The sequence below is a fragment of the Schistocerca nitens genome, chromosome 4 (assembly GCF_023898315.1).
Source record: "Schistocerca nitens isolate TAMUIC-IGC-003100 chromosome 4, iqSchNite1.1, whole genome shotgun sequence".
Classification (NCBI taxonomy): domain Eukaryota; kingdom Metazoa; phylum Arthropoda; class Insecta; order Orthoptera; family Acrididae; genus Schistocerca; species Schistocerca nitens.
The window spans coordinates 265,624,942-265,697,030 of record NC_064617.1 but is presented as its reverse complement, the minus strand read 5'-3'; the positions used below and the strand labels follow the sequence as shown (position 1 = coordinate 265,697,030).

Sequence of the window (72,089 nt, the reverse complement as noted above, 5' to 3'; positions counted from 1 at the left end):
CTGTAGCAAGGTTATGAAACAAGTAGAGTATATGTGATCACATTCATAAATGACATAGATTTAATGAACAACTGCCTATAGCATATTAATTTCATGAATAATTTCTCCTGCAAAATATACAAAATGGATTATTAAACTGGAAGAAGAAACGCATATTATGCTGAAAAGTAGTGAACTTCGAATTAACAGGTAGTGAAATGTGTATAAAAAATATATATGTTCTCTAGCTGTCCTTTCCAAAACCTTCAGTCATCATACCATGCGATATAAGACATACTGTCAAAACGAACTGCAACAAATACTTAAATAACTACATAGCATCTCTTAACTAACAGCAAATATATAAACTTCATCATTATTTTCATCTGCAAAGAAAAAACTTCATTATCCATATTATCATAACTCCATTATTATCATCACCTGTAAAGAAAAACTTCATTATCCATAGTAGCATATTCTTCATCATTATTCATCACCATTCATTATCATCTGCAAAAAAGTCACTTCATTATTCATTATACAATTATTCCTTATTTCTATCATATATCATCACTAAAACTAAGATGTGTAGTTCTGTCTGACAGCCTGCATCAATCGCCTCGTATTCTGAAAGGAAAAATTAGTTAAGACTGCTATTCTACGATGTGTATAGTATATTCTTGTTAATGCTTGTTACTTCTGATCCATTTACTCTTCGTCACGAGGTATTGCATCTTCTTTCGTTCATTCCGAAAGTGAAATTCCCATTTCTGTTTAATTTATTTCGTTTACACGTTATTTCTTTCTGAAAATGATGAACAAAGATTAATGTCTTGCATTTCATTCGTATACCCATTAGATAAAAACTGGTTTATAGTAACATAATTGAGCATACAGCATAGCATGACGGAAAACGTAATATGTCAAAAACATCGACAGTGTTCAGAAGCAAAAATGTACACAGTGTATCACAATGTAGCAGAAAAAAAAAAAGTAAAGTAGTCACGATGTTGAGATATCATATGGCAAAAATGTTAAAGTCAACTGGTGTTTGTTATATCTTAAATATTTCATAGTGCATACAAACTAAATAGGAAAACAATCATACATATATAAAAAATGGAAAATATGCACGGTCTGATGTGTAACGACAAGAAAAGCGACCTGCTAACCTTACCTTGCCGGGCACTTGCCAAGAAAAAATACGATAATCATGTGGATATAATTGCATAAGTGGTCATAAAAAATTAGGAAATGGCATTACAGTGTGATAAATCATAAAGTATGTTCATTCAATAAAAGGTTTGATGTTCGATATGTGGTGGTTCCCTCTGGTTTTTCTGGTTCTCAAAGTTTCGACGTGTACTACATTGGGGTGAGGAACGCTGCGAATCCGATATGGACCTGCGTATAGAAGCTCAAATTTACTGCACCTACCTTTTCCACTATTGGATAAATAGTGTGTACGTACTAATATCTTCTGTCCAATGTGAAAGTCACGGCGTGTAAAAACCTGTTTTTGCTGTCTTCTCCGGCGCTCTGCGGCACGTTTGATGTTGTTCAGCGAAATGTCAATTATTTCATGTTGTCGTAGTCGACGAGATGTAGGAAAGGTTACTAGTTCTTTAATTTTGTTAGGTGGTTCTACATTTTTCAGTATAACAGACGGAGATAGCATAGTAGATTCATTTGGTATGGAATTAATTACATTTTGGAATGAGAGTATGTGTGTGTCCCAATCAATATGTTTTTTATGGCAGTATATTCTACACAGTTTACCAATTTCTTTCATTAATCGTTCACAAGGGTTCGAAGAAGCATGGTACCTGGATATATATATCGGAGAAATGTTTCTAGCTCGTAACATACGTGTCCATATAGCAGATCGAAACTGTGATCCATTGTCGGAAATTACTTTCAACACATGCCCTACATGAAATAAAAAATGTTTTACAAATGCTTTCGAAACAGTTTTAGCAGTAGCTTTGCGTAACGGAGTGAAGGTAACAAATTTTGAAGTGAGTTCAACAGCGACAAAGATGTAGCAAAAACCTCTATTAGTTCTGGGAATCGGACCAAAAATGTCTACAGCGGCCATATGTCTCAATTTAACAGGTACAATGGGATGTAATGGAGGAATATGTGAAGTCGTGTCTGATTTAGCTTTCTGGCAGATTTTACATAACGCTAAAACTCGTCGTATACGTTTCTCCATGTTGGTAAAATAACAGTTCTGTCTCAGTAAAAGAAAACATTTTTTTGCTCCGTAATGTGCGTAACTTAAATGAGTATACCAAATTAATTTGTTAACAAGTTCGTCAGGAATGCATAATAACCAACTGTTGCTGTCAGGATGAGAGCGACGAAACAGAATGTCATTGCGTACAGTGTAATGGTTTCTAATGGTAACATTATTCCTATCTTGCCAAAGGTGTTTAATTTCTTTCCACTCGTTATCTTTACTCTGCTCTTGTACTATGTCTTGTAATGACGACGAAATGAAATTTTCAAATGCTACTTGTTGAATGTACATGACGCTGAAATTTGCTTTGCAGAAGTTGGTTGTGATGTCTTGCTGATTGTTGCTGAGAGAACGGGATAGTGCATCTGCTACAATATTTTGTGTACCAGGAATGTGAACAAGTGTAAAATTAAATTCCTGCAAATAAAGTTTCCTTCTACTTAATCTGTCGTGTGTAAATTTAGCCGAAAGTAAAAATTGTATCGCTCTATGATCTGTGTAAACGGTGGTGTGTCTTCCATAAAGAAAAAGCCTGAATCTGGTAAAAGCCCATACAACACATAATATTTCAAGTTCTGTAACAGAATAATTTCGTTCGGCAGGTGACAGAATCCGACTTGGAAAAGTTATGTTTTTAGTTACTGCACAACCATCTTCTTCCATTTCCTAAAAAATATGTACGCCTTAAGCGGTGTTAGAACTGTCGGTGGCAATGGAAAAACTTCTGGTAAGATCTGGGTGCGATAAAAGTGGTGCATTCAACAAAGCATGTTTCAAATAACATTCTCGTGAACAAGATTTTGCGTGTCAAAAGTATTGCTTGCGTTACTGGAATATGCAACCTGTACTGTATCTAGTCAAATTCTATCTGACGTGTTATTATTTTCGAGAGGATGCTGTGGCATTTCCACTATTTGTACTGTCCTGTTATTTCTTCTGACGTATTACGTTCGGGATGATATCTACTGTCTGCTTCATTCATGATAGTCTGTCGTTGTTGATGATTCTGCTGCTGATAAGACCTACTGTTATTAAATGTACGCTGAAAATTGTGCTCATTATTTTTACGTCTGTCATGTTAGTCCTTTCTATACGGTGCATTGCGATAGGAATTGAAATGGTCTGTTTTCTGTACGTACTGATTCCCTTGTTGCTGTGCGTTACTATTTGTTGAGGCCGACGCTATACGCGTACGCGGCGAAACATTAAAGCTTGGTTGACCTTGTGCATTACATTGTTGGTTAGGTATGCTAACCGGCTGACTTTGATGCTGTTGCGGTGAAAAACGTCTATTGTTACCAAAATGTGGTTCCTATTGCTGATAATTTTGACGATTGCTGAAAATGCTGTACATACTGATGATTACAATTTTATCTATTATTAAAATTATCGTGGTTATCATTTCTGGATTGTCTAATGAAAAAATTGTCACTTTCGGTAAATACTTGTCTTACCGGGTTTTCTTTACACGTTTCTTAATCCTAGGTAGAGCAATAGTTGAAGAGCTGTTTTAATAGATATAAAGAATAGTAGAAGAGAAGGCAGCAGTGCAGAAAACTAAAGATGAAACAGCACTACTACGGCTCGGGGCTCTGTGCACGCTACGGTACATATTCATTAAAGCGTAATGAATCCGCTGAGGTCAATTACGCGCTGCAGATAAATTTCAGCTTTTGCGTTACAGCCAATGGCGGTAAAAATTCAGAAGCAAATTGCTGTATCCTTGCTAATTCTAATTTCTGCATTACAGGAAATGCCAGTAAAAATTCAAGAGCAAATTGCCGTATCCAGTCCAAAGCGTGTACCTGTGCTCTGTCGTTTTCAAATACCTTAGATTTTATTACAGATACAAATTGCTTATAATCAACGTTCTCGTCATTGAATGTTTGAACAGTTTCACGATTACATAAGAATCTGTTTGTCTGTATCTTTTCGGATTTTAGCTCCTGTAGTCTCTGTAAATTACCTAAGTTACACTGGCTGTGTGAGTGTGACAAATGATCGGAATGTGCCGTATGCTGTGACGTGTTACTGACTGAAACATTTTTCATTTCTGTCACTTTAAAACATTCGTCAATTTGGCCGATATGTTGTTCAAATTTCTTATCGACTTCCGTATCCAGAGCGCATGAAAGTTCTGGTGACTTTAAATGAAACTCGTCGCGTATCTGTGTTGCGTTTTCTGAACATTGTTCAATGACTGCATTAATTTCATCTCTAAATGATTCTGTTGTGCCTGCATGTCTATTACCTAATTCTTGTGCAACAGATCTAGTTTCTTCACTATTGTTCGTAGCACAAGTCTTAATTTCGTCACGTAATTGTTCTTTAGTATCACATCGTTGCACGGTAACGGCTGTAATCTGTTCACTAAGTTGTTTGTTCTGTTCGTTAAGGTTGTCGTGTTTTTCATTTGACTGTTTGAAACCTTCATTAATTAGTTTGATCGACCTGTCATATTTTTCATTACGTTGTTTGCACGATTCATTAAGTTTGTCGTAACTTTCATTAAGTTGTTTGAAATGGTTTTTCTGTTTTTCATTCCACTGTTTGACATCTTCATTCATTTGTAGCAATAATGCCACAACTTGATCCCAGCCAAAATTAGCGGCTCTATTTTCTATGCTGTGTGCTTGTGTATCTGCTTTTGTCGCATTTTGTGTAACCATTTGGTGATTCTGTAATTCACCAAAAGGTTTGCCTATCGGATGTACACTGTTGGTCACTAAATCGGAATTAAACAAATCTGTCGTATTTTGAGTATACTGTTCATTTTCGTTAGAAAAATTTGTCTGTTCGTTACGTACATTTTGCAAACCGGATGTGTCAAGCTGGGCAGCGTTCATTGTAACAGAACGTCCCCCGTCATCAATTGTCGTTAAATTAACAGAGGACACAATTGAATTCGTTTGTTCATCATTAGGATAAAAATCATTATTAGTGGTCGGTACGCACTGATTGTCTGTAAATGGAGGATTGTCATCATTACACTGCGTGTCGCAAGTACTATCGGTCAAATTATTCGAGTCGGCTGTTTCACTCATTGCACATCGCGATGTACTGTTAACAGTTTTTCGCGGCATTTTTCACAAAACAAAATTAAGCACAAATAAAACAAGGACAATGCAAAATGCAACAAACACAAATACAACAAAGAGCAACAAATTGCAGATGATCTGTGAAAGAAAGAGTGACAAATTAGTAAATACGTTGCGCCAGATGCAAACTACATTTAAGTAAATAAGAGCAGATATATAACTACCTCTCAGAAGATTCACAAAGAAGTACGATCCTGGAAGGGTCGCCAAGTGTAACCTCCCCATAGAAAATGTTAAATGGAAATGTAAATAAATTCCTAAACACCAAAATAATAAAAAGTTTAGTAACCTGATAAATTTTATGAGGACAGCAGCGCTGACGTTCGGCCCTGTATTCTGAATAAAAAAAGCAAAAATTCTTACCTCAATAAAACTGCAGTTATATCTGCTCTTAATTAGTATTTTTCGACACAGCTTCGTGCAATGCTGGCGTATATTTTTTTGATTCTTGGAAGCAATGATAATGCATTGGAAATTTTTTAAATTGAAATGAATGCTTTTCTTTAAAAGAGTTGCTTTATATTATAAAAATTATTATTGGGGCATTTTTTGAACAAATTAAATTACAATTAACATTCATTATTAAATATGCGCAAGGCTGCTTCTTTACCTGCTACAACAATACTCATCCTCCAGAGTCCTGACCAGAGTCGCGAGCAGAGCACACAGCCGACGCATGCCGACTCCCGCAGACTACTGCCGACTCGCTACTGTCCACTCGCTACTAAAGCCGACCGACTACTGTCGACTCGCGCAGACAAGCGCAGACTAGCGACAGGCAACAACTAACGATAAACTACTCTCTGCTCAGAGATTCTGTCATGCCTCGCCCATCGCCGGCAAAGCATACGTCTTACATTGTTCCTCCAGCCACCGAACTTCACTAATTCCCACTATATCTAGCCTTAACGTATGCATTTCCCTTTTAAATTTTCTAACGGACGAACCCGATTAAAGTATCTGACATTCCACTCACCAATCCATAGAACGCCAGTTTTCTTTCTCCTGATAACGACGTCCTCCTGAGTAGTCCCCGCCTGGAGATCCGAATGGGGGATTATTTTACCTCCGGAATATTTTACACAAGAGGATGCCATGATCATTTAACCATACAGTTGAACTGCATGCCCTCGGGAAGAATTACAGCTGTAGTTTCCCCTTTCTTTGAGCCGTTCGCAGTACCAGCACAGCATGGCCGTTTTGGTTGTGTTACAAGGCCACACCAGTCAATTATCCAGACTGTTGCCTCTGCAACTACTCTTCAGGAACCACACGTTTGTCTGGCCTCTCAGCAGAAACCCCTCCGTTGTGGTTGCACCTACGGTACGGCTATCTGTATCGCTGAGGCACGCAAGCCTCCCGATCAACGGCAAGGCCCATGGTTGATGTGTGTGTGTGTGTGTGGGGGGGGGGGGGGGGGGGGGAGACGAGGTTGCCTATCAGCTGCGTAATAGATACCGTACATTAGTAGCTATGTAAGGAGCATTGAGCACAAAAAGTGACACCGATAACGTCGTCGATGAATCATTGGTTTACCGCACCCCACCCCTACCCCCACCTCCACAATCAGCTCCACCATCACCAATATTACTCCCACCTTCAAGACCACCATCGCCTGACAGAAGCCAGTTGTCCTATGTATAAAATTGTGGGATTTCACACTTTCGGTGACAAATTCAAAAAATAGTCTAACTGCGCTAGTGTGTTCCCAATGGAAGGAGGATAATTATACTATTAATTGGTGGAAAAATCAAAATGGACCATTGTCATGCTAGCTGAGTTGTAATACTGGCCCTGGCTCTATGACGTCACAATGTTAGACACCTGGAATACAAGCACCAGCCTTAGTATGACATCAGAATCCAAGATGGGTGACCGGTGCATACTCACACAGAGCCCAGGTACTAAGACGTCACACTCCTGACCTATTTTACTGTTTATAAGAATGTGACATTCCAGCATACCGGCCCAGCCTCGAGATACCAGCATAGGTTCTATGCCGTTAGAATCAAAGTCCGGAATACTGGCACTACAGTGTCTGTGACAAAGGATGTATGTGCGGGTCCAGACTTGTGACACGTGAGCCTCACCTACTATTCACTTCTCCTAAGTTCGAGCCTCTCCCTAAGCGTCTTTATTTAAACAAGAAACGGGAGTGCTGGGCCTTTCGGAACTAAACAAATGACTTACCAAGGAGAGCTCCCTATTTCGCGATCGCAAAGTTATTGATCGCCAGGTGGGTGGAAAAGTGTGCCACAGTGCACCACTGCCGCCGAGGTCGGCGTCTCGCGTTAAGGCATACATCTCGACACGCCCTAGAGTCGTGTTACCCTCCGTTGGTGACAGCTCTGGGCGGGGCAGAGAGGTATACCAGACGCTTACTACTGATTCGATAACCCAACGCGACTGACGTGAAATGGAGCATAGAAGCCCCTATTCCCAACGCTACGTTAGACACTTGTGCGGTAGCTCTGAAGCGCAGACAAACGTGTTAAGATGTTATGCTTGTAAGATTCTCCACAAAAATACATTGTGGAATGGACGTTGGCTGTTTCCGTCGCTAATACAGTCGCCTGGTGGCTTCTATCTCGGGTGTGTCGGCCGACGTTTGTTTGATGATTTTTCTGACGTTTCGCCTGATTTTGTGACGGGCATTGCCAAAGCTTCACCTTCCGTTACTAGTGGAGGACCACCACTAGCAGTGGATAGTGAAGCTTTTATAGCGCCAGCCACTCGTCCTGGCGAAACGTCAGCAAAATAATCAAACAAACGTCGGCCGAAGAACCCCAGAGACCAACAGGCAGTTTGTCAACAAGTGGCCACGAAAGCTTTAATAATTTTGTAGTAACATAACCAACATCATAGATGCGACAAACATGCGGACTACCATGTACCAGGAATGTCGAAACGGCGTTTGAGAATGAAACACACATATACGTATTTACAAGTTGCAGCCATAAAAAAGGCAGCGAATACATATGACGCGCAAATGTAATACTTTCTTTGTACTTGTAAACGACATTTCGAGACGAAAAACTGAACTCTCATCGCTATCAAAGTTCTGCCCCATCTGGTGGGTGTACTACGCGGTCAACAGCTTCAGTACACTCTCTCAGTACGAGGGGAAAGTTTTGCGCTCCCATAATTAAGGTACAGTTGTGTGAATCACTCACAGTTCGGCGAGCAGGCGGGCTACGGCAGGTGTTCAGAGGCCGCCATCACTCCTGGACTCAGGTCCATCACATACCGGTAGCCTCCCACAGCCGATAGAATTTTGCAAGTCGTTATACGCAACAGCGTCGATTCTGTGCTACTCTAGGAGATTGTTCCTGAGGATAAAGATACAGGTCGAATTTGTCACACAAAATGTAGAAGAATCTATCCTTTAACGCCGATGGGGACTTTGCTAAAGTACCGTACCTCGATCTAAATGAGTGTAAACTTCACTCTTCAGATGTGATCTTATGCTTGCTACAACGAATATTGTACCGACCTCACTACGTCCGTTGGGAAGACATTTCGTGAAAAAATAAAGATTTGCACTTTGCACCTATGAAGTGTGGACTTCCCCTCTCCAGATGCTCTGGCGGGGATGACGAAGTGATTACACAGCTCCGAACACAGTGCTCGCCAACTTTAAGGGGATGAAACTAGTACTTTGTACATCAAATACAACATCGATTCAGTCTGACACAAACCATTTTCTAGACTTCCAGATGAGTACATCATTCCTGTTGTGTTGGCAGAAGAGCCAATACCCTGTTACGAGAGGAGGCCGAAATACACGCGTTTTAGCTCACGCAGGCTGGCGTGAGGAGGGGAGGACTATACTGACGTGAGGTCTGGAACATGACAAGGAATTAGAATTCAGAAAGCGGACGTAATTAGTTTGATACTTAACTTTAATCCATTAATGATGAACGTCGCTCTTGACTATACATGATTCACAATATTATCTGTTCAGAATACATTCGTAGTAACTGAATATGGCGCCTTGCTAGGTCGTAGCAAATGACGTAGCTGAAGGCTATGCTAAACTGTCGTCTCTGCAAATGAGAGCGTGTGTAGGCAGTGAACCATCCCTAGCAAAGTCGGCTGTACAACTGGGGCGAGTGCTAGGGAGTCTCTCTAGACTAGACCTGCCGTGTGGCGGCGCTCGGTCTGCAATCACTGATAGTGGCGACACGCGGGTCCGACGTATATTAACGGACCGCGGCCGATTTAAAGGCTACCACCTAGCAAGTGTGGTGTCTGGCGGTAGCACCACAATTCCTGTATCGCATGTATAACGTTTGTGATGTCGTTACACCCACAGGCCAATGTGATCTAAGTTAAAATGACGGAAAACGTGAAACCTATAATCCATACTTATGTTCTGCTTGGAAACTCAAAAATCAAGAGCTGCACATTCGTCCTCCTGTGCGGTGGTGGATAATTGTGGAATGGCTTAAAGACCAAAAAATAGACTGATGTACTATGCTTGTAAAATTCACCCCAAATTGATGTGGAATGGATGCTTGGCTATTTCATCAGCTATTATGAAATTCTGCTCGTAAGCAACTGATATATAATGGTAATAATATTAGCAATGTGGTATATAAACGCAATTGTGTCATATCGACACCTTCTATGCCATTCACTTTACAGTACAGTAAAACGTTGCGATTCAGTGTTACATGGATTGGACAAGCTTTTGACAGATTGAATGGTATGGAATACATGTTGTTGTTCTGTTTCAAGAAGAGTGTACATTGAACATTTTCCAAAACTGAGCTGCCGACTAGCGACAGAGACCTTTGGTTGTGTTCATCAGCTCGATGATACTTCGCTCAGTGCGCTTTAATTTCTACTATTGCTTCGAACTCGCAGAAAAAATGTAGTTGTGGCGTATAGTAGTATTATCCATTGAATTATCACGTAAGGTATTTGTATTTCCACCACAGACCTGAAACTACTACAACTCAGTAGATGAACGTTCCAGACACATAATGAGAAGCCGACCAATTTTTGAACCACTAGACCATTCTTTAGTAATTCTTGAGAATCAAACATATATTCACAAGGCGGGAGTGCAGAACGCACAAAATGCGAACATGCTAATGGTGATTTAACACTGTCCAACATTCGTTAAACATATATCCAGATAGCAAGTTCCACACACTATGGTCACAAACTTTTAGAGGGTGAAATTACTACCTTCGACGCCAAATAAAACATTGATTCTGTCTGACAGAAACCAATTGTAAGTTACCGAACGTTTATAACAGTAACTGCTCAAGAAATTAATATGCGATTACAGTTCTGAAATTGTGGTATGTTCACATCATCCCTTATAAAATGATCGTCAGCGTTGGTCCACGTTGTGACGAAACAACATCGCCTTATGAGAGTAATAGCCTGTTTCCCTTCTTATCCTTGACATGAGACCACAGTGCACCCTGTTTTTAATACTGACCAGAAGTCAGGAACTTGATTTTCCAGTACATACCTGACAACATAATTGAAAAGAAGTCAGTTAAGTCCCGTAAGATTTCACACACACATTTTTTTGAAGAGAAGTTAACGTGTTTCCACCATAGACTAAGTCTCTCTCCCTAGTAGTCTATATTGCAGGGACGCATATTCGTTTTCCCATAGCTCCATAGGCAGGTGGGATAGCAAAAGAGATCAACTAGTAGAGGCATCAGACACCGTCCAGAATGTGTTGTATGCAGCCTTGCAGAGTATGCATAGGTTTATTTCTAAGGTTGAAGGTTTAGCAGAAGTGACATTAAAGTGTGTAACACTTCACACGACACACACATCTCATTTCTCGTAAGTTGTAAGGGTGTTTGTACAGAAAACTATGCTATGATAGTTCGTATAGACGTGTGGGTCGCTTTGGCTGAGTTGGTATAGTAGTATCATGCTAGCAGATTCAATAGATTCAAACAGCAGGCCCCATGTTGAATGCAGATTGCAATAGATTCCCAGCTAACTGTAGGATTCTCAACCAACTGTACCCCAAGTGGCTCACGTACTCTTTTCATGGCATACCTTTTTAACTAACACCGATTTTCGCTGTAGACACATCTTTGCGATATGGAAATTTGATATCGATGTGGACAAAAAGTTAAACTACATCATGCATACAAGAGCTCTCTGATAGATCCCAACAAACTGGAATGAAAATCAAGCATACCTGAGCAGTAGCAAAAGCAGAAATGAAGTCAGCACGCAGACAAGCTCCATGATGTGATCTCAGCATGCTGGAGTGAAAATCTAATAAGCATGGAGACCTGTTTCCAGACTTTGAGTTTTCACCATATCCATCGCTGGCACCACTAACTCAGCCTATTTTATGGTAAAGCTTCTCACTGTTTCTTCGAGCATATGACCATTACCAAGTATCTTCGTATCACATTCCTACAGCAGTGAAATCTTTCAAAAAAAAAAAATGTTTTGATGTCTTCCTAACGAACCGAGCGAGGTGGCGCAGTGGTTAGCACTCTGGTCTTACATTCGGGAGGACGACGGTTCAAACCCGTCTCCGGCCATCCCGATTTAGGTTTTCCGTGACTTCCCTAAATCGTTTCAGGCAAATGCCGGGATGGTTCCTTTGAAAGGGCACGATCGATTTCCTTTCCCATCCTTCCCTAATCCGAGCTTGTGCTCCGTCTCTAATGACCTCGTTGTAGACGGGACGTTAATCACTAATCTCCTGCTCCACCTCTTCCTAACGGGTTTAGTGAGATGAGGCCTGTCAGTACAGTATTCGTTGTAGCAGGCATAAGACCACATCTGAAGAGTGAATTTACACTTATTTAGATCGAGTAACGATACTTTAGCGAGGTCCCCACACGCGTTACGGGATAGATTCTGCATTTGGTGTGGCAGATTCGAAATGTGTCTGGGCCATCAGGAACACTCTCTTTTTGTGTAACACAGAATCGACGCTGTTATGTATAGCGATTTGCAAAATTCGATCGGCTGTGGGCGACTACCGGTATGTGATGGACTTGAGTCCAGAGGAGACGGCGCCCTGTGACCGCCAGCGGCCGGCCGCCAAGCCGTGAGTCATTCATAGAACTGCACCTTAGTTATGGAAGCGCAAAGTTCTCCCCTCGAACTGGAGGAGTGTGCTGGAGGCTGTTGACTGCACAGTACATCCACTAGATGGCGCAGGACTCTGATGGTGATGGCAGTTCAGTGTTCGTGTTGAAATGTCGTCTGCAAGTACAGTATTTTCTTGTAGAAAATATTATATTTTCCTATCACATTTATTTGTCGCCTTTTTTAAGGCTGTGATTCGACTTGTTAATACATATAAATGAGTTTCGTTCTCAAATCTCTTTTCTACAAGACTGGTACATGTTAGTTCGAGTGTTTGGCGGCACTGTGATGTATGTTATGTTCCACCAACAATTTATTTTTGCGAAGAATTTTACATGCATCGAGTCTTAACACATTTTTGTTTGTTTAAATAAAGACGGTTGTAGAGAGACTCGAACTTGAGAGTTAGGAGAAGCAGTGACCGTACACAAGTATGGACCTGTGCAAACATTCTTTGTCGTAGACAGTAGTACCTGTATTCAGGAACTTGCATTCTAATATCATAGAACCTACCCCAGTATCTCGAGTCTGGGCCAGTATGCTGGAATGCCACACTATCGTAAGTAGCATAACAGGTCTGATCAGGATTGTGATGTCACAGAACCAGGACCAGTATTCATGCTCTGTGCCAGTATACCCGGGCTGCCATTTTTTGTGCCAGGTCAGCCATCTTGGATTCTGATGTCATACTATGGCTGGTGCTTGCATTCCACATTTCGTATTGTGGCATCACAGAGTCAGGGCCAGAATTTCAAGTATGTGATAATGCACCATTTTGAAATTCCCACCGGTTTATTTTAAGGACAATCATCCTCCATCTATAGGAAACACACTAGCACATTTAGGCTACTTTACAATTTCCCATTGAAATTCTGTATAATTTGAAAGCCCACCATTTTATACTTATGCAATTGCCCTTTGTTTGTCGGGGGCGTTGAAAACCCCTGACTCGTCGATGACGTCGCCAGAGACGCACTGTGCTCCAGTTTGGGCAACCTGTGCGCATTCGCACAGACGAAGGTCAATGGCTGGGTAGCCTTTTAACCATACATACGAAGAAAGTAAGGCTACCCAGCCATTGACCTTCGTCTGTGCGAATGCGCACTGGTTGCCCAACTGTTACGGGTATCGCCAAAGCGTGCGCGAGTAATGAGTTGGTGGGCAAATGTCTATAAGGTACAATACATATGTAGAATTGTGGACAGTTGGGAATGTCTCACGGGAAGCGTGCAAGGGATAAGTCCCTGCAGTCGCGCTATTCACCTGTGTCCTCGGGGGCTCAGATGGATAGAGCGTCTGCCATGTAAGCAGGGGATCCCGGGTTCGAGTCCCGGTCGGGGCACACATTTTCAGCTGTCCACATCGAGGTATAACAACAACACCTGTCGGCAGCTGAAGTTGTCAGTTAGTCATCATTTATTTACAATTTGTACAGAAACCAGATGGCAGATATAAGAGTCGAGGGACATGAAATGGAAGCAGTGGTTGGGAAGGGAGTGAGACAGGGTTGTAGCCTATCCCCGATGTTATTCAATCTGTATATTGAGCAAGCATTGAAGGAAACAATAGAAAAATTCGGAATAGGTGTTAAAATCCATGGAGAAGAAATAAAAACTTTGACGTTCGCAGATGACACTGTAATTCTGTCAGAGACAGCAAAGGACTTGGAAGAGCAGTTGAACGGAATGGACAGTGTCTTGAAAGGAGGACATAAGATGAATTATCAACAAAAGCAAAACGAGGATAATGGAATGTAGCCGAATTAAATCGGGCGATACTGAGGGTATTAGATTAGGAAATGAGACACTTAATGTAGTAAAGGAGTTTTGCTATTGGGGGAGAAAAATAACTGATGATGGTCGAAGTAGAGAGGATATAAAATGTAGACTGGCAATGGCATGGGAAGCGTTTCTGAAGAAGAGAAATTTGTTAACATCGGGTATAGATTTAAGTGTCAGGAAGTCGTTTCTGAAAGTATTTGTATGGAGTGTACCCATGTATGGAAGTGAAACGTGGACGATAAATAGTTTAGACAAGAAGAGAATAGAAGTTTTCGAAATGTGGTGCTACAGAAGAATGCTGAAGATTAGGTGGGTAGATCACATAACTAATGAGGAGGTATTGAATAGAATCGGGGAGAAGAGGAGTTTGTGGCACTACTTGACTAGAAGAATGGATCGGTTGGTAGGACATGTTCTGAGACATGAAGGGATCTCTAATTTAGTATTGGAGGTCAGCGTGGAGGGTAAAAAACGTAGAGGGAGACCAAGAGATGAATATACTAAGCAGATTCAGAAGGATATAGGTTGCAGTAGGTACTGGGAGATGAAGAAGCTTGCACAGGATAGAGTAGCATGGAGAGCTGCATCAAACCAGTCTCAGGACTGAAGACCACACAACAACACAACAACATTATTGCATAATTTCAGTGTTTTCATTGCAGATGAAGGTCTGGAACTTCTTTAACAGATTTCCTTCTCCATAAATGTAATTCGGCAAGAATGTCTTCAGCTTTACATTCCATACCTTAAATGCAGATCTCAGTTAATACCTTGAACTCTTCTTGTTCATCACTATTGAAGAGTATTTCGCTGGCTGAAACCGAAACCAGCCAAGAACATACAGAAACCTGTATGTTATGTTCTGCAAACTTTAACTCCGTTATAAAATAATCTAAAAATGTAATAAAGACTACCCCTTGGTAATACTTTTCGGGATCACGCATCAAGTAGTTTGGCCTGGTCTTTTGGCTCTTAACTTTCCGGGGGAGAAAGACCGAGATGTCCAGCTGTTGACAAATTTCAGTTGCTCTCTCAAAAGCAGTTTCAAAAGTTCTTGTCGCATGTACCTCAGAACTGCCGGTTCTCCTTTAGTATCTTCAGCTACTTCTATGGCTTCTGTCAAACTCAGTGTTGGGTTTCTGAAGTCACATTTCCACTCTTCAAGTGCTTATTCCCAACAGGTCTGTCTTCTAGAGCATTACCCCTATTTTTAATCCATTTAAGAGGTCACTAGGAACGAACTGTTTATGGGATATTTAAGTGGCAATCCTCTAATCTTCATATTGAATGGATGATACGAAAGTTACGTTTATCGTCATTTAAGGTTAACATGATTAAATTAACACAATTGTTTAATAACAATTCACTCTTCCAGAATACAGATAAAAGAAGCTTATCCTGAAATATCATTTCAGTGGAACTGGACAAACTGTCTCAATCGTGCTCAGTTCTCCATGTCCCTTCTTGCTATCAGTGTGACGAAATGTTTTCATACTTCCACAGACTCTTATTTGCCCCTTAACCCTCATGTACACAAACAGGCATTCAGTGATTTCTTAGTAATCCTAGAACACAGCCTCCAGGTGTTGTTATGCCATTAGAAATAGGACCAACTTGCTTGTTAGGCCACATCATTGTTACAACATACGAATGATATTTTGAGACACTCTAAAATCTAAAGCATTAAAAGTTTTTGGTAACCACTATATTGTTTAAGCCATAGTTGTTTTATTTCAAGTTTTAGTGATCACAGACTTAACAGTTCAAGTGTACAGTCACAGGGAGAAGTCGGTAAGTGTTGTCTGTGCTAAGTTACTCTTCGACCTGAATAGAATGTGAGATATTGAGAATGCAGGAAGGAGAACTTTGTCGCCACGTTGAGGAGGGATCAACAGGGGGAATGCTATCTGTATGTGCAACTTTAGACATAACGTACACGTTGATAATCAGCAACTATAGTACAAATTACACACACAAGTAACCAGATTATGTGAAAGTACGAGTTGCAAGCACATTCATTACGCTATTTATTTTTCAGTTGACACACACACAACACGATTTCGCCGCTCTGCTATAGTGCTAAAGCTCTTGATCACCTAAGATGGCAGCAGTTGTTAACGTGAGAAATCAGCACGAAGTACACCGACATGTATTGATAACAAGCAGGGAGTCAAGCTCAACTTAGCATCGTCAATTTACAGGAATTTTGCCACTGCTGCCAGGCTTCGCAATCTAATATTAAGTAAGTGTTCAACACGCAAAATTTAGTTTCATATTCAATACGACTAAAAATTGCCATATTTCAACGTGAGAGACTTTAAAGCCACTTTAAAAAAAGTACTCCGTGGCTCTGGGCAGCCTGGGGAGGGGGGAGGTGTTGATCCCCTCGTCGTCCCCCCCCCCCCTGCTCCTCCGTATCTATACCCGCTAAGAGCACTATCCGTGAATTTGCTAAAAGTGGTGTAATTTTGTAGCTCATCCGAACGGCGAACTCACTTGGTTTTAATTCCCCTTCTTCCTCCTCTTGAGACACTTTCCTGCGGTTCATCCTCATCCGACGAAAGGCAAATAACTTCCTCCGCGGCCTCCATATCAGACGCGTCCGACGCGTCCACTTCCTCCTTCATAGAACAACAGTGCAATATATGACAATTAGCATGTATTACATTAAGTCTTGAAATCAAAGCTTCATCACCAATTGAATATTCATTCGATACAAATATGACAATATTGCACTGTTGTTCTATGAAGGAGGAAGTGGACGCGTCGGACGCGTCTGATATGGAGGCCGCGGAGGAAGTTATTTGCCTTTCGTCGGATGAGGATGAACCGCAGGGTTCGCGCTGCACGCCCGAGGCGTTGGATACGCCGACGGACGAATCTCAGTAGACCGTACTTTGGTCGTATGTGCAGATGGCGCACAGAGTATACGCAATCTGATGGTGTTAGGTTCGAATATAGCCGCTCTCTATTATTGCTGTTAGGTGGCACCGCTGTCAAAACTGACCCTCCTCTACTTCACGGCTGCTGTTCTCCTGTATTGTTGTGACCACAGTGAGCGCTTACATTTCCCTCACTCCCCACAACACCATAACTGCTCCGTAAGATGGTATTTTTCGTGATTAGGGTGTTATCCACTTTTTGCGCTTAAGAACACGATTAATGCGGAAGTGTTACTGCGCACAGCAGAGGAATAGTTCGGAGATGATGATTGTATCAGCGTGACTCTTCACGCTGTCATAAAGCAGCATCTGTGAGTCAACGGTTTGTAGACAATGACATTCCTGAAATGGACTGGTCTGCTCTGAGACTCGAGCTGAGCCAGTGGACATCTATGGGATGAGTCAGAACGTCGACTTCGCTCCAGACCCCAGTGTTCAGCATGACTACTTTCTCTCAACATGACTACCTTCTCTGGTTTCGGCTCTTGGGGAAGAATGAGCTGCCATTCCTTCATAGACTTTCAGACACGTCATTGAAAGTGTCCTCAACAGATTTCAAGCCGTCATAAAGGCGAAGGGTGGTCACACCCCGTTCACTGATAGCTGTGCGGATGCTTTTGATCAGATAGTGTACGGCATCTTGCACTGGAACCATAGCGTTCTTATTCACGCTGGTTCAGAAGACGGTGTTTTCAAGTTGATGCACACTGGTAACATCTCTGACTTTCTTGACGAACTACGTCCCGCCTCCTTCCTCTTTTCCCTCCCAGCAGCCACGCGTCAACATACCACCACCTTTTTGCAAAGTGCCGCAGAAACCTGAGAGCTTGATATCTGACAATGAAACAGCAACTTCTATGGTATGTGAAATAAGTGATTTACATACATGGACAAAATATCCGTATGATGGTAAAAGTTTTGAAACTCTCCATATTTTTAAAAGGTGAGCAGCTTGGTAAGTATCATGTTTTAAACACGAGAAGGTGGCCGAGCCGACTTCCCCTACACTGTTTAATCCTTCCGACACACTATGCGCATCCAGTGCTGCCTACAACCACTTTTACAACAGTTCAAGACATATTGCTCTTAGGAAAGTTCAGGATCTCTAACATTTATGCACACTACCACGTTTGCTGAGCCGTGGTGTTCCCGTTTTACTATTGTTATGTGTATCGTATTCCTCTGTTTGTTACATGTCGAATGAAATTTTTGGAAGAACACCTAAATCATTCTTTTATTTTCAATGTTGGCTCATTTTGCATATTTCTTGTACCATACGAAAAGTGCCACAGAATCGATGGCGAACACATCTCTTTCTCTTATGAGAATCTATAGGTACTCATCAATCATATCACCTTTCCGAAAAAGGAAAATGTTCTTTACATTACAGTGAATCGCGCAGATTAGAAAGGCTTTGTTGCGGAAACTTCGTACACAACTGAGTCCGGTGTTTTCCTTTTCATTGCGTTACGTTTTTGTTCTGCTCTGCTTGCACTTCAAATGTTCGCCGCTAGGTGACAGTAGACCCGTAGTAGCGAGTTTGGCAACCATGAAGATGGCTGATGGATCCACTATTTTAAGAAGAAATAGGCCTGGGACAAAAGCGAAGGTGCGAAAAGTTTTGTGTGTGTCGTTTCATTGTTATTATTCACACATTGGTGAACGAAAGCGATCTTAAAGTGTATGGTTCCTGTCAGTTTTTCTTCGTAATTCGTGTACCTGGGAATGAGCGACTACGTTCCTGTCAATGTGAAGTTTCCATGCGAAATGTTCATATTTAAGCAGTTACTGTGCTCATTTACAGTACTGTGAAATCAAAGCTTGCAGTATATTGTAAATAAAATTATCCAAAGTGGCAAGTTAAAGTCAGACGCCAGGAAACTAAAGTACATTTCAATTTATGCAGCTGCGTTGATCTGAACATTAACATATGCCTTTTTATAAATTGTAACAGCTGACATACTATATCGTATACTCTGTCTGTAGGATTTCAGTCGTTGGCCAGATGAACCATTCGAAGAAATGGATAGCACACTTGCTGTACAGCAATACATTCAGCAACAGATACGAAGAGACCCAGCAAATATTGATCTTATTCTCACCCGGCCAGAATCGCAGGATGAAGGCGTTTGGAAATACGAACACTTAAGGTATTATTTGTCTCAACTTTTTCTTCTCACTGCGCATGTTCGTGTCGTAATAGTAGTGTTGTCAGTACCGTAATTAGTTGACAGACGAAAGAATCTTGCATTAAAAACTAAATACATCTTAGTTAGTTGGAAAGAGTAATTTTCATAGGTCTGTTGCGCCTAAGTTGTTCATGCTTCCAATTGTGTTATGTGGGTGCTGTATCATTTTATGCAGAGAGACTATATTAATATTTATGTTTTTAATTACAGTACAACTAGCTGAATGATGTTTGTTTTTAAGCTCTCAAATTGCTGAGAGTCCTTTTTGATTTCTTAGTGTGTCTTGTTTAACTTTCAAAAGTGAGTTAATAATATGAATTAACTTGTTACACATTCTCAACATATGTGGCCGGTTCATGCATAATATGTCACAAACAATCGTGAACTTTTGTATGTCAGTTTAGTTAAGTATGCAGTTTTGTCAGTTGGATTGAGATGTCACCTCCAGTAAATAAATGACATTTGTAACTGCACAATACTGGATCTAGCGGTACAAGTTGTTAGGTTGGAGATAAAGATAAGGTAGATATAGTGCACTACTCTTGGAATTATAAAACAAATTATTCGGATAATTTTTTTGCCACATGAAGTATCTCATTTCTTATTGTTATGCCTAAGTAACACAATTAATCTAAAAATATAGACACGTTGAGGAACTGGATAATTATAGTATTAAATGTCAGTAGTCAGTGCATGTGCTGCAGTAACTTCACACACACGTGCATCTTTACACTTTTCCATTACAACTATTAACTAAAGTAAATGGAAGGTTTTTGGTCTGATTGAGTCTCTCTCTCTCTCTCTCTCTCTCTCTCTCTCTGTGTGTGTGTGTGTGTGTGTGTGTGTGTGTGTGTGTGTGTGTGTGTGAACTTACTCTTACGTAATGTTACAGGCAGTTCTGTATGGAGCTAAATGGTTTGGCAGTTCGTCTTCAGACTGAATGCCATCCAGAAACATGTACGCAGATGACAGCTACGGAACAGTGGATTTTTCTATGTGCTGCACACAAAACTCCAAAGGAATGCCCAGCAATTGATTACACGAGGCATACGCTAGATGGAGCAGCTTGTTTGCTAAACAGTAACAAGTATTTTCCTAGCAGGTGCAGTATGTTGTCTGTTATTATTTGGTTTGTTTTATTTTCTTTCTTTCTAAGTGGTTCCAAAATTAACACATTTATGAAATATGTTAATTTGCACAGCAACTTCAGTATTATTGTTGCTGTCCTGGAAGGGGGGGGGAGGAAGGCTGTAAAATAAAAAAATATTTTGGGTGAAACCAGATAAGAAGGCTGAAAAGGCTTTTATCTTGTAGTAGATAAAAACAACTTTTGGTGCAGAATAAGTTTTTATAACTGTATACCTGGCTTGCATCCCTTCAGTTGTTTTTAAGAAAATGTTAAAATGTATTTCATTTCTGATTGTTCTGTGATGTGTAATCAAGACAGCATTTTTCCTTCTTCTTTTGTGGCATAGGGAGGTCTGTTGTACTTAGGTAGAAATAACGTAGAAAATTTAGTAACAAAGGTAGTGGAACAGTGCATTTTGGTGAAGACAGTAAATGAGCCACTCATCACACTGTATCAGCTGTTCCACAAAACTGTGTATGGTGGATAAGGTATTCACTTGTCAGATGGAAGATTCTGTCGCTAGTTAACTTGTCTAATGTGTAGGAAAGATGTTGATGCCAAATGAGATGTGAAAGTTTCAGGCATTCTTGCTTGATTATGGCCTTCCAGTTTTACTGGAGGGATGTTCTGCTTCCTTGAAGTAAGCGTCTGAGCTATTCATCAACAATTTCTCATATGCTTTGGCATTTCTCTTGCCACTGCAGAGTTTGATCAGTGCACTCAAATGTTAAACTGATTTTTCTACTTCGCAACTGTTACAGTGTTGATAATACTGCCATTACTATCCGCATACTTTTTCTTTACCGCTTCCAGAGGGGGGTGCGGGGAGCGGAGAGAGGAACCGGCAGCCAGCCTTGTGAATATCGAGGGGAGCGGTGCCGTGCGAAGGGGGTAAGCTCCTCCTCGCTAATGTAGTTTTGTTGAAAAGATAAATGGGGCACACATTATCTTTTTGTGGAGCACATGTAAAATTTAAAACAGACTAACGGAACAGATAAACGCTTACTTTTTATTTTATTTTACTGAAGCTGCAAGCATCTTTTTAAATTTATATACACTCATCGTGGTGTAATCTGCCATAGAGTTAACACAGTTCACACAAAAATATGAATATAGAAAGAGAGTCATGAGTGCTGTTGTGGTTGCTACGGTGCTTATGTAACCAGTTTTTTGTTAACAGCATTGATATTATGCTCAGTCACTGGAATCAGACTAATACCCATCAGGAGCTAGAAAGCAGAGAGGTAAAGAAAAATTATGTGGATAGTACACCCACAGCCATTTTGGCAACTGATACTTAGTTTTTAGGGTTTTTGTGATGTGTTTTAGGTACTAAAACCTGTATTTCTAAAATATATCGGTCGGCTGACTAGTCCTACATGCATATTCGCTTGCAGTATACTAGTTAAGGGAGTGGAATGATTGTCAAAAAAAAAAAAAAAAAAAAAAAAAAAAAGAATTAAGTAAAAGTCTCCAAGCTCTAGAATTTTTAAATCATTCTCTTTTTTTCCCACAGGAAGTCACATAATATGGATATTACAAGAAAAAAGTGTTGTTGTGTTAGGTGAACATATTTCTTTGCTTCATTCAAATGGCAAATGCTGCAAGATGTTTTGGTAGCATTCTTGTTCCAAGCTTGGTCTAAGTTATGATTCATGGCGAGCTGACCAAATTTACCTGCTCATGCGATCTCAGCATGATTATAGGTGCATGGTGTATCAGTCTGCACAACTCTTATTTAAAAATATAGGATGTGGTGCACCCTGAAGGACTTCGGTTGGCTGCAGGGCCTTTAGAACCTGCCCCATATCAAACCTTTGGACTGAGGCTAGTGAGCCACCACTTCGTGTCAGGTGACAACTCCTCATGATGTGACGGGCCTGTAAAACAAGACACTATCCATAACATAGACACCTGCACACCATAGCATTGCTCAGCCTCTGGTGGAAAGGCTATTTCATACTTGACACTGAGTGACATGGCCCTGTGTGGGACTCATACGAAGCATTGCCCTTAGAGGTTGGTGTGGCTGGTTTTAATGTTTCATACCAAGGCTGGAGCTGATCTCCATCTTGGCTCCTAAATAGGTCCAGAATTACTACAGGCTTGATGAATTTTAAGAATAATTGCACTACATATTTTATGTTTTGATCTTTATTTTTCAACGTTTTAGATAGCATCATAGTTTTAGAGTTGTTTACACTGCTGGCTCCAAGTGAGGGGATCGCACTAGCTTTTCAGGCATATTCCCCGACTTTGTCATCAGGATTCACTTTCTCCATGGCTACAGTGTGTTTTCTGCAGAGTTCCATGTGATCTTGAAGGCACTGGAATCAAACCTCTCCCTGTGGCTTGACCAACCTCCTCTCAGCCCTCTTGCCGTGAGGAGATCATTTTAGCTAGGTTGCATATTGGGCACTGTCATTTTAGCCATCGCCATTTATTAAGTGGCGGTCCCCCGCTGTCAACAGTTCACCGTTTCCTGCCCAAATGCCCTTTTTTTAACCACTTACGTTCTAATGTCCATTTGCCATATGAACTATCGATTGTTTCAGTGAATGATGTGTCTTACCTTTTTTCCATTATAACAATATGGCAAAGGACATTTAATCTTAAGTTCAGGACATCCGTTGTCTCTACGGCGTATTTTGTTGACTTCTCTCAGAGAGAAAGTCCTTGTTCTCAGCTCTTTCCTTTCATCAGTTGGGCTTAATGTGTAGTCGCTTTTAACTCCTTTTTCGTATTAGTGTTGTAAGGTTATGATATGGGCGTGTTGATCTCAGTTGTTTTGTGTCCTGAAATAAAACAAACTGAATTCATTGGAGCAGATGAGGCATCTTCAGGACAAAAACTTTCTCCATCTGCTTCAATAATCTGAGTACCATACAATTGTCGCAACATGTGTAGACACCAGTAAATGAGTGCCCCACTGTACGTTCTATAGTGGTGGGAAAGCAATGGGGAAATAAACAAGCCATCAAGAACACTTGCAGAGAGAATTGCATGACACAGTGTGCCATTCTCCTCCAAGCTGTCACTTCTCTGGAGAGTTGGAGTTCAATGCAGTTGTGGGAGGAGGACTGACTGGCATTGACAGACTATAAGCTGCAGTTGATGAAGCCCACTATCTAGCTATGGCATTCCTCATGCCAGTCAATCAGGGAGGATGAGGTGACCCTGAGACCTGCCTCCAGATTGGTCGCTGTCCCCTAACACCTGGAATTTTATGTGGTGTGAGGGCACCCTCAGTCTGTAATACCTGTGATGTGCAAATCAGTATATGCTGCATATTAACAGAGTGCATTTGTTATTTTATTGTGGGAGGACAGAATTGAATTTAGGTGGGAGTCTGCCTTCTCTTTTAGCTGATGACGAGACCAATGTGTTGAAGGTTTTAAAGTTTCATTAAGTGTCTGGACCTCTGCTGGAACCTTTAGGTTGGAGATTTTAGTGTATTACAAAGTGGCTGGCTCGTCCTTTTTAGTCCAGTGACCAGCCAGCCGCAGCTGTCTGGTATGCTGTTCTGGCAAGTAATTATCACTATCTGTCTTAATACTTTTGTTGTGAAGAGGTATGATAGTAGCATATTTCAGCTTCTCAGGAAATGTACCCTCTGCTGGTGCTGAGAGGTTGTCTGGCCGCAACCTTCAGTAACATTCTGTTGGCATTAAAGGTCAAATTCATAGCCATTAAAATTGGCAATTGCAATCAAAATCATCTAACAGTAAAGGGTGCTGCTGTATTTTAACACAGAGGGAAATTACTCATTTATGAACTGCAATACATGTAACATGGACATGGAGAAAACAACTAAATCAAATTTAAGAGGCAGGAGAAGCTTAATAGTCCTTAAAGTCTGCTCCTGGTAGCTGAGTTGTCAGTGAGACAGAATGTCATACCTAACAGCCCAGGTTCGATTCCTGGCTGAGTCGGAGATTTTCTCCGCTCAGGTACTGGGTGTTGTGTTGTCCTTACCATAGTCATTTCATCCCCATCGACACGCAAGTCGGTGATGTGGTGTCAACTCAAAAGACTTGCACCAGGCAAACGGTCTACCCGACGGGAGGCCCTAGCCACACGACATTTCCAATTCCCCCCAAACCTTCAGTAATATTGCACACTAATAATTTGCAATATTGTTGAAGGTCTGTAGACTACCCAATAATATTGTGTTTCGGATGGTAGATGATAAAGAAGCTGATGCTGTGATAATTCCTCTACTTTGTTGCAAGCTGGGGGAAAAAAAAAAAAAAAGAAGAAGAAGAAACGGTGGATGAAAAATTGGTTCAAAGAGTGTAGAGTTGTTCAAAGCATTGAGGTTAAATGGATAAAGATTATAATATTTTTGTGTTGGTAGTCCAACATTTTTATATACTGCTGGAAATGGTTGTCCTCACACACAGGCATCCCCCACCTTCTGCCATTGGATTTCTTACAGAGTTCTCATACACTGGTGGAAGTAATTTCCATGAGTTCCCAAAACCTATCATTTAGCCAAATGTAGTGCTACATGGTTGATCAAACTGAGACAATACTAGGGCTTTTGCAGTTGCTGTGTAATTGTATGTTGGCAGGGTGTATACAACCCGGGACAGCCAGGAGATCCAGGAAGTTTTTCATCCGGGAGAAAAGCAGGATAAACCCAGGAATTTATCATTGTTTTAGTTTTCAGTTAAATGTTTGTAATTTTGACTGGTAAGAACCGATACTCTACCAAAGAATATTACTGTATCTCCGTACTGCAGAATAATATTTCAACAATTAAACATAAACAAGAGGGGGAAAAAAAATACCTTAAATTGCAAAGCAAATGTGCCATATACGACGACGACACACAGTGCTCATGCAAGCGTCTACCAACAGCAAAATGTGTCAAAGGCTTTAGGAAGACTATGCAATGCTTCATAACAACAAATTGCCACCGATGAGTGTGAAGTCACAACTGTTTACATTAGATGCGTTTTAGTAGTTACGAGCGGGCACATGCGCAGTTGAGTCGCGTTTGAGTAGCAGATTCTCCCGCTTCTGGCTACAGAAATGTGGCTGTTAGCTGTGTAAGCAATTGCAGCTAGATGCTACCAGGAAAAGGGGGCGCCAAATTCATATTCTTCTGGGAAAGAAACTTGTTTCACATAGCGCCTAGCATCCAGCACACATTAGTCTATCGATTATTCATATGATTTTGAAATGCATCCCTGTAGGTTTTTGAACACATTTTGATTTCTGAATGAATCATAAGTTGATTTTTGAATATGTGCATAGTGTACATGATGTCTCTGTCAGGAGAATCCTCGTCCCATCTAGAAATAAACTTTCCGCAGACAAAAGGGGACGGGGTTATACGAGCTGAGTGGAGTAAAACCGAATGGATGAACGCCAATCGCTGTGTGATTATGTGGTTGATTGGGTTTGCAGATGTTCAGCGTTGTTATAATTACTAGCGAAAGTCCATGGATTCAGACTACCAGAATGGAAATAAACTAGTAACAGGAATAACAGGCGAGAGAGATTACATATTATCTTCTCGGTGTATCCAAGAAAATGAAATTTTGACAGAAAATTTTTGGCCAGATTGCTACACTAGCAAGGACCAGTTGTGAAGTCACTGGCTAGCAGCCACTCAAGTTCTATTCTGGAAGTAATGCAGAAAACGTGTTGTACAAACATGTAACAACGCCTAACAGGAGAATAATCGCGGATAACTAAACCTGTTATTCTGGCAGAGTTTGTGAAGTTAATCGGCAAACAAATTTTGACAATGGCAGGAATAGTTACAGAATTCTTGATGACAAGATTGTTGGTTAGAATGAGGAAGAAGAAGAAGAAGAAGAAGAAGAAGAAGAAGAAGAAGAAGAAATGGGGACATCACACATATTATGGAAGAATAATAAGATTCCAAATTTATATAAAAATTTCGTAATACTACTTCTCGATCTCTTGCTTGAGAAACTGGTGAGTGTGAATGAAATGTGAAACTATTTCCTAGCACAAAGCTTTTTGCTTGTAGTAGGCCTTCTAGGCATTTGATATTGGTACTTCATGAATTATATTCTGTCGTCTTATAAAAATGACCATTTGTGCCAAAACATTCTCATTTATTTGGTGTGTGTTACAAAATTGCTTCAATATTAGCAAGGCCTATTTTGTTTTACTAGCAGACAGTGACAAAATAGACGTAATCAGATCGAGAAACCACACCAGTCTTCGGTATTTTTTGTATTAACAGCTTTTCAGTATTAGATAACAATATTTCGATATTTCATGTAGCAAAACGTTTGACGAACATTGATGGGGTAATAGATTCTTTTGCTGAAAGGAAAGCATGCCGTGTAAAGCTGTAGCAAGGTCAGAGAGAAAAAAATACTAGAAGCTAAGGATTGAAGGAATGTGTACTTTTTTGGTTGTCTCTTGTCTTTATTGGTTTTATGTATCCTATATTTAATTTTATGTGACACAAAACAGCAAGTTATTAGCTAATAGACAATAAAGAGTGCAAATTTTCTGAAGAGTTCTTGTTCTCCCTATTACAAAGAATCCCATTGGCTATTAATTGCGAGATTTTTTAATTAAAAAAAAGAGGGGCAGGCTGTTAAACGGGCCGGGAACAGGATAGGCACCACAGGACATTTCAATTTTCACTGTCCTGTGTTGATTTGATGGCATCCATTACAAAGTATACATGTTTCAGTTCCACAGAGCGAAATACAGGGACGTGCTATAGAAGAATGCTGTATGAAGAGGCGTGTCACTACACTTTGACACACTTAAGACCAGATAACATGTCATACATTTCCTCGAACACGTATGTTTTATGTTTCAGACTTTTCAGAAAGATATGCACTACAAGTTGAACATATTTTTGAAAATTCGATTTTTTTTTTTTTTTTTTATTATTGATGCGGTTCGCAAATATCTTCGTTTAATTTCACATCAAATGAAAACAAAATGGATATCTGTGGCTGGGAGATATCAAGTGAATTAAAATAGATTCACGTAATTATGGAAGGCTAAAATATGTTACTAGTTTCAGATTTTTTTTTTTTTAATTTCCACCTTTCTGACAGTCGAGTATTAATCGCCTTGCAGAACAATTAAGTTATTTTTGTCTAAATTTGACTTTTATTAACCTCTTCCGCAGAGGCAGTCAATGTATTTGAAACGAAATGTTTAATTCCACAGTACTGGCTAGTTTCAACTGTTTGCTGCATTTAAAGTGCGTGTTTTCATCTTCGAGCACATATGGCATTATGCCACAAAAAAGAACCAAACGTGATATAATACAGTACTGGTGCTCCGAGAAAATTTACATCCCGAAAACCACACAGAATAGCTTAATATCAGGTCAAGGTCTACTTCATTGGGAATCTGAACATACAAATGTGCACTTTAAGTATGCGCTTTAAGTGTGCACATTTTATTATGGTTCACGAAATTCTGATGCTCTTGCTGTATCCTCTGGTGTCTTGTTTCTTTTATGACATAATGTATGATCTTTAAATGTTCTACACATATGTACATATGGGCTTCCTAATTCATGGTAGCTGCGCAAGCGCAGTGTCACCTGTTATCTGCACTCTCCGGCAACTGCTGAAACGAACCTATTTCTAACAAGCCACGGGAAAATGTTGTGAATGGTGGTTTGAAAAGTGTTACTTTCGAAGTAAATATCCTTTTATTTAAGGTAAATCTGGTGTCTTGTTTCTTTTATGACATAATGTATGATCTTTAAATGTTCTACACATATGTACATATGGGCTTCCTAATTCATGGTAGCTGCGCAAGGACGGTGTCACCTGTTATCTGCACTCTCCAGCAACTGCTGAAACGAACCTATTTCCAACAAGTCATGGGAAAATATTGTGAATGGTGGTTTGAAAAGTGTTACTTTCGAAGTAAATATCGTTTTATGTAAGGTGAGCTATGTGCGAGAAAGTACCATGTATTTCTTAAATCAAAGAGCACTTGACTATCATTTAAAAATCAACTCTTCGAAAACGAGCCATTTAGAAGAATTTTGAATGCTGAAGATCAGACATTTATGTCATTATTAAAAATTTTACTGGCACGTTTGTGTGATATATCTTAAAGTTTAACACACGCAAAAAAGATCAACATTATATGAGAAAGCTGAGCTTCTCTTGCAACTTATTAACCTTAGAGACCAATGTTATATGTGAAAGCTTTGCTTTTCTTGTAACAACACTATGTACATTAATTTAAACTATTAACTTTCCCTGTTTGTGTGTTCGTGCTACTTAACAGTGATACTGCTGTTAGCTGACTACATTGCATGTCCTATTCTCTGAATATCCACTGTCATCGGCTGGCGAGATCACGTGACATGAGCTACGACTGGCTTACAAAAGCGCATCGCAATCTCGATTTCAATGATTGGGAAAGTAACATGTGGTGTTTGGTGGAATTCCAATGTATACTTTCATAACATGAAAATACACAGCATACATGTTGCTGCACATCAAAGATATTTCCAAAATGTGTCTTTTTTTTCCCTAATTTTCTTTTTTCAAAGTGCCGGGAAATTCTACGCCCGTGTATAAAACCATAGTCATTAAAAGGATTTTGCAGTTCCGAGGGAAAATATACTGTCACTTAACACGGAAAAAGTGTGTTTTCACCCTGGAGGAAGTGTGTTTTTAACCTGAAGATCTGGACTTTTTTTTTTCCCTTGTCCGCGTATACACCCTGGTTGATTTTATGTAACAAAGTAATGAGTGGACAGTGATCAAGTCTCGGGGCTCTTTTGCATCACCTACAAAATTTAGTTATTGTGGCATGACACAAATTGAAACTAACCAACTCATTTATATAAAAAATGGCAACTTTTATTCTTAACCCTTGCATTCTCGATAAATTTCCATGGGCACCCCGATCCCTGTGATCAAAATACTATAATGAGAGAGACAGTTCCACCAGGTCATTGCTTACCTATTATGCTACAGTACCTTGCTACGTGAAATTCTTTCAAAGACTTGAAATTTACAAGTGCTGTTTCACCCTAAGTATTTGAGACAGTTATGGAAATACCTCTCTCTCTCTCTCTCTCTCTCTCTCTCTCTCTCTCTCTCTCTCTCTCTCTCTCTCTATGTAATGTGTAGCCTTTCCTGGTATTTTCTGAGCGACAAGTTGTTCGGTACATTCTTCACTTAATTTTTTTGTGCGTATCTGCCCTGACATCCCACAATGCTGGCAGTGGAGGGTGAAGCTTTGGCAATGCCATTCACTCATCTTGGTGAAACGTCAGAAAAATCACCAAACAAGTGTCGGCTGAAGAAAACAAGGTAGAAGCAAACAGGCAGTTTATCAACAAGTGGCCGTGAAAGAAAGCCATAACAATTTGATAGTAACATGATCATCATCACGGAGGCATGCAGTAATAGTGGCCGTCTAGGGGCTGCTTAACTCCATGCAATATCTCTTTAGAGGCAGACATAAGATGGCTGAAGTTAAGAGATAGTAGTAGTAGTATAGAAATGAGAACTCCTTTTGTCTGGAAAGAGAAATTGAACAAAATTACATTAAGAGAACAACTCAAATAAGGGTTCTTCATTCTTGCAAGAGGGCAGTGGGAGTGCGGGGAGGGGGAATGGTCATATTCCTTTGACTGTATGAGAAACAGAAAATTAGAATAAAGATGTAAATTGTGAAATGAAAGATTCCCTAGACTGGTCTGAAGCCAAGATCAACCCATTAATGCTTGAATTCGAATATTTATAATTTTACTTTATATGTGTACAGATAGATTTAATTCACTTCACATCTATTATTTGTTTTAAGGTTAACTTAAATAGTACGACCGTATAGTACATACCTAATAGAGTGCATTTCTTCATAATAAGTTGTGATGTAGAAAATTTCATTTTTACAACAGTTATACACAATTAATATAAAGTGGTGTCACTCTTGACTTGCTCACCTCACACCAGGAAACCATTGAGTTGTTTAAAGAACGGAGCTACCAAGTATAAAACAGAAGCAGATTCAGATGTTGCTATTTTGACTGCTCACTAACAATGTTCAGGAGGATTAAATAATCATAGTTACAACCACTCTGTTACTCACGATTAAACATACTATATTTATTGGATTGTGTGTAGTATGATGATATAATTTTTCAGGTACGTTCACTGGAATATTTGGGTACTGTCTGCAAAAGTGTTGCAAAAAGAGTTAGTAGTAAAGAAGTAATAAATCAAAACATCATTCCTGATGAAGTTTTAGTACACAAACACCAAAAATTATTTTGTGGGAGATGTTGGCAAGAAAAAATTTCAGATAAGTTTATAACTGTGTGTAAAGTTTTTAGGAAATCACCAAGTCCTCTCATTCTCAAATACTGAATGAACATAGTCTGGGTAATTTGCGTATCATGAGTTGTGATGCCTCAAGACATATACACAGTTTGTAATTGTAATACTTGACTTACTGTGTTCAACATTTAACGTAAGATTAGACCTCTTAAAGAGTAGATTATGACAGCACTTTAAATTCTTAAGTTCAGTCAGCAGTTAAAATGGAATTTTTGTCATGGAAGCCACTAGATAGCAACTTGCAAATGGGACCGGGTGGCCATGTTAGCCATTTAGCAATATACATACTTTTTGGCATATTACAGATACTGTTGTTATGTTTACCTTAAATTATTGAGAATCATCCACATATCACTAATAAATTAATAACATGAACCTGTATCATGTGTTGTGACATTTGTTAACTGCCAAAATAACATTGTCTTATGAAATGAAACTTTGCTTTGCCTCGCCTCCCATTAATAATGTCGTTTCTACAGAGATAAATTCAGTTATTTATGTGTTTCATATGTTTGCCAGAAATATATGACACACATAAATAACTGAATTTTTCTCTGTAGAAACGACATTATTAATGTCATATATTTGGCAGTGCTACAGAAGAATGCTGAAGATAAAGTGGGTAGATCACGTAACTAATGAGGAGGTATTGAATAGGATTGGGGAGAAGAGAAGTTTGTGGCACAACTTGAGTAGAAGAAGGGATCGGTTGGTAGGACATGTCCTGAGACATCGAGGGATCACAAATTTAGCATTGGAGGGCAGCGTGGAGGGTAAAAATCGTAGAGGGAGACCAAGAGATGAATACACTAAGCAGATTCAGAAGGATGTAGGTTGCAGTAAGTACTGGGAGATGAAGAAGCTTGCACAGGATAGGGTAGCATGGAGAGCTGCATGAAACCAGTCTCAGGACTGAAGACCACAACAACAACATATTTGACAGGAAATTGTGGAGTAATAATGCATTTAAAGTTTGGATTTTTCTGTTGTAGTGGACAAGATGGACTACTTGGAAGTTTATGCTACTCTCAAATGAAATATGTCTGTTGAGATAAGAGAGAAATTTATCAGTTATGTATTGCTCATTGATGTATAAAAATGAAATCCGTATAGATCACAGTTGTTTTGATTTATAGCTATATGAGGTTTTTATTCCTAGTGAGAAACTGCTCGTCTGCCACTAAAACACAATGCAGTTTCTTTTAAAATAAAGTTTGTCTTTGTGCTTCTTAATGTTCCAAATTCATACCGGTTATTTTAAGAGATTGTTATCGGTGTTACTATTCATTCAAAGGAAAACGGATAACTGATACCCTTTGTATGCTTTGTGTGTGAAAGGTTAGTTGAGGTGAGGTATAGAGATTGAGATGCACAATTTATAGCTACATACTGCCCACTTACTGATACATGTACAGGGTGACACTTCAAGTGTTGAGATCAAAAAGGAGATATGTCACTCAATTGATATTCTGAGATATATTGAAAAAAGTGTATAATTCTGAATACTGTTATTCCCAAACATTATAGTTAGTCCCACAGACTTGTGAGGAAGAATGCAATGTTATACCAACAATCTGTAATCATAGGATGAAGGCAACTAATAGAAAAAGGTAATAGAAAATGGCTGACATATCCCCTTTCTGATTTAAACAAGTCACTGTACTGAAATATTATATAACGAAACAAAATACCACATCTACAAGCAAAATATTAATAATTTCAACATGGTCATACACATGTAACATGGGAGAGTTAATTCCACATGTTTTACTTATTAAACAACCCCTTTTTATATCGACAGAGATATATACTCCTAAATATGTCACTATTGGTCTCTGTCCCAAACATCACTTGGCCACATTCATTGGCGTCGTCTCCACTAGTCAGCTCATTAATGTTGCATTGGCTTAGAAAGCTATCAAAATACTCATGAAGCTGCAAAGAGATAACATCAATCATGCGTGCAATAGCCTTCAGTTTCTCAGCTTTCATTAGAATGATGTCCACGTATGTTCTTGACACATTATGGAAATGAGGGACTGTCCCAGCCTTAACCAGACGAAAATCATATTTCACCATTCCACTGCTATTGGGTGAAACAGAGACGCATTTTGGCTGGTCAGTGTACCCAAATAGTTTTTAACATGTAACAGTCCATTTTTCTCCTTTCACAGTTACAGACTTATTAAAAAATGAATCTAGCTGTTTCTGATAGTCAAGAAATGCATTTCATGTCCATAGTTCAATACTCATGTGTTTCCTTGCTTTCTGTGGTACTGTGAACCGTTGGTGGGGAGTATACACTGTGTCCTGTTTCCTTTTCCTTAGTTCCAGACTTGTAAAGTCCCTATCAGAAGCATTGTAGGAATGCCCACGGGTTGGGACCATGTGGAAAACGTTGGAAAATCTACCACTAGGAACTAAACTGTACCGAAATTGAACCATTGTGCAATTCCTATTCTGTTTTGTACTGGAATCTGAAAATGTGTAAGTTTTCGCACTAGAGGCCACATGCTTAGTTGTGAAATCTGTAAGGAGAGAAACCACTGCATTAGGACCCTTCTTAGCAGTTGCTTCATCAAACATATAAATGAAAGCTTTGTTATCAGAAAATCTATGAATACCAAATATAAGTACCCATGGCTGCCACAAATAGAATATAATGTGTGGAACAGGCACGATCTGCATGAAATCGAATGTGATCATTTCTGATTTTCCCACCTCTTCTCCTTGTACAAGTTTTTCACAACGTGCCGTGTTATCATAGAACTGACATGCCCAAAGCTTATGGAGTTTCAACTCATTTTGCGATGCAATCTTGATAGCAGGGGTGTTCTCTCCTTCAATTGTACATGTAAGCTTTTCAAATTCACCAATAGACATCCACTCGAGGACGACCAAAGCCATCGTTGTAATGATTCTTGAAATAACCTCCGTGACTCGGTGTTTTGTTATGCCATGGAGTGCAATAAAAGCTTTCTTGCATACTATAGTTTATTTGAAGCCAACTTTAACCTGCAGATACTAGTGAATTAGTATCATAAAACAAAAACCTACATAATCATAATACTGTAACCCTATTAAATATATGCCTTTTTACAAAACTTGGATCAAAGTTGTACATAATTCGGGAACAAAATGGTTAATAAAATAATAATACAGTTGTCATGTCAGTTACCATATAATAATAGTTTGATAGCCTTCCACAATTGGTAATGGAATTCGAGCATGGTCTCCCTGCTTTTGGAATGAAGGGAAGAATGAGCACTCAAGTACCCGCACTGTCCAACCTTGTTGGGCATCTTGTTGAATTCTGTCAACAATAGTTCCTCTGTAAATAGATACTAACGTATTATTAACCTATATACTCAGCGAATAACATGTTTTTTTACCGATTTCCTGTATTGCAACTAAAACATAAATTGAAACTTTGCGTCCATGAAAGTAATTTATATTCACATTTTAGTACAGTGTTTCTACACAGTTTGCCTCTGCTACAGAATATTACATTATGTACAGAGAATTCAAACAATGAACATTGTATGACTATTTACCTGCAATCTGCGCCTGTTTCCCTCCTAGGAACAATTTTTTTCTTTCCAGTTGAGATATGCTCCAGACCCTCGACTTTCTTTTGTTTAATCATGTTCCTCTTCCACAGTTCGGGGTGTCATTTCTTCCTTCTAAATTCTTGTAAATCTTCTTTGGACTCATCTGACAGTTCCATCACCGAAGGAATTTTGAAATCTCACAGCTGATTACTGCAAACTGCTACGGTGCTGCCATCACACCTCACGTTCTTTTGTACAGTATAGAGACTTGTCTCCTTGACAAGTCCTCTTTCTGCACGAATCGTAATTTCAACCCTGGTTTTGACAGGGGAAAAACACTGGAAAAAAACATAAATTATTTACAAACTAGGGCTTACACACTCTTTATTCATCATGTAAATGTCACTACAGATATTCAGATTTAGGTTATGAAATGTTCAGTATGGCTGCCATCATTGGCGATGATGTTGTGCACTTGAATAGCGAAATTCTGCATGATCCGCTGAAGTGTCGGAGCATGAATTCTATTGATGACTTCCTGAATGGCTGTTTTCAGCTCAGCAATCATTTTGGGGTTATTGCTGTACACCTTATCTTCAATATAGCCTCACAAAAAGGAGTTGCATGTGTTCAGATCTGGAGACTGGTGGCCAATGGAGTCCCATGCCAGTCGCCTCTGGATACCACAGAGCCAGAATGTGGTCCCCAAAGTGCTTCCCCAGAACATCACTCTCCTGCATTGATGGGGTCGAGCATTGTCTTGCATGAACCACATCTTGTCAAAATAAGGGTCACTTTGAATAACGGGAATGAAACCATCTTCCAAAAACTTCATGTACAGTTGGTAATCACCATGCCATCAAGGAATATTGCACCGATTATTCTGTGACTGGACACTGCACACCACACAGTCACCTGTTGAAGGTGAAGAGACATATCAATAATGAATTGCGGATTCTCAGTCCCCAAATGTGCCAATCTTGCTTATTGATGAACCCATCCAAATGAAGGCGTTCTTCGTTGCTAAATAAAACCATATTCACACCAAAGTCCTGTTCGTCAATTCTGTCGACAATATGGTTGGTGACACACAGCTGCTGTTCCATGGCCCTGGGACTTAATGGCTGATGAATTTGAATTTTGAATGGCAATAGATGCAGGTCTTCAACAATTTGTCACAGTGTCTCCCAGTTGATTGCCACCTGGTGTGCAGCTCGTCTGATCTATTTCCTGGGTCTGTTTCGAAACGCAGCATGCGTCTTCTCAATGTTTTCAGGTCTTTTCACTCTTTTTGCGTGACCGACATTGCCAACATTTTCATCGTGAACACTACTCGTTCTCTCAAACTTGTGAATCAAATTCTTGATTATTAGCAAAGAACATTTGGACCGTTGTCTTCTTGAACTCAGTTGAAAACTTCCTTTGAGCCAGAGTTGGGCTGTTATTGTTCGCATAGTAGGCCTTCACGAGCTCAGGCACGCTGTACAGTGACATTTTCACATGCAATGTCCTACAACAAGAAGGCGTGCACACATGCACATACTAATTCCCGTCATGCCTCACGGCCAACCTTGCAGTTTGAATGTCCTAATGCAAACTGTTCAGAAGTTATGACTATTTTATTTCTTATGGTTAAATAATTGTCATCCTGTGTGTACGATATCAGTGTAGTCAAAAGAAAACTGCTTTATTTTGTGTTTAAAAATATTTCAGCTGTGGCTAAGGTATTTTCTATTTGCATATTAGCAGAGTTGTATAGATGTGTATTTTCTTTTCTTTTATTTATTTATTTATTTATTTTTTGTTAGATGAAATATGCTGTATTTGTGTAATACACACGTCAGCCCTGATTAATGACAGTATATATATTCAGCACGATTTCTTGCTTGTGATCAAAATTTTTAGATAAATTTTAATCCTGTTTGTGTCTTTGTTCATTTTCTTCAGGGTAAGCATCAAGGAATCATCAGTTGCAAAACTTGGCTCCGTATGTCGAAGAGTATACAGGATTTTCTCACATGCATACTTTCATCACAAAACTATATTTGATGACTTTGAGGTAAGTCATAAGCTACTTAACTTAATTACTTGTATATCACATTCTGTGTTTGTTTTGTTCAGTTCTGATTGTCAGGTACAATTTATTTATCTCATAATAATAATAATAATAATAATAATAATATGTTCCTCGTGCAATGTCAGATTCTGTTTTGATCTTTTTTCCACTAGCATTTAACTTTGCAAAATTTTACCTATGTGTACGATCTATAAGGTACTGCAAAATATTTATAAAGTTTCAAAACTACCCTGTGACAGTTAAGGATGTACTCGGTGCATGTTCATGAGAAACGCTGCTCTTGGCCCATAAAGAGAAATGCTGATTCAGGAATCAGAGGAACTGAAAAGGAATTGCCTGTCTTTTAGAGTAATCTTCTTGTATTTTATGTCCATTTCAGAATAATTGAGAAATGTGTGCTATGAAAACAAGATTCATTAAGTGAAGTTTTATTCTGCATAAAAAAGAATTGATACATTATTTTGAATGTGTAGCCATTCTGCACCAAGTATGTGTTTGCTTGACTATAAGATGGGCTTTTTCCCCTAGTTTTGTCGGCCAAAAAATACAGTGTCATCTTACATTTGTAGATTGTAGCTCAGATGGCATACAGATTTAATTTGACAATTTCAGAAGGGTGTGTGTGGGAACTGATGCAGTAGGTCTGCAAACACTGGGATGAATATTTGAAGGCGAGCAGCAAGCAGACAGCAAACTTCATAGTGCCACCAAGTATGGGAATGCATCCTGCATACATTGCTTTTTATGAACATCTGCCACACTCAAACTGCTATTTGCATGGATCCAAATGTAGTTGTAATTGAGCTGGCATTACAGATTGACAAATACTAAACAAGATTATATATTCCCACAGGAGACAAATTAATTTGGCATAAATATGTTCATGCAGAACATTTGAAACACACAACTACAAATGAAACAAGGTGTTCAGCGATGACACCAAGGCTGCTAATGCTCAACAGCAACATACGATGGACCAAGTGTACTTTTAACTCTTGTGTTCAGATTTGTGCAAATTCAGCAGCAGAAAGCTGAGAGGAAAACATACGATGTTATTCAGTTTGCTTTGATTTTTAAAGAACAGTATATTACAGTGATCAATAACAGATGCAAATCACAGCCATGACTCTTTTGAGAAATATGGTTCTAAGAGTGTGTGGTTCACAATTGGGTAATATAGACAGTCTGACATTAATTTTAAGTTAATGGTGATTGATGAAGTAGTGGCTAAAGCAGTTGTGCAGCAGGGAGAAAAACTGTTGTTACAGAAGCAAAGATCTATACACAGCATCAGATGGAGAAGAATTTAAAGAGCCACAGTTCTACCCACCTACCTTTCATGGTACCAAAGCAAGATATTTTATGAGTTGGAACAGCATATTTTACCTGCTAAAGAAACGTAATGAGTTTTGATTACTTGAGAAATTATTCAAATGAAGATACTGGAGATGAATGACTTTTTGAGTTGTTTGTGACATAAATATCGAAGCAGGTATGTGCTGGTACATGACAATGATGATGAAGAGGACAGGGTTAATGTTACGGTGAAGAACACTATCTGTGGTGTGATGGAAAACAACTTCATTGTCACATACAGGGTGATTCTTGTTAATTGTCACGGAATATCCCAAAAGTGGATGACAGCTGTTGAACATGTGATTGTCACCAAATAACGTACCTTGCTGCATATGAAGCGATTGCCCTATTGATCCTATCCTCGCTGGAATGGGTCAGTGCTATGCGTCACTTCACTGGTCTAGTGTTTTTTGAACACCTTCTTTAAATGTAAAATTCACAAATTTATTGTCCTTACTGTAACCAAGCAAAAGCTGATACTATTGTGTGTTCTTTCCTTTTCACTCTTTTTTTGATTATAGGCCTTATATAGTAAAGAACATGTAGGTCATTTACTGGTAGCGGTGCAATTTGGAAAACTTATACTTACTGACTTATGATGCTATACGGTAGAATTTTGTTTTATTATACTTACCAATTAACCACAGGAGACCATGAAACTGATACAGACAATAAGAAATCTTACATCACTTTAAAAACTTAAGTCTAATGCAATGCAAAAAAAAAAAAAAAAAAAAAAAAAACAAACTGTGAGATACAAAATTCAAGTCCTGAAGCACATGTGCTAAAGTCATGCACTTAGGCCTGATGCTACACCAATGTGGAACTTGACTTTGGTTGGAATGATCAGGTGCGACAAGCTCCACTGCTGCAAGTGTGGTGAGGTACCTCATCTGATAACATCACATATCCAATATTTGCCATACGCTTGTGGGGTATTTCCAGACATTTGCAGTCCCATATGTCTTATATTAAATTACTTAGCTCAGCGTCATTTATATTGCTTTGGGGTTTTTTAAATGTTAATAAGGCTCACCATATATAACATTGACCAAACTTTGTTTTATTTTGATACACTATTAAATTGGATTCTTTCAAGGGATACACAGCCCAAATAATAATTCCTGGTGGCATGACCTAACAGCTTCAAAAAACAGATGTTGTTATGAACAGTCCCTTCAGGGCTTACCTGCAGCTTAACAGTTAATGGCTTCAAGGACACTCTTAACGTAATGTCTAGTGGGTACAATCACATACATGACTGCAACAGTGTCATACTTTAACTAAAGTAAATATGTTAAAGAGAAGAGGATTATATTGATTCAGATTTAAAAAAAAACTGACGTATGTAGTGAAATATAATTATCATCTAGGTCTCCCCCAACCCCTCTCTCGAAATAACCAGGACATATTTTCAGAACTATCGAAATGAAACGCTGACTTGCAGTGCCAGTAAACTTGTATTTTTCATCACTTCAAAAGTCATGTTCACATTAACTAATAATTTTTTTTTGTTTCAAGCCCAATAATCATCTGCATATTTGCTCAGTAATTTCATACCAACACTTCGTAACTTCACAAACACTACCTAGCTTGCCCTTGCACTGGCCCCTGTGTAAAAATGTAGCAATACATTTTGTCAGGTACATCACTAGACTTTTTTTAAGAAATGAATTTCGTGCATCAGCTGTTTTTCATATCCGTTTTATTTTTATTTTACGTACTGTGCTGTTTTGGTTATGTAGCCATTCTCAAGCAAAATGTTTAACCTGTTAACTACATACGTTCTAGTCATGCAATTTCAAGGGCAGTCTGTAGTTGTTTTTACTGTAGCTCACATTTGACTCAGCATAAACAGTAGCACACAGCCAAGCCATTTACTATTGTAATGGAACACTGAACTGTGTGAACAAAATGAAAATAAAATGGGAGTGGAAAAACTTATTTCTTTCGAAAAGTTCATCAGGTCTGCAGACTCTGTTGCAATGAAATTACATTGTTAAAGTTTATACTTTTACAAATTTATAATGAGAAATTTTCACAAAAACTTGACTGTCAGTAATTTTTTACAGTAAAGAATGAAATATTTGACATTATTTGCATTCTCATACAATTTTTTTTATACAAAATTTCCCAAAATGTTATTGATTTACATTTGCTTTTGAGTTGTGAAAGTTTATGTTAAATTACATGGTTATTATGATAAGTGTTTCAACTTTGAAGTTAGGTTTTTCGATACAGTTAGTTACTCTGTACATTATGTTATACATTACTTATCATTCTTGAGTTTTATGTACTGTGTTTGTAGAACATTTTCATACAAACAAAACCTTTTAACTGTGATGTAACTAAATTACTATTCTTTTGAGTGTGGCAATTTTAATTGAGAAGAGATGGATAAATATGCTATATCATTAATCCAGGTTTGTAATTTTGTTAATGAAAATGATATGTTTAGGTGTAATACTTGGACAACTTTCAGTCAATCCAAATGATGTCAAATATTGATTAAAAATGTAAAAGGAATAAATACAATCATAGTTTCATAATTCTTGATAGTCCGGTGAGAAGTATACTGAAAGATGTGTATCGCATACTCCAATATAAAATCTGAGGCTGTTACATTAAAAGACCATACCCTCAATCTGGGGGAAAGTTAAAGAAAGCCTCAGTATCCATTCTGGAGCAGTGAAACTATACTGCTTGAAGTTTAATCTCAAATGGCTCTTCAGTTAAATGAATCCTTGCATATCCAACGCCATGGATGGCTCAAAAAATGACATAATATAGGAGTAGTGACAAGAAGGAAGATATGGCAGAAGGCTTACAAATGAAGCTAATGATGTCAGTGAGGTAAATGATAAATCGAAAAATAGTGATACCACAGACCACTGGCTTAGATCGTGAAGATAAAGTATGTCAACACTTTTTTCCATTTATTTTTTCTTGTATTACCAAAATGTGGGCGATCAGTATGATATGGAGTTAGTCATTTTATATAAAATGTAGTTTTAACTTTTTGAGCAGATGTTAAGATAACTTTATACCAGTAGAACACTTAATGATTTTGAGTAGTCAGAATTTATTACGAATATTAATTTCTCAAGAACATTCTTCAAAGTAGGTGGTCATATTACATTCAGTGTCATCAAGTCAAGTAATAATAGTTAGGTAATTATTATTGGGCCATTTTATGCTTTGGCCATTCACAATTTTGTGGGAAAAAAAGAAGAGGAAATGAAATATTCACACCACTTCTCAGCCAAGGGTTTGAAACATGCGTAGATCAATTATTTTTTTGTGTAACAGCAGACAAACTTTGTGCAAGCTCAGCATAGATAGTATTCAGCTGTCTGAAATGACTATTGTGCATTGTTTTCGAAATTTATTGTGCAAGACCATCATTTGAATTTTCCATAGACAGACTAATGACTGACTTCTTTATGTGGTCCAATACATTTGATTGACATGTGTTTAGCTATCAGTCCAGTATTGCGCAAATCAAAGGGAAATGGCAGTAATTGGTCATGTTAGCAAATATACAAAACGTGTCATTATTCTCATTCAATTACAAAGAAACCCTGAACAGCAACATACATAATTTTTAAAGAGAGCCGTGACCAAGAATATTGCAAGAAACCTTTTACACAAACTTCAACAGGCAGAGAGAGCCTTTGAAGAAAGATTTTGCAATAAACGCAGTGAACATATGACTCATTCTGTACAAGAAGAAAATGCCATTCTCCATAGAAAACCTCAAATGCACCTAAATGAAGTTAAGGTGGCACAAGATTTAGTTGAAGCTGACTTAATCAGGCATGAGAAACACAGAACATGGGGTTTCTTACTCTTATGTTGAAATAAGCATGTGGAATATGACCTTTTTTTTGTAGGGGATGGGGCAGTTTACTAAACTTTTCTTACTGTGGATGTTCAAATTCTGGCTTATTACTAGATTGGACTGATGTACATAATGTATTCTGCCAAAACTATGATTAATGTAAACCATATTGAGAAATTCTGTTGCGGAAATCATCCACACTTCATTCTGAATATTTGCCCTTTCTGCTGGATGTACTATGTGCTAGTCAGGCATTCCTGAATTGTTTGCCAAATTGTATATATTTCAACTTGTGATGAAATATTCCCAGTTTGCTTCCTTCCAGCACAATTTCTTCAAGCTCAGTTACGTAATGAGAACATCACCCCCCCTCCCCCCACCCCTCCCCCCGTCCCAAATATCTTGTAGTTTTCCACCTTTTTTGCCACAAGATGAGCTGCTCCCTGGAATTATAGTTGATGATAAAGTGTCAGCAAACCAGGTCCACATTTTATCAAACAAATTTTGACTTTCATCTGAAGCTTTTATTCCCATGGTTCTGTTGGCTGCTGGTGAAGGGTGATCTCCCACTGCATTTTAGTCACTTGGGGAGGAGGGGGGGATTAATATTAATATTACCATGTGACTTAATTTTTTATGTAAGTTTGGTAATGGTTCTTGTATTGGACAAGCAACTTCTTGACATGGTACAGTGGGTGTGGCGTACACTGTTATCTTTTAACTCCCAAAGATTTTAATAATTTATTCTCAACCCCTCTTGTGGCTGTCCTATGCTTTTTAAATTCCCCCTTTTGCTTGTGGTTAAAAATAAGATTTTTTTCTGTTTCATTTACAACATATCCAGTACGGAGAGGCTGATGACCATAGTAGTTTCGTTCCTCCAAATCCCATAATATATCCAGCCATCCTTATTACTGGTATCTGATACTAAGTATTGTGTTTGTACCTTTCAGATGGCATCTCTCACCTTCCCCCCCTTCTTTAGTTTCTCGATTGTGAACGTCTGTTTTGATAATGACTGTGTTTGTAGTTAGTGAGAATATGAAACTTCCTGGCAGATTAAAACTGTGTGCCCGACCGAGACTCGAACTCGGGACCTTTGCCTTTCGCGGGCAAGTGCTCTACCAACTGAGCTACCGAAGCACGACTCACGCTCGGTACTCACAGCTTTACTTCTGCCAGTACCTCGTCTCCTACCTTCCAAACTTTACAGAAGCTCTCCTGCGAACCATGTCTCCGCAATATCCTTTCTTTCAGGAGTGCTAGTTCTGCAAGGTTCGCAGGAGAGCTTCTGTAAAGTTTGGAAGGTAGGAGACGAGGTACTGGCAGAAGTAAAGCTGTGAGTACCGGGCGTGAGTCGTGCTTCGGTAGCTCAGTTGGTAGAGCACTTGCCCGCGAAAGGCAAAGGTCCCGAGTTCGAGTCTCGGTCGGGCACACAGTTTTAATCTGCCAGGAAGTTTCATATCAGCGCACACTCCGCTGCAGAGTGAAAATCTCATTCTGGAGTGAGAATATGATTTGACTACTTTAGTCAGCTGCAAAACAACCTTTCTCAATGATGTCAGCTGTGTGTCATTAGTAACAACTACCACGTGATCATTGTTACCTAAAAGTGATTGGAAAAATTGGTATCATTGTGCACTGGTCAGTCATGTCAGGATGTGTTGTCGTAAAACACATTTAATTTACTTTCAAATGTCGTACGTGGTTGATTCTAGTGCCAGAACAGATAACGTGCTTCAGGAACTTGTTATAAAAGTTTCTTACATTTTATCACATTTTCCAGTGCACACCAAATTGTTTGGAAAATGAATCACAATTACAGATACATTTATTTAGTGATCTGATTTGGTTATTGGTTGCTCAGAGGTACAGAATTATTTTTGCTGTAAAATTAACTTTCTTGGTGATCCACATATACTTTAATCAACATGTTATATGTAGTGTAATGTAAATTGAAGATAAAATTTCTGTCTCTTTTTTTCTGTTTTCAGAATGAAACGTACCTGTGTAGGCGATTTACAGCATTTGTTACAAAATATAATCTCATGTCAAAAGATAATCTCATTGTTCCAATCCTTGAAGATGAAGGCAGTGGAGAGACGGATGCTTAGGAATGCAGATAATGGAGATGGTGTGAATTATAGAAATGGAATGAAGGTTCATGGCACGAGGCCTAGGTGACCGAGCAGTGTGTTGTATTGTACCACACTGATGAAGTATGATCAGAACACATTTCTTGTGTCTCATTCCTTAGGAAAATTGAAAGATATGGTGACCATTCTTCTTGCATTTAAAGAGAAAGCATTCTTGTCAATCCGTTGGAATATAACCCAGATGACTTTCGTAGGTTTCACTACTACCCCATGAAGAATGTGTTACAGAATCTTCTGGCAACTGCCATGAACTGGTAACATTATGCAATACTCAGCTATTTATAATATAGCTTCAGGTAGGAGCTGGTGACTATACTTTGTATACATGCGGCAGGACCAAGTATATCCGGCCATTATGCCTTTTTGGTGCTGTGCACCACTCATTAATAATTCTCCCTATCCTGTCTAGCAGTTAGAACAGGATTGAACTAATGCAGGTACTTTCACCATGTGCTGTCATAATTTCATAGGGAAGAATGTCATATCATTGTAGTCACATTCATTCAATTTTATATTTACTCTTCGTTTGCTGCTGCTATGACACTTCATTGAACATACGTTGATCAGAATTTAGGATAAATTTATTTATTTAATACATGTTGGTATAATAGATATGAGATCATACATGTCAGTCACATAAAAGCTAAAAGTTTTGCAAAGTTCTGTGATTTGCTTTTACTTTCAGTTTATCGTCAAAGATTTTATTAGTCATTGCCTGAAAATACTTGTGTACAGAGGGTGAGTCAGTAATAATCTGCATCCACTTCTTTAATTAGTAAAACCAACTGAAAGAAAAGTGTAGTCCAGGAGTTTTTCATTTTTCTTCCTGCTTTCCAGCATGCTTGTGTAACAAGCCAGATGCTGGTATTTCATGCCAAAAAAACCATGGATTCTCCCTTCATCCATACATGTTGATAACCTCCAGCAGTAGGTATTTTTTAAATGGAGCTAATAGGGGATAACTAAAGGGATTCACTATGAACTATGTATTTGGATTTATGAATGCCACAGAACAGACATACATGAACAAATTACCATAGCTCTTGAGATTGTGTAGATTATATTTTTCTACACACTCTCATTCTTTCATTCATTCACTCACTCACTCACTCACTCACTCACTCACTCATTCTGAATTGGTCAGAATAGTGGTCCCAAAAATAATAGATAGCTTAAAGATTGCACTCTGTAAGCTGTTGCAGTATACACCTCATATGTCTGTTATTTATAATTTGAAACATACGATGAGAAGTAAATTGCATTCTGTTGGTTAGTTTGTTAATGACCACTGTTGAGGTTGGTTTGTTCTCTATGCATGTGAAAACATGAAGGAGAAAGAAAGGGGGAAAGTGTGTTATTTATTTGTATTAACAGTCAGCTCAAATTATTAGTGATGATATGTTTATTCACAAAGGAAACTGAGTGATGCTCTTGAAATTTGACAGCAATGAGAGAAGTGCCATATATTAAAATGTGCATGTAGAAAATAGTGCTGTGAACCTAAAGGACTGTAACAGAAATGTGGAGAATTAATGACTCACCATCATATTAGGGTTTTTTCAGCATATGTGACCATGTGTCATTTTATTAAAGGTTATTTCATAGTGCAAACACATTTCTTTAAAAGTATACTTTGTTAGTTAAATCCAGTACAGCACAATATTAAAGCTACAGTTGAAATATACATTTGATATTGAATGTAAATACCAGTTTCTTTAAAAATTTCTGTTTTAATAACATTTACACCTGTACACTTTATCAGTATTTGGTGTATTGTAGCTTTGGAGTTCTTCATATTTGTGGCATTGGCATCTCAGAACATTAGTCGAGCACACACATCTGTGATAAGCTAGAGTTGTCAGATATGTAAGTCAGTTATTTATATTCATTTTAATAGTTTTTGTTTCTAGGTGCTCTGTATGAGCTAGTTACAAAGGTGAAAAACAACCAAAAAGAATAAGAAATATTTGCAAAACTTTATTTATGTGACTTATCTAGTTTCTTAAATTTTACACTCTTTTTGATCTCTATACAGTTCTCAGTACTGATTCCAACATATGTTTGCAGCAGGCACATCTAATTTTATAAATCCCATGTTATCACAAAAACCTTCATGCATATAATTTTATTGTACATGTGTATGTTTATATAAGTAACTGTTAACATATTTTTTCAATTCAAATGTACATGTGTAGACAAAATTGTTGGTACAACTGACTTCCCTGTAAAGAATAACTAATGAATACATATTGAATTCAGTTGGTAAAACAATGTGATACTGATTTCATTATCATGAACATTCTAAGACCTGTACTTGTTCACTGCCTGAGATGTGTAGGTGGTAACTTAATAGGGACCTGTACAGACTTTTCTTTCTATACAATGTTTTTAATTTTTTTTATTTTATGTAATAAATTCTTTCACAGTGTTGATAGTGATGTGTAGTCCTCCTTCATATTCAAGTTAGTAACTTCCTTTCCAGGTACTTAGCTTTTCTGTAATTCGAATGACATTGGGAAGACCTTCACAAGACTTGATGGATGAAAGATGCAATGGCTTATTTGCCTCATACTGGATTCAGTGAGATTTCACCCATTGAATGACAGCTTCACTATTGTTAAGCATTTGTTATTTTTTTAACGGCAGAAATATATACCGTAAATAGTACCATGTTTTAAAAAACACATCATATTAAATGAAATAGCAAATTAGACACAATTGCTAATCATGTAAGAGTGTAGGCTATTTTTGACCATTAGTGGCTTAAAATATAACTACCCATAAATTAGATAATCTCTTTCCATGAATATGAATTATTTAAGAATCTTACAGTTTACATGCAGCTTTACTGTATGATTAAATGATGATGGCGTCCTCTTGGGTAAAATATTCCGGAGGTAAAATAGTCCCCCATTTGGATCTCCGGGCGGGGACTACTCAAGAGGACGTCGTTATCAGGAGAAAGAAAACTGCCGTTCTACGGATCGGAGCGTGGAATGTCAGGTCCCTTAATCGGGCAGGTAGGTTAGAAAATTTAAAAAGGGAAATGGATAGGTTAAAGTTATAGTGGGAATTAGTGAAGTTCGGTGGCAGGAGGAACAAGACTTTTGGTCAGGTGATTACAGGGTTATAAATACAAAATCAAATAGGGGTAATGCAGCAGTAGGTTTAATAATGAATAAAAAAATAGGAGTGCGGGTTAGCTACTACAAACAGCATAGTTAACGCATTATTGTGGCCAAGATAGACACAAAGCCCATGCCTACTACAGTAGTACAAGTTTATATGCCAACTAGCTCTGCAGATGATGAAGAAATTGATGAAATGTATGACGAGATAAAAGAAATTATTCAGGTAGTGAAGGGAGACGAAAATTTAATAGTCATGGGTGACTGGAATTCGTCAGTAGGAAAAGGGAGAGAAGGAAACATAGTAGGTGAACATGGATTTGGGGGAAGAAATGAAAGCGGAAGCCGCCTTGTAGAATTTTGCACAGAGCATAACTTAATCATAGCTAACACTTGGTTCAAGAATCATAAAAGAAGGTTGTATACCTGGAAGAATCCTGGAGATACTAAAAGGTATCAGACAGATTATATAATGGTAAGACAGAGATTTAGGAACCAGGTTTTAAATTGTAAGACATTTCCAGGGGAAGATGTGGACTCTGACCACAATCTATTGGTTATGACCTGTAGATTAAAACTGAAGAAACTGCAAAAAGGTGGGAATTTAAGGAGATGGGACCTGGATAAACTGAAAGAACCAGATGTTGTAGAGAGTTTCAGGGAGAGCATAGGGGAACAATTGACAGGAATGGGGGAAAGAAATACAGTAGAAGAAGAATGGGTAGCTCTGAGGGATGAAGTAGTGAAGGCAGCAGAGGATCAAGTAGGTAAAAAGACGAGGGCTAATAGAAATCCTTGGGTAACAGAATTAATATTGAATTTAATTGATGAAAGGAGAAAATACGAGGGCGGTTCAGAAAGTAACCTCCGATTGGTCACAGTGCGGGTTGTGGGGGGAGTAGCGACGCCATCTGTGCGTTCACGCACTCAACAGGTCAGTCGGCATCAAGCCGTGGTCGAGTGAACGTCGTACCTGCGCTAGTTTAGTTTTTGTGGCAGTTTGAAATGTGTGCTGCAATAGAAAACCCCGCCAAATGTGAAGTGCGTGCTGTCATAAGGTTTTTTACAGCCAAAGGATATTCTGCAGCAGCTATTCATCGTGAGCTTTGTGCCGTGTACGGACCAAGAGTTATGAGTGAAGGAGTTGTCCGTGAATGGGTACGTTTATTTAAAAGTGGACGAGAAAACGTTCATGATGAAGAGAGGAGTGGTAGACCATCATTGGTGACTGACGAACTCGTTCAGACAGTTGATGCAAAAGTTCGTGAAAATCGACGTTTCTCAATGTTGGAGTTGTCTACTGGTTTTCCACAGATTTCTAAGACTCTCTTGTACGAGATAGTGACAGCAAGATGCGGTCACAGGCTGGCTCCAGGCACAAGCGGGTGATTTTTATGCAGAAGGAATTTCAAAGCTTGTGAAGAGATACGATAAGTGCCTCAATCGCTATGGAGACTATGTAGAAAAATAGTGCAAAGATGTAGTTGTAAGATGTATATATTAAAATATTTTTATTTAACTTGGTGTATTTTTTTAAATCAACCGGAGGTTACTTTCTGAACGGCCCTCGTATAAAAATGCAGTAAATGAAGCAGGCAAAAAGGAATACAAACGTCTCAAAACTGAGATCGACAGGAAGTGCAAAATGGCTAAGCAGGGATGGCTAGAGGACAAATGTAAGGAGTAGAGGCTTGTCTCACTAGGGGTACGATAGATACTGCCTACAGGAAAATTAAAGAGACCTTTGGAGAGAAGAGAACCACTTGTATGAATATCAAGAGCTCAGATGGCAACCCAGTTCTAAGCAAAGAAGGGAAGGCAGAAAGGTGGAAGGAGTATATAGAGGGTTTATACAAGGGCGATGTACTTGAGGACAATATTGTGGAAATGGAAGAGGATGTAGATGAAGATGAAATGGGAGATAAGGTACTGCGTGAAGAGTTTGACAGAGCACTGAAAGAAATGAGTCGAAACAAGGCCCCGGGAATAGACAACATTCCATTAGAACTACTGATGGCCTTGGGAGAGCCAGTCATGACAAAACTCTACCATCTGGTGAGCAAGATGTATGAGACAGGCGAAATACCCACAGACTTCAAGAAGAATATAATAATTCCAATCCCAAAGAAAGCAGGTGTTGACAGATGTGAAAATTACCGAACTATCAGTTTAATAAGTCATAGCTGCAAAATACTAACGTGAATTCTTTACAGACGAATGGAAAAACTGGTAGAAGCTGACCTCGGGGAAGATCAGTTTGGATTCCGTAGAAATGTTGGAACGCGTGAGGCAATACTAACCTTACGACTTATCTTAGAAGAAAGATTAAGAAAAGGCAAACCTACGTTTCTAGCATTTGTAGACTTACAGGAAGCTTTTGACAACGTTAACTGGAATACTCTCTTTCAAATTCTGAAGGTGGCAGGGGTAAAATACAGGGAGCGAAAGGCTATTTACAATTTTTACAGAAACCAGATGGCAGTTATAAGAGTCGAGGGGCATGAAAGGGAAGCAGTGGTTGGGAAAGGAGTGGGACAGGGTTGTAGCCTCTCCCCGATGTTATTCAATCTGTATATTGAGCAAGCAGTAAAGGAAACAAAAGAAAAATTCGGAGTAGGTATTAAAATTCATGGAGAAGAAGTAAAAACTTTGAGGTTCGCCGATGACATTGTAATTCTGTCAGAGACAGCAAAGGACTTGGAAGAGCAGTTGAACGGAATGGACAGTGTCTTGAAAGGAGGATATAAGATGAACATCAACAAAAGCAAAACGAGGATAATGGAATGTAGTCAAATTAAATCGGGTGATGCTGAGGGGATTAGATAAGGAAATGAGACACTTAAAGTAGGAAAGGAGTTTTGCTATTTAGGGAGCAAAATAACTGATGATGGTCGAAGTAGAGAGGATATAAAATGTAGATGGCAAGGAAATCGTTTCTGAAGAAGAGAAATTTGTTAACATCGAGTATAGATTTAAGTGTCAGGAAGTCATTTCTGAAAGTATTTGTATGGAGTGTAGCCATGTATGGAAGTGAAACATGGACGATAACCAGTTTGGACAAGAAGAGAATAGAAGCTTTCGAAATGTGATGCTACAGAAGAATGCTGAGGATAAGGTGGGTAGATCACGTAACTAATGAGGAGGTATTGAATAGGATTGGGGAGAAGAGAAGTTTGTGGCACAACTTGACTAGAAGAAGGGATCGGTTGGTAGGACATGTTTTGAGGCATCAAGGGATCACAAATTTAGCATTGGAGGGCAGCGTGGAGGGTAAAAATCGTAGAGGGAGACCAAGAGATGAATACACTAAGCAGATCCAGAAGGATGTAGGTTGCAGTAGGTACTGGGAGATGAAGAAGCTTGCACAGGATAGAGTAGCATGGAGAGCTGCATCAAACCATTCTCAGGACTGAAGACCACAACAACAACAACAACAACAACAGTTTAATGGAAAGTAGGGTAAAAGCTTCCCTTCAGTGCATAGGTTGCAAGATCCAGTGCTGTTGGTAATGTTCTTAATTTCTGTAAATGGTTTTATGTTGTTATTTACCATATAATTTCCTGGCACTTTCACAACCAAATTTGTGATTACTAAATGAAGAAGATACTTGTTAGCCTTACAAAAGTAACATAGTCATCAGCTGGTGGATTTGTTTGGACAATTTTTTGTATTTTTAGGCAATGTTTTGCATGCATACTGTAACTGTTAAGGCTCTTTGTATGAGTCATGCAGAATATTTTCTCACCACCAATGTGTTAGGAACTTTTGGTACCAGTGCACATTGCTTTACTCGTGTCGTGTATGCTATAGTGGTTAGGTCAACATCTTGTGGAAGCTTGTAGTGTTAACAGAAGGCTAATTCTCATTGACTGTTTTTGAGAGCTCGTTTCTGCCAATGCTAAACCTACCCAATAAGTTTATAGTTCCATGAATGCCCAACCATGGGGTACCCACATGAAGACCAATCATCAGAGTTCTACCCACATCCTCAGATGATAGTATGTCAGATAAAAATCTGATGACAGACAAAAGTTCATCTTTAGAGAAGGAGAAGTCAGATTGTATTTACCAAAGTGTTCAGATGTGCTCAGGAGTGCTAGAAGCAAACCTGGGCAGCCCTCGGGAGCCATATATGTGGCACAGGAAAATAGTGAAGTAACGAAAGACCAACCACAAACAAAAGGCAATCTTCAATCAGGCCCCAGTGGTGTCATAATTACAAATGATTCTGCAGTATTGGAAAAGAGATACAGACAGGTACAGCAGACGATGCTCTGTTAGTGTCGCCTAGTCATGAGGGGTTTGATCTGGATACAACAGCTGAGTAAGCCAGAAAAATGATGAGTATGTGCCATCACTGTCTTCATGACAAACAGCTCTTGTCAGGCCAAACTAGTGGCAAGTTAGAGCCTTGAGTATTCCTTACTGCAGTAGACCATTCCGTACTGCCTCATCAGGCAATGGTGCCCCTTAGCCCTCCCATGAGCAGGTACGGGTTGCATGGGCAAGAGGCCCTGTTACACTGCATTTCTGCACTGCTCTTTTAGGTCCATGCTTGGGCACATCTGACTTTCAGCATCCTACTATTTATTAGTGCTGTGCAGCTCAAGAAAATGGGTTGTCTCAGTGCCTTTTGTCATAACATGCGTAACACAATCTAGTACAATATTCTGTATCACTGGGTGTCCATGCAAGGAAGCGACTTATTGCCACACTGAAGGGTGAAGTACGCCAACAGATAAATTTGAGGCAAACGAAAGGTGTACATGGGGCTTGTGTGTGTTCTTCATATACATCAGTTCCGATTATTACATGTTTCATGCAGCTAATTTCAAATTACTGATGCAGAATAACATTCACCTGATGCAGCATTATCAGTGAGCTACAAAGTTGTGCACATCGTTGTTACAAGTGGACCCCCATTTCTAATGGGGCCTCTGTTCAGATAATGTTTTTTGGCCATTCTAGAGTGCTTAATACCAAGAGAGGTAAATAAAACTAAAGAAATTACATTTATCATTGACTGTAAAAATTGTTTTCATTATTGCAGTATTAGCCTTATGGGCATTATCAAGTGGCACCAGCTCACTACTGCAGAAAAAAAGACTAGAAGATTGTGTTTGCCTCCCACATTGGCAACTTGTATCTTGAAAGAATTTACATTGTCAGTTGTAAAGAGAAAAATTGAAATTAAATTATGATATGCATAGGCAAGAAGTTGAATGTCAAAACAAATTTATGGCTGGTGAAAAATGCTCTGTGCACTATTTTACTTTCAGTAAGTATTGAATATGCCTTGTGGGGAAAAGTAGGCTGCTCTACTATTTGAGCAAGATTTGCGTTTATAATTTCATTGTGTATAATAGTAGGACAAGAAATGGAATAGGTTATATTTGAGATGAAACACAAGGGGTGGAGGGGGCAAATAAAATCTGAATAGCCATAATGATGTATCTAAAAGATGTTGATTGTAATATGACACATATCGAAACCATGTCTCTGTATTGTGAAAACTGCATTGGTCAAAACAAAAATAAGGAAGTCCTTGCATGTTGCATACATTTCTAAAAACATTTGAACATATAAAACAAATAAATCTAAATTATCTCCCCAATTCCCTCCCAAATGGCCTTACCATCAAATTATCCATCTCCAGCTGCCACCCCTCCTTCCACCTGTTCAGATTCCGCCAATCCGTAGCCATCACCAATATAGTCATGCAAAAACCATATCAACCAAGCCCAAACCTTCTTGCAGTACCTTCTCTCCATCCGCAAAATCCTCCTGCTATGCAATCACAAATTCTTGAAACCCATAACACACACTGGAACTCTTGCACTCCAAGAACTAGAGCAACATGCACAACGCCACCTCAAAAAACACTCTACCCTGCTCAGTTCCTACTACCGCCTTGGAGTACCACTGTCCACTCTCTCTACAACAACCTCCAAACCTCCTCCACGTCCCCTCATAGCTGTCAAACTCTGCCTCGCAGACCTATTACGTTTACTCCACCCTCCAAAACTGCTTCCCACCACCACACAGAGTCCAGAACCTAAACAGACCCGAAACACAGGTGTGAACCTTTCCTCCAGAAGCCTTAGCCCCAGAGAAATATCAGTCCTTTGCAAAGGCCTCACCTTTTGCCCCACTCCCAAATTCAACCATGCAGGACTTGTTAAGACTTTCTCTCCTTCTCCAGGACCCTACAGTGGAAACACTTTTCGCCACCAACCTTGCCAATCAGACTTAACCAAAGACCAATGCTGAACCCTACCAACTCAGTTCACTCCTCCATCCAACCGTGATCTGCCCACACTGCCCCCAAATCACCCCCTGTTAACTTTCCAGAATTGCCTCACCATCATTCCCCAAATCCCACAACATACAAAGTAATCATACAGTCGCAGGCAGAACAGCAGTCCACTATCTAAAAACCGATCACAACCTTACTATCCTACCTGCGTATAATGGCAGGACTACATGGCAGAAGGACTCTGCCAGCTGTCAGCTACATCCAACTACAAACCTTGCCACAGTGATCCCATTCCAGAAATCCAGCAGGATCTCCAACCTTCTGCATGCTTCCTAAAGTCCATAAACCCAACCACCCAGGAAGATGTTGACCTCCACATCAAAGATGGCTACATCAGTACCTCCGCCCATATCAAACCTACTAACCACTAGTAGTACCTCCACTTTGACAGCTGCCACCCGTTCCCTACAGAGAAGCCCATTCCATACAGCCTAGCCACTCATGGGCATTGCATCTGCAGTGATGAGCAGTCCCTCTTGAAATATACCGAGGTCTCACTGAAGGCTTTCCCGTGCCTTATCTTTCCATTCACCCACCACCTTAGAAAGTCCCACCGTCTGGCCACAGAGGAGCATTCCCCTCATAACTTAGTACCACCCAGGACTGGAGCAACTGAATTTCATTCTCTGCAAGGGCTTCAACTACCTCTCTCCATGCCCTGAATGAGAAATGTCCTGTTCACTATATTTCCCACCCCTCCCACATTGGTATTCCGCTGTCCACCGAACCTACACATCCCTGCTCCCAACGCCTTACCTCATGGCTCATGCCACTGTAATAGACCTATATGCAAGACCTGTCCCATACGTCCTCCCACCATCACCTACTCCATTTCAGTCACAAACATCACCTATCCCATCAAAGGCAGGGCTACCTATGAAACCTGCCATTGTGACGTACAAGCGAAGCTGCAACCACTGTGTTGCATGCTATGTGGATGTGACAACTAACAAGCTGTCTGTCCGCATGAATGGCCACCGAAAAACTGTGGCCAAGAAACGTGTGGACCACCCTGTTGCTGAGCACATTGCCAAACATGACATCCTTCATTTCAGTGACTGCATACATATGGATCCTTCCCACCAATACCAGCTTTTCTGAATTGGGCAGATGGGAACTTTACCTGCAATACATCCTACGTTTCCGTAACACACCTGGCCTCAACCTTCATTAGTCATTGTTCTCTCCCATCCAGCCTGTACTCTGTTCCTGTTCTAGCACTACACAGCCCTCATCCTCATTCCACCACCACATTCAGTTTTTTTACTTCTCTCCATTTCCAAACCCCCCCCCCCTCCTCTTCCCCTCCAATGCCCGCTGTCTAACGTCCCGACTGCTCCTCCTAGCCCACTTCCCAGCAGCACATCACTTTACACCACCCCTACCCTACTAACCCTCCCCTCCCCACCCCACTCTTTCTTACCCCCACCCAGTCACCATTCCCATCATACACTGCTGCTGCTGCTTGCAATGTGTTGTGTTGCCTGAGACTGCAGTCATGTGTATGAGCTGTGTTTGTTTGTTTGTGTGTGTGTGTGTGGGGGGGGGGGGGGGTGCACGCGCACTCGCACTCCTTCTGTCTGTTTTTGACAAAGGCATTACTGGCTGAAAGCTTTATTTGTGACAGTCTTTTTATTGTGCCTATGTGCGACTCAGCATCTCCTTTATATGGTGAGTAGCAACTTCCCTTTTCATAAGATTGTTGCATTCCATCCTGGATTTTCCATTGTGTAAATTATCTCATTATTGGACACACATGCCTGCAGATTCCATTCGCCCTACAAGTGATTTGGTTGTCCCTAAGAAAATATTTATGCAACATCTCAGTTGCCACTGGTTTATCTCTCTGGCAATGCATGAACCTAAACCATACAAGATCACAACTGCCCATCCATCCCCCTCACTGATATTGGTGACTGGACTTCCAGTGAAGAGGATTCTAAGGGCATATCGAACTACTCGGTACCTCTGCCTGTAGAAGAGAGAAGTCTGTTGCTGAATGAACAGCTGTAATTCAAATCACAAAAGAAAAGTTATTGCTTAAATGAAGGAAGAAATTTGAATGTACTGGTATGCTTTTGTGTGTTTCAAAGATTAGCTCAGTCTCAATTAACAAAAACTCAAATTAGTGTTTGTGAAATACAGTTACATAAATGGTTAAGCATATGAACCAATTTTTGGAGGGTGTAAAAGTGTTTGTATTACTAAGTACAATGATGTGCAGGAATGTTGCAGACAAAACATTATCATAGAGGAATATCATTCAAAGTATAAAAATTCCAATAACAGCAAAATCATTGTGGACACTTCATCAAAACAGGTGATGAGGAAGATACTCTAGAAATGCAGGATTGAGGGATGAATTCATTATTAGGGTTCAAATAATGTAATTCTAAAATGTTATGGTTGGAATGTCGAACTGTTTATAATTATTACACTGATGAGACAGATTTTGCATTGTAACTGTTGTCATCAATTGTGTGTGCAGGAGGAGGAGGAGGGGGGGGGGGGGGGAGAGAGAGAGAGAGAGAGAGAGAGAGAGAGAGAGAGAGAGAGAGAGAGAGAGAGATCATAACTCAAATTTGCAGTTACATTGTTCCATAATTTCGATTAATAATATTGATGTACGGTGTTCTTCAGCTACATTTAGCTACTGTTTCGTTTCAGAGCCATTATTGTGCAGTTTAATGATGTTGATGTTAATAATTAAATGATCAAATTAAGTTCAAATTTAAAATACTTTTGCAGTAGACAATTTCCACAGATACCTTATAATATCATAATCTTCAGTAAAATATATCGTATGAACCAGTCAGTGCCTGTTGATTCCAAGATTACCTAGTAAAATCATAAGTAACATTTTATTGCTTTTTTAAACATGGAAAACTATTTTATCAAAAGATTTGTTCAGTCACTTCAAATATGTCAATATGCATATAATAAATGTGTATCAGTACTTCTTTGATGATCTGGATACGCATTATTCTGTTTTTATTGTATCCTCTAAAGTTGGGACGAGAAATGGGTTGCGGACTGGGCCTTTCTCACTGATAATATAGGACACTTACATAACGCAAATATGTGACCTTAAGGAAAGTGTCTTCTTATTACTAACATTTATGATAAAATGAATGCATTCATTGACAACATCAGCTTATTTGAAAGCTAACTTGCTACAGAAAACATTGTTTTTCAAATCCTTTAATCGTGGTACTTACCTGCTGCAGACTCCAGTTTCGTGGTTTATCAACAAAATATGAAATTTATCAATATTTTGAGACAAAATTTCAGTATGTGTCTAGCTTACAAAATGAATTCAGCTACTCTATTTTCATTTGCACCAGAAATTTCTTTAGAAGTTTCTGATTTGCAAAATAGCATGATGTTCACGCAGAAGTGTGTTGGAAGCTACACGGTAATGTGGCCCACATTACATCTATGTTTGGGCCAACATATTCGTGTGAACATGAGAATAAAAACAGCTGGATGGTCCCAGATTCACAATCCAGTACTGAACAGCATTCTACATCTTGGAGATGGCATGGGGTTCCTTATAAAAAGATGTTTTCCTTCATAAACAAAATAAAATATTAGTAGTTTTTATTTGGATTGGATGTTTCTGTTAAATACATGAATGTATTTGCTCAATGGTCATGGTCAACTCACTGCCAGGTACTGTTTTGTGTACAGTGTTGACTATTTGCACATGACCTACTTGCTGAACCCTGTCTGCATGCATTTGGTTCCCTGACTACTCGTATGTGAGCAGATTGCTTCTGGGTGCCCACTTACCTGTAGGTGGACACAAGGTATAACGGCCAGAGCATTTCTACTTTCTGAAAGAGGAATTCAGGAAGGTACACCTACAATTTTTTACAGTCCCACAAATTGCTTGAATGTTGTCATCAGAGGACACCCACTGTAGGTAGGTGCAGAGGAAATCAAAGAAACCCTCGTAATAAAGAATCTCCCATTGCAACAAGGGCACCAGTTGTAGTCCCCAGTTATAACACCTACAAAAGCAGACTCAGCCAAAATCGGCACTAGAAGTGCATATCTTACAGGTCAGCCAGATCAACTTGCAAGTAGGGCAGGAAAAATGAAGTACAATACCTAAACCAGAAGAGACAAATGTGTGCAGCAAGGATTGCCCTGAATTGTACAAGGGTGACCCTGTCAGTGCGATGCTGCTGAAAATCCGCTCTAAGTAAAAAGCTGCTAAAGCGCCAGATGAAACCCCACTACCACCTACAGAGTTCAGGACCCAAACTGCTGTTACAACAGCAAATGGCCCATCAAAGTACCCTCTGCTACACCAAGGCATCAACATTCTTGTGACACGTACAAAAACCACCATACCCATGTGGGTCCGGGCGAAGAATAGGCCTGAGATATTCTTGCCTGTTGTAAGAGGCAACTAAAATGAGATTCACATGTTTCGGCTTTTATGTGATGGTCCCCTGTAGGGTTTGGCCTCCATATTTCAAAATTATTTTTCTGAAGATCTAGCCAATACAAAATCAAATAGGGGTAATGCAGGAGTAGGTTTAATAATGAATAGGAAAACAGGAATGCGGGTAAGCTACTACAAACAGCATAGTTAACGCATTATTGTGGCCAAGATAGATACAAGGCCAACGCCTACTACAGTAGTACAAGTTTATGTGCCAACTAGATCTGCAGATGATGAAGAAATTGAAGAAATGTATGATGAAATAAAAGAAATTATTCAGATAGTGAAGGGAGACGAAAATTTAATAGTGAAGAGTGACTGAAATTCGGTAGTAGGAAAAGCGAAAGAAGGAAACGTAGTAGGTGAATATGGATTGGGGCTAAGAAATGAAAGAGGAAGCCGCCTGGTAGAATTTCGCACAGAGCATAACTTAATCATAGCTAACACTTGGTTCAAGAATCATAAAAGAATGTTGTATACATGGAAGAACCCTGGAGATACTGACAGGTTTCAGATAGATTACATAATGGTAAGACAGATTTAGGAACCAGGTTTTAAATTGTAAGACATTTCCAGGGGCAGATGTGGACTCTGACCACAATCTATTGGTTATGAACTGTAGATGGAAATGTCGTGTGGCTAGGGCCTCCCGTCGGGTAGACCGTTCGCCTGGTGCAGGTCTTTCGATTTGATGCCACTTCGGCGACCTGCGTGTCGATGGGGATGAAATGATGATGATAAGGACAACACAACACCCAGTCCCTGAGCAGAGAAAATTTCCGACCCAGCCGGGAATCGAACCCGGGCCCTTAGGATTGACAGTCTGTCACGCTGACCACTCAGCTACCGGGGCGGACAACTGTAGATTAAAACTGAAGAAACTGCAAAAAGGTGGGAATTTAAGGAGATGGGACCTGGATAAACTGAAAGAACCAGAGGTTGTACAGAGTTTCAGGGAGAGCATAAGAGAACAATTGACAGGAATGGGGGAAAGAAATACAGTAGAAGAAGAATGGGTAGCTTTGAGAGATGAAGTAATGAAGGCAGCAGAGGACCTAGTAGGTAAGAAGACGAGGGATAGTAGAAATCCTTGGGTAACAGAAGAAATACTGTATTTAATTGATGAAAAGAGAAAATATAAAAATGCAGTAAATGAAGCAGGCAAAAAGGAATACAAACGTCTCAAAAACGAGATCGACAGGAAGCGCAAAATGGCTAAGCAGGGATGGCTAGAGGACAAATGTAAGGATGCAGAGGCTTATCTTACTAGGGGTAAGATAGATACTGCCTACAGGAAAATTAAAGAGACCTTTGGAGAGAAGAGAACCACTGGTATGAATATCAAGAGCTCAGATGGCCAGATGGCAACCCAATTCTAAGCAAAGAAGGGAAGGCAGAAAGGTGGAAGGAGTATATAGAGGGTTTATACAAGGGCGATGTGCTTGAGGACAATATTATGGAAATGGAAGAGGATGTAGATGAAGATGAAATGGGAGATACGATACTGCGTGAAGAGTTTGACAGAGCACTGAAAGACCTGAGTCGAAACAAGGCCCCGGGAGTAGACAACATTCCATTAGAACTACTGACAGCCTTGGGAGAGCCAGTCCTGACAAAACTCTACCATCTGGTGAGCAAGATGTATGAGACAGGCGAAATACCCACAGACTTCAAGAAGAATATAATAATTCCGATCCCAAAGAAAGCAGGAGCTGACAGATGTGAAAATTACTGACCAATCAGTTTAATAAGTCACGGATGCAAAATACTAACGCGTATTCTCTACAGACGAATGGAAAAAACTGGTAGAAGGTGACCTCAGGGAAGATCAGTTTGGATTCCGTAGAAATATTGGAACACGTGAAGCAATACTGACCCTACGACTTATCTTAGAAGCTAGTTTAAGGTAAGGCAAACCTATGTTTCTAGCATTTGTAGACTTAGAGAAAGCTTTTGACAATGTTGACTGGAATACTCTCTTTCAAATTCTAAAGATGGCAGGGGTAAAATACAGGGAGCGAAATGTTGTTTACAATTTGTACAGAAACCAGATGGCAGTTATAAGAGTCGAGGGGCATGAAAGGGAAGCAGTGGTTGGGAAGGGAGTGTGACAGGGTTGTAGCCTCTCCCTGATGTTATTCAATCTGTATATTGAGCAAGCAGTAAAGGAAACAAAAGAAAAATTTGGAGTAGGTATTAAAATCCATGGAGAAGAAATAAAAACTTTGAGGTTCGCCGATGACATTGTAATTCTATCAGAGACAGCAAAGGGCTTGGAAGAGCAGTTGAATGGAATGGATAGTGTCTTGAAAGGAGGATATAAGATGAACATCAACAAAAGCAAAACGAGGATAATGGAATGTAGTCGAATTAAGTCGGGTGATGCTGAGGGAGTTAGATTAGGAAATGAGACACTTCAATTAGTATAGGAGTTTTGCTATTTGGTGAGCAAAATAACTCATGATGGTCGTAGTAGAGAGGATATAAAATGTAGACTGGCAATGGCAAGGAAAGTGTTTCTGAAGAAGAGAAATTTGTTAACGTCGAGTATATATTTAAGTGTCAGGAAGTCGTTTCTGAAAGTATTTGTATGGAGTGTAGCCATGTATGGAAGTGAAACATGGACAATAACTAGTTTGGACAAGAAGAGTCTAGAAGCTGTCGAAATGTGGTGCTACAGAAGAATGCTGAAGATTAGATGGGTAGATTACATAACTAATGACGAGGTATTGAATAGAATTGGTGAGAAGAGGTGTTTGTGGCACAACTTGACAAGAAGAAGGGATCGATTGGTAGGATATGTTCATAGGCATCAAGGGATCACAAATTTAGCATTGGAGGGCAGCGTGGAGGGTAAAAATCGTAGAGGGAGGCCAAGAGATGAATACGCTGAACAGATTCAGAAGGATGTAGGTTGCAGTAGGTACTGGGAGATGAAGAAGCTTGCACAGTATAGAGTGGCATGGAGAGCTGCATCAAACCAGTCTCAGGACTGAAGACCACAACAACAACAGCCAATTGAGGAAGGGCGCATTACATGGTTCATAGTGTCCATTGTGCATTGAGATCTTTAATCCACTTTCTAGTCATTGCATTGCAGTCCCGTTCATTCTCCATCTCTTGGGTGAGGATACATTTCTGGGTGCATTTTCCACCATGCACTATGCAGTGTCGCTTTCTGCGCCAGTGATGCCATGGACTTCTTTGCACCGGATATCCACCACGGTAGCCAGACCATTGTGGTGGGGCCATCATGTACTCTGTTGGTTGTAGCCCCCTGACAACAAAGGGCTTGCTCTGCTAATGCCTGCGCCGTTAAATCCCAAGGAGTAGATGCCCATCACTCTGTGGCATCGGGACTCCCGGCAATGGCCATCCTGCCAGTTGGGCCTTGCTGAGGCTGTGCAGCACCCATGGGGAGGGCATCAGGGCAGATGACATGCAAAGTGTGGTACATCATCTCTTGCTGGTGGCCAACTACCAGCAGTCTCTAAACGTTCCGGGGCTCAATTCAATGTGCAGAAATGTGACCCCAAATCGTTCCCCTGCCTGGCCACACCATGGGAGGAACGCCAGTCTAAGAATGGCAATGAAGCTTATTCACCCCAGTACCTTGTCTGTTTGAGAGCTGATGGGGAATCCTTCATGTCGATGAAGCCTCAGTTTTTTGTTGAGCATTTAGAGGACTAGTTTGGGGAGGTAGAGGGCTTGTCCAAAATGCACCCTGGGTCAGTCTTGAGCAGAACAGCATCTTCTTTTGCAGTTTGATGATGAGTTGCATGCCGATATAGAATGACGAGGTGTTCACTTCATCCGGCGCTTCCATCGGGGTCCGAGGGATAATCAGGTTGCCACCGGTGCCTTCATCTTTACCTTCGAGGGTGACACATTACCCAAAAAGGTCAAGGTGATTATCTACTGCTCTGTTGTCGAGCCATATATCCCTCCCCCGATGTGGTGTTTTAAATGCTGGAAGTTTGACCATATGTCTTCCCGGTGTACTTCAATAGTCACATGTCGAGATTGTGGACGTCCTTCGCATCCCAATACTCCATGTGCCCCGCCTCCTATCTCCTAACTGCGGAGAGCATCATTTTCCTTGCTCGTCGGACTGCAGGATCTTACAGAAAGAAAGAAAAATCATGGAGTACAAGACCCTGGACCGACTGACCCACACTGAGGCTAAGAGGAAATTTGAACGACTCCATCCTCTGCGAATGACTTCCTCTTATGCCGCTGCTACGACAACAGTGATAGCCCTATCAGTTAAGCGAATTCCAGTCGGCTCTCAGAGCCGTAAGACTACACCTGCCCCCTTGACCATGGAGGGCACTACCCTCCCTGTTGCTCCTGCACCATCTACTTAGGGAGCAACACCCCCCCCCCCCTCCAATCATTGGGGATATCTGTCCCTACTTCTAAGCCAGAAAAATGTGTGTCTTCTTCAGCTCCTCTTGCTAGGAAGGGGTCCCTTGGTTCACTCCCTCCCAGGTTCTTACCAGTGGCACAGCTGACACCTGCCAGTGGCTGAAGCAACCACAGGTAGCTGGTTGTAGGGCTTCATGGTCCTCCTCAGTCCCTGAGACTGTATCAGTGAAGCCCTCTCAGCAGGACAAACCTAAAAAGCAAAAGACCCTCAAGAGCCAAGGCACTGTGGTGGCACCCACATCACTGCTACCTACAAGCTCTGCGTCTGAGGATGAGGTGGAGATTCTGGCGTCCGCTGAGGACCTAGATCTCGCCGGACCTTCAGACACAATGGATATTGACTTCTCAGGCAGTAAGTCGGTGGCAGCAGGTGACCCTGAGTTGTAAACTGCCTCACTGAATGTTCCATGCCTTCCAAGTCTCACACTGATGTCATCAACCAGTGGAATTGCAGCAGTTTTTTCCACTGCCTGACCGAGCTATGGCAACTGTTAAGCTTTACACCTGCTTTCTGCATTGCCCTCCAGGAGACCTGGTTCCTGGCAGTGCGGACCCCTGCTCTCCATGGCTATAAGAGATATTACAAGAACTGTAGCGACTATAATAGAGTATCAGGTGGAGTTTGCGCTTATGTGCTAAACTCAGTCTGTAGTGCACCTGTGCCCCCTCCAAACCCCTCTTGAAGCTGTCAGAATGACGACGACACAGGAAATAACTGTCTGCAATGTATATCTTCCTCCAGATGGTGCAGTACCCCTGCATGTATTAGGTGCACTGATCGATCAGCTCCCTAAACCTTTCTTACTTTCAAGAGATTTTAACGCCCATAACCCCTTGTGGGGTGGCACCGTGCTTACTGGCAGAGGCAGAGATTTCGAAACTTTACTGTCTCAGTTCAACCTCTGCCTCTTATATGCTGGGGCCACCACACATTTCAGTGTGGCTCATGGTAGTGGTAGTTACTTGGCCATTGATTTATCCATTTGCAGGCCAGGACTTCCCCCATCTATCCACTGGAGACCACATGACGACCTGTGTGCTAGTGACCACTTCCTGTCACTGCCCCGGTGTCAGGCTCATGGACACCTGCCCAGATCGGCTTTAACCAAGGCAGACTGGGAAACTTTCACCTCTGCAGTCACCATTTACTCTCCCCCACACGGTAACATCGATGTGTTGGTTGAGCAGGTGACCACAACAATTGTTACTGTGGCAGGAAATGCGATCCCTTGCTGTATCAGGTGCCCCGGTGATCGCCAGAGGTCACTGTGGCAATTAAGGAGCATCGGCGGGCTCTACAGCAGCACACTTCCCTGGAGCACATCACAGCCTATAAATGGCTCCATGCCTGCATTTGCCAGCTTATCAAAAGATGGAAGTGGGAGTGTTGGGAGAGATGCGCGTCGACCATTGGGTGTCATATGTCACCTTCCCAAGTCTGGGCAAAGATCAAATGAGTTTTTGGGTACCAGACCCCAACAGGTGTTCCTGGTGTTCATATAAACAGTGTCTTATCTTCTGATGCAATTGCTGACCACTTTCCTGAGCACTATTCTCTAGCCTCCGCGTCGGAGAACTACCCACCAGCCTTTTGCACCGTTAAACGGCAGATGGAAAGGAAGGTCCTCTTGTTTGCTACACGCCACAGTGAACCCTAAAACGCCCCCAATGTGCCCTTGCACATTGCCCTGGCACAGCTCGTAGGCCAGATCGGATCCATGGTCAGATGATTAAACATCTCTCATCCGACTACAAGCGACATCTCCTCGTCATCTTCAATCAGATGTGGTGCGATGGCATATTTCCATCGCAATGGCGGGAGATCACTGTCATTCCAGTGCTTAAACCAGGTAAAAACCCTCTTGATGTGGATAGCTATTGGCCCATCAGCCTCACCAACGTTCTTTGCAAGCTGCTACAACGTATAGTGTGTCGGCTAGTGTCTATTTTTGGTGACCATTAACGGTCTACCAGCAGCTGTAGGGCCATCCATCTCAGCCTCTCTGTATGCAGACGATTTCCGAATTTTGTACTGCTCCACCAGTACTGGTGTTGCCTACAGGGAGCCATCCACAAGGCGCATCATGGGTTCTAGCCCCTGCCTTCCAGGTTTCAGCTGTGAAGACATGTGTCGTGCATTTCTGTCGGCGTCGAACAGTTCATCTGGAACCAGCACTTCACCTTAATGACTATCCATTCACTGTCGTGGAGACATATCGATTCTTGGATCTGGTTTTTGATGCTCATTTGACTTGGCTTCCTCATCTTCGTCAACTTAAATGGAAATGTTGGCAGCATCTCAATGCCCTCTGCTGCCTGAGCAACACCAACTGGGTTGCAGATCGCTCCACGCTGCTGCAGCTCTACAGAGCCCTTGTTCAATCCCGCCTTGACTTAGAGACTGTGATTTATGGTTCGGCGGCCCCCTCAGCGTTGCGTTTGCTTGACCCATTGCACCACTGCGGAGTTCGACTAAAGACAAGAGCTTTTAGGATGATTCCGGTGACGAGCATACTGGTGGAGGGTGGAGTCCCTTCATTGAAGATCAGATGTGCACAACTGCTTGCCAGTTACGTTGCACACATTCATAGCTCTCCTGAACATCCTAAGTACCATCTTCTTTTCCCGACCATGGCGGTTCACCTCCCACATAGACAGCCCAGGTCAGGGCTAACAATTGTGGTACCTGTCTGAGCTGGAGTTATTGCCTTTACCACCTCTCCTTGAGGTCGATTCACGTACACCTCCATGATGTAGCCCAAGGCCGAAGCTTTGCCTGGACCTTTCATGTGCCCCTAAGGACTTCGTTAACCCTGCAGCTCTCCTCTGTCACTTCCGCTCGATTCTCGACGTGTTCGGGGCTCTGAAGTGGTTTACACCGACGGCTTGATGGCTGATGGTCGCGTTGGCTTCTCCTACGTTTATGGCGGCCATGTTGAACAGCATTTCTTACTCGGTGGCTGCAGTGTATTCACTACAGAGCTGGTGGCCATATCTCGTGCACTTCAATATATCCGTTCATGCCCTGGGGAGTCCTTTCTTTTATGTACTGACTACCTGAGCAGCCTGAAAGCTTTCAACCAGTGCTACCCTCGTCATCCTTTGGTAGCTTCCATCCAGGAGCCCATCTATGCCCTGGAACAATCCAGTCGTTCAGTGGTGTTTGTCTGGACCCCTGGTCACACGAGACTGTGTGGAAGTCCTTGATGAGGGCCTCTCGCAGGACTTCATGATTCTCTGCCGGCTCTGCATTGGCCATGTCTGGGCGACCCACAGCTACCTCCTGTGCTGTGAAGACCCACCTCAGTGTCAGTGCGGAGCCCAGTTGACAGTGGCGCATATTCTTCCGCTGTGTCCTTCTTTGGCTGCCCTGCAACTTTGTCAGTTGCCGAACTTATCATTGATTTTAGCAGACAATGCCTCTTCAGCTGATTAGGTTTTTTTACATTTTATCCGTGAGGGTGGGTTTTATCGTTCGATCTGAGTTTTGGTGCATGTTTCTCTGTGTCCTCCTTCCTAGTGCTTTATGGGTGGAGATTTTAATGTGGTGCAGAGTGGCTGGCTTCTCCTTTTTATTTTTGTGGTCAGTCAGCCACTGTAATCTGATTTCTTGTTTTACTCTCTTCTGTTTCTTGCATCTCTCTGTTGTTTTCTTGTCCTCTTAGTGTTCGTTGCCTTTCCGTCTTTCTTGTGGTTTTTCCTTTCTTTCCGTTCTGTGTTATACGTATTGTATGTTTCTCACACTTGAGCTTTGTTTTATTCAGAACAAGGGCCAATGACCATGTAGTTTGGTCCTTCCTCCCTTCTTTTAAACCAACCAACCAACCACCACCCAGGCACCCCTCTCTGTGCCAAGATTCCACGTGGAACTCCCCCCACCCCCCTCCATTTTTCTCTGATTTTTCCTTAGGGCGGCACACAATCTGTGGCACTACCACTTCGTGTCCTGCAGCCAAATGGTCAGAACATCAACTTTTACAATGCTGTCACAATCTTTCATCTGCCAACTGAAATGAAAAAGTACCTATGAATGAACAAATCATTTGACTCAAACCCATCCAAAAACATTTTTGATTTCATCTCTTCTACATTGAACAGCCAGAGAAACTGGTGCACCTGAGAAACTGGTGCACCTGCGTAATATCGTTTAGGGCCCCCCACGAGCACGCAGGAGTGCTGCAACATGACGTGGCATGGACTGAAATAATGTCTGAAGTAGTGCTGGAGGGGACTGACACCATGAATCCTTTGGGGCTGTCCATAAATCCGTAAGAGTACGACGGGGTTGAAATCTCTCCGGAACAGCACATTGCAAGGCATCACAGATATGCTCAATAATGTTCAGGTCAGTGGAGTTTGGAGGCCAGTAGAAGTGTTTAAAATCAGAAGTGTGTTCCTGGAGCCACTGTGTCGCAATTCTGAACGTTTAGGGTGTCGCATTGTCCTGCTAGAACTTCCCAAGTTCATCGGAATACACAATGGACGTGAATGGATGCAAGTGATAAGATAGGATGCTTACGTACGTGTCACCTGTCAGAGTGATATCTAGATGTATCAGGGGTCCCATATCACTGCAACTGCACACACCCCACACCATTACAGAACCTCCACCAGCTTGAACAGTCCCCTGCTGACATGCAGGTTGTCTCCATACCCATAAATGTCCATCCGCCTGATACAATTTGAAACAAGACTTGTCCAACGAGGCAAGAGGTTTACAGTCATCAACAGTTCAATGTTGGTGTCGACGGACCCATGCAAGGTGTAAAGCTCTGTGTCATGCAGTCATCAAGGGTGCACCAGTGGGCCTTCATCTATGAAAGCCCATATCGATGATGTTTCATTAAATGGTTTGCATGCTGACACTTGTTGATGGCCCAGCATTGAAATCTGCAGCAATTTGCGGACGGGTTACACTTCTGTCAGTTGAACGATTCTCTTCAGTCGTCGTCGGTCCTGTTCTTGCAGCATATTTTCCTGGCCGCAGTGATGTTAGAGATTTGATGTTTTACCAGATTCCTGCTATTCATGATAGACTCATGAAATGGTAGTACAGGAAAATCCCCACTTCATCGCTACCTCGGATGTGTACACCATGCTCAACCTCACTTAAATCTTGATAACCTGCCATTGTAGCAGCATTAACCAATCTAACATCTGTGCCAGACACTTGTTGTCTTACATAGGCGTTGCCGACCGTAGCTCCATATTCAGCCTGTTTACATCTCTCTGCATTTGAATACACATGCCTATACCAGTTTCTTTGGCACATCAGTTTATATTGTTTGTCTTACCAGTCTGTTATAACACCTCCCAGGGGGTCCACAACTCTTTTGTGGATACGTGCGTAGCGAGCACGAGACCCTGAGCTAATGTGGCCTTCCTTCCTTTCCGGGCTGCATACCTTCCCTTTCCGCATCCTTCCCCATCCCCCATCTTCGCACCCGAACCCCCCCCCCCCCCCTCACCTCCGCCTCTTTCCTTCCCTTTCTCCCCCTTTGGGGGTATGTTTTGTGCCTACGTCCGGAGACGGACGCTTGAAATTGTAACACATTCTTTGCTTTCTCTGCTTGCAAGTCTTCGTCCTTCCTCTGTCCTTCTCTTTTCCTTACCTCTTCTCTTTGCCCTTTTCTCCACTGCGGCGTTTGAGACCTCTCTTCTTTCCTTCCCCTTTCTATTTTTTCCTCCCTGTGCGTGTCTTAAGGCCGACCCACGCATTTCCATGCGTAGCCGGTGACGGGGTAACGCGTAATTCCCCGCCATGGGTAGACAGGTAGGACATGTACGTACCCCCTGGTGATTACCCGAGCTGATAACTTCCGAAAGTGCCGATTGGTCCCTCCGTCCATTTCTCGGGAGGTGTGACCTGAGGTGTGAACAATCACCTAAGGCGGGAGTGCCCTCAGAGAGGGCACCCACAAGGGAGGAGCGCGCCATCGGAGATGCCGGTAATCATGGGGGATTCTTCTGCAATGGTTTCCTCATCTTCCACTATGTCTGCTCACAAGTGTAAGTTCACTGAGTCTCAGCCACAGACAGTTCTTCCATCGTTGCCACAGTTCCTTGTTGTTTCTCGGTCTGACGAAGATCACGACTTCTCCACGGTCAACCCTTTCATTATTCAGAAAGGTGTCGACGCAGTTGCAGGTCTTGTAAAGTCTTGTTTCAGATTACGAAATGGCACCTTGTTGTTAGAAAGTCAGTGCCCTCCAGGCACAAAAATTGCTGCGTACTTCACTGCTACACACCTTCCCTGTCTGGGTGGAAGCGCACCGCACTTTAAATTCCTCACGTGGGGTCGTTTATACACGCTCCCTCAACGGATTGTCCGACAAGGAAATTTAACACTACCTGTCCGACTAGGGCGTAACGGCTGTTCATAGTCATGAAAAGGGTTGACAAGAACATCATTCCAACCCGCACTGTCTTCTTGACATTTGACAAAGTTCAACTCCCATCGAAAATCAAAGTGGGCTATGAGATAATTTCCGTTCGCCCTTACGTCCCAAACCCTACGCGTTGCTATCGGTGTCAGCGGTTCAATCACACCAGCCAGTCCTGTTCCAATCCGGCCAAATGCGTTACGTGTGGCAATGATGCTCATGAGGGTGCTTGTCCACCTCCATCCCCTTGTTGCATCAACTGTATGGGTGACCACGCTGCTTCCTCTCGAGATTGCCCCATTTTTAAAGACGAAAAGCTCATTCAGGAAATCAGAGTGAAGGAAAAGGTGTCTACCTTTGCTGCTTGAAAATTATTCGCCAGTCGAAAGCCCACTGTGCCTCAGACAGGAAAATACAGCACTGTCCTTGCCTCTCCTCGGCCAACAAAGGAGGCGGCCACGCAGACTTGTGATCTCACTTTTAGCTCCACGGTCGTCAGATCGGCCAGCGCAAAGATCGCCCGTTCAACCTCACCACTTTCGCCTACTCACTCTATGGCTCACCCTTCATCGGGTTCTGCTAAATCTCAAGCCCACAAGTCAGACACCAAGACTTCGAAAAAAGAGCATACTCGTGAAGATTTTTTACGTACCCCAACTTCACAACCATTGGTTCCTCCTTCATCTAAACATCATGTTTCCAAGAAGGCTAATAAGAAACCCAGTTCCTCTCCTTCTCCGCCAAGGCGTGTCTCATCTACAGCACCACATGGCGGTAACCGCCCTCGGCCGACTTCTGTGTCACCGAGGCGCACTGCTGGCGGCCGATCAACCGGCCGATCGCTGGTGGCAGGAGCTGCTCCTGAACAACCTATGGATCAGGATCTTCTGCCTTCGGCTGAATGCCGTTCCATGCTGTCGGTCGCAAGCTCTGAGCAGTCGTTCAGTTGACGGCAACCTTGGTCACATTCCTCCATTTTCTGTTCACCCTATGTCCATTATCCACTGGAATATCCGTGGCATTCGAGCCAATCGGGATGAATTGTCGATCCTCTTACGATCCTATTCGCCGGTCGTCATTTGTCTTCAGAAAATAAAGCTGCGTCCCCATGACCGCTTTGTTCTCCCCCATTTTCAGTCCGTCCGATTTCATCTCCCCTCTGTTGAAGGCACTCCAGCACATGGAGGACTTACGATTCTTCTCCATGATACTCTCCATTATCACCCAATCCCCTTAAACACTTCCTTCCAAGCTGTTGCTGTCCGTTTTTCCCATTCTGGATACAACTTCTCTCTTTGTACTGTATACATTCCATCGTCCACACCAATGGCACGAGCTGATCTCCTTCATCTTCTTGGTCAGCTTCCACCCCCCTATTTGCTGGTTGGGGACTTCAATGCCCACCACCCGCTTTGGGGATCTCCACATCCTTGTCCGCGTGGCTCACTATTGATAGACGTCTTCCACCAAGCGGATCTTGTTTGCCTCAACACTGGGGACCCTACATTTTTGTCTGCCTCCACGACAAATTTCTCTCATTTGGACCTTTCGGTCGGTACTGTTTCGCTAGCTCGGCACTTCGAATGGTTCGCCCTTGATGATACACACTCGAGTGACCACTTTCCATGTGTCCTTAGACTGCAGCCTCAACTGCCATATATGCGCCCGCGACGCTGGAAGTTTGCCCAAGCCGATTGGGCACTTTTTTCGTCTCTAGCAACATTCGATGACCGTCACTTTCCTAGCGTCGATGATGAGGTCACACATATTACAGACGTTATTCTTACAGCTGCAGAACGTTCAATACCACGTACCTCCGAATTGCCCCGGCGCCCCCCAGTTCCTTGGTGGAACAAGGCATGCCGTGACGCAATACGTGAGCGGCGACGTGCTCTTCGCGTTTTCCGCCACCATCCTACTTTGGCCAAATGTATCCGCTATAAGCAGTTCCGTGCGCGATGCCATCGCGTCATCCGCCATAGCAAGAAGGCAAGCTGGAACTTCTTTACTAGCTCATTTAACACCTTCACTTCCTCCTCGGAAGTTCGGAGTCGGATTCGACGGTTATCTGGTGCGCCTAGTTTCTCTCCGGTCTCTGGGTTCACTGTCGCGCATGATACGTTAGTGGACTTTGTCGCAATTTCTAACTCATTTGGTCAACACTTTGCTAAGATTTCAAGCTCTTCAAATTACCCGCCAGCGTTTCTCCTGAAGAAACGTGCAGCGAAAGTGCAACCTCTTGCTTTCTCTCAAAATCGCGAAAGCTATAATACTGTTTTCTCCATGCAGGAACTCCAACATGCACTCTCTTCTTCTCGCTCCCCCGGCCCCAGGACCGGATGGTATCCACATCCAAATCTTGCTGCATTTATCAACCCATAGTATGTGTTACCTCCTTCGCCTTTATAATCGAATTTGGAACGACAGTACTTTTCCCAGACAATGGCGGGAAGTTATCGTCGTTCCTGTTCCGAAACCTGGAAAGGACAAACATCTCCCCTCTAGCTATTGCCCCATTTCTCTCACAAGTAGTGTAAGTAAGGTTTTGGAGCGTATGGTGAATTGCCGTTTAGCTTGGTGGCTGGAGTCCCGCAGTCTTTTAACACCTGCCCAATGTGGTTTCCGAAAGCATCGTTCTGCAGTTGACCATCTTGTTGCTCTCTCCACTTATATTATGAACAATGTTCTCCGGAAACGCCAAACAGTAGCAATATTTTTTGATCTGAAGAGAGCATACGATACCTGTTGGAGGGCAAGCATCCTCCGCACACTGTTTTCTTGGGGCTTTCGAGGTCGGCTGCCCCTTTTTCTTCGCGAATTTATGGCAGAGTGCACTTTTAAGAGTGCGGGTGAACACTACTCTCTCCCGTACTTTCTCCCAAGAAAACGGGGTACCCCAGGGCTCCGTGCTAAGTGTTGTACTGTTTGCCATTGCCATAAATCTAATTATGGACTGTCTCCTTCCCGATGTCTCAGGCTCCCTCTTTGTGGACGATTTTGCGATCTACTACAGCTCTCAACGGACCAGCCTTCTTGAACGACGTCTTCAAGGATGTCTCGATCGCCTCCACTCTTGGAGCATCGAAACCGGCTTCCGCTTTTCTCCCGGTAAGACTGTGTGTGTTAATTTTTGGCATCGTAAGGAGTCTCTTCCACCTTCCTTACATCTAGGACCTGTCAACCTTCCATTTTCGGACGTCGCTAAATTCTTGGGTCTTATGTTTGACAGAAAACTGTGCTGGTTCTCCCATGTTTCCTATGTTTCGGTTCGCTGTCTGCGATCCCTCAACACCCTCTGTGTCCTGAATGGTACCTCCTGGGGAGCGGACCGAGTGGTCCTTCTCCGCCTCTATCGCGCCTTAGTGTGCTCGAAACTGGACTATGGAAGCATAGTTTACTCCTCTGCTCGGCCGTCTATTCTTCGGCGTCTCGACTCTATCCACTACCGTGGATTACGTTTAGTGTAACTAACCTGTTACTACAGGTTATTACGTTATTATTGGGAATGGAAATACTTATTGCTTATGAAATTACCGTAAGAAAATTAGGGTCGCCACCGACCCTAACCATACAACTAATCAAAGGTTTGGTCGAGTCGGAAAATAAATTAATTTGATCA

General features: G+C 41.0%; 1 protein-coding gene across 1 annotated transcript; it reads left to right on the top strand.

Annotated features, from left to right (window-relative positions):
- The first annotated feature begins 18,637 nt into the window (after positions 1-18,637).
- Positions 18,638-46,199, top strand: LOC126251339 (MOB kinase activator-like 4). The gene is made up of 5 exons (XM_049951698.1): positions 18,638-18,743; positions 19,121-19,284; positions 20,216-20,425; positions 36,279-36,390; positions 43,600-46,199. The coding sequence occupies exons 1-5, from the start codon at positions 18,684-18,686 to the stop codon at positions 43,717-43,719; spliced, it is 666 nt and encodes a 221-aa protein (XP_049807655.1). The 5' UTR covers positions 18,638-18,683; the 3' UTR covers positions 43,720-46,199.
- The last annotated feature ends 25,890 nt before the right edge of the window (positions 46,200-72,089 follow it).

Bases quoted from the DNA above. Each gene is read 5' to 3' on its own strand.
- LOC126251339 (XM_049951698.1), top strand. From the start codon at position 18,684: ATGAAGATGGCTGATGGATCCACTATTTTAAGAAGAAATAGGCCTGGG. The intron at 18,744-19,120 runs GTGCGAAAAGTT...CTCTGTCTGTAG, and splicing joins GGCCTGGGACAAAAGCGAAG to GATTTCAGTCGTTGGCCAGA. The intron at 19,285-20,215 runs GTATTATTTGTC...GTAATGTTACAG, and splicing joins TGGAAATACGAACACTTAAG to GCAGTTCTGTATGGAGCTAA.